The sequence below is a fragment of the Varroa destructor genome, unplaced genomic scaffold, assembly GCF_002443255.2.
Source record: "Varroa destructor unplaced genomic scaffold, Vdes_3.0 BEIS01000003.1, whole genome shotgun sequence".
Classification (NCBI taxonomy): Eukaryota; Metazoa; Arthropoda; class Arachnida; order Mesostigmata; family Varroidae; genus Varroa; species Varroa destructor.
In genome coordinates, this window is record NW_019211456.1 from 44,083,724 (window position 1) to 44,140,012 (window position 56,289).

General features: G+C 40.8%; 5 protein-coding genes and 1 long non-coding RNA gene across 16 annotated transcripts in view; 3 read left to right on the forward strand and 3 right to left on the reverse strand.

Moving 5' to 3' along the window:
* The first annotated feature begins 840 nt into the window (after positions 1-840).
* On the forward strand, positions 841-2,962 carry LOC147756999 (uncharacterized). Its single transcript, XR_015323853.1, has 2 exons — positions 841-1,536; positions 2,504-2,962. It is a non-coding gene; the product is annotated as an uncharacterized LOC147756999 (long non-coding RNA).
* A 16,468-nt stretch (positions 2,963-19,430) lies between these two features.
* On the forward strand, positions 19,431-27,651 carry LOC111247047 (uncharacterized). Of its 3 annotated transcripts, none has more exons than XM_086984369.1 (10): positions 19,431-21,620; positions 22,323-22,459; positions 22,657-22,769; positions 23,245-23,381; positions 23,619-23,744; positions 23,855-23,972; positions 24,522-24,603; positions 25,032-25,077; positions 27,052-27,150; positions 27,427-27,651. In XM_086984369.1, exons 1-10 carry the CDS (start codon positions 21,321-21,323, stop codon positions 27,538-27,540), a joined length of 1,272 nt encoding a protein of 423 aa, XP_086840495.1. In that variant the 5' UTR covers positions 19,431-21,320; the 3' UTR covers positions 27,541-27,651. The 3 variants fall into 3 exon arrangements, with proteins under 3 accessions (XP_086840495.1, XP_022653311.1, XP_086840496.1); XM_022797576.2 differs by having other exon boundaries at positions 19,431-20,911; XM_086984370.1 differs by lacking the exon at positions 23,619-23,744.
* LOC111247045 (uncharacterized) lies at positions 25,233-26,049 on the reverse strand. The gene is made up of 2 exons (XM_022797575.2): positions 25,808-26,049; positions 25,233-25,555 (listed from the first exon to the last, which is right to left on the reverse strand). Exons 1-2 carry the CDS (start codon positions 25,850-25,852, stop codon positions 25,256-25,258), a joined length of 345 nt encoding a protein of 114 aa, XP_022653310.2. The 5' UTR covers positions 25,853-26,049; the 3' UTR covers positions 25,233-25,255.
* Positions 27,652-38,708: 11,057 nt separating the features above from the next.
* On the reverse strand, positions 38,709-44,836 carry LOC111247334 (uncharacterized). Of its 2 annotated transcripts, XM_022798127.2 has the most exons (3): positions 44,648-44,834; positions 40,325-40,710; positions 38,709-40,075 (listed from the first exon to the last, which is right to left on the reverse strand). In XM_022798127.2, exons 2-3 carry the CDS (start codon positions 40,329-40,331, stop codon positions 39,453-39,455), a joined length of 630 nt encoding a protein of 209 aa, XP_022653862.1. In that variant the 5' UTR covers positions 40,332-40,710; positions 44,648-44,834; the 3' UTR covers positions 38,709-39,452. The 2 variants fall into 2 exon arrangements, with proteins under 2 accessions (XP_022653862.1, XP_086840537.1); XM_086984411.1 differs by lacking the exon at positions 40,325-40,710 and having other exon boundaries at positions 44,648-44,836.
* Positions 44,837-53,327: 8,491 nt separating this feature from the next.
* Positions 53,328-55,210, reverse strand: LOC111246864 (zinc finger matrin-type protein 2). 2 transcript variants are annotated; one of them, XM_086984762.1, is made up of 2 exons: positions 55,057-55,210; positions 53,328-54,808 (listed from the first exon to the last, which is right to left on the reverse strand). In XM_086984762.1, exon 2 carries the CDS (start codon positions 54,485-54,487, stop codon positions 53,816-53,818), a length of 672 nt encoding a protein of 223 aa, XP_086840888.1. In that variant the 5' UTR covers positions 54,488-54,808; positions 55,057-55,210; the 3' UTR covers positions 53,328-53,815. The 2 variants fall into 2 exon arrangements, with proteins under 2 accessions (XP_086840888.1, XP_022652919.1); XM_022797184.2 differs by having other exon boundaries at positions 53,328-54,518; positions 55,057-55,209.
* A 422-nt stretch (positions 55,211-55,632) lies between these two features.
* The window catches only part of Pdxk (pyridoxal kinase), an 8,221-nt gene continuing 7,564 nt past the window's right edge, over positions 55,633-56,289 (forward strand). For 3 of the 7 annotated variants that reach the window (XM_086984754.1, XM_022797179.2, XM_086984756.1), the window contains exon 1: positions 55,648-55,782. The gene's annotated coding sequence lies outside the window, so the exon portion shown is untranslated. Of the gene's footprint in view, positions 55,783-55,844; positions 55,988-56,289 lie in introns of those variants that run through there. The other 4 variants (XM_022797183.2, XM_022797182.2, XM_086984757.1 and 1 more) reach the window with 4 other exon arrangements.

The window sequence follows — 56,289 nt, forward strand, 5'->3', positions numbered from 1 at the left end:
AGAGAGAGAGAGAGAGAGAGAGAGAGAGAGAGAGAGGGGAGAGAGAGGAGACGGTGATACCGAACTACTAACATACGAAGCGTGTATGCCTTGTATTGTTTACAGGCTTCTCACCCACTTCCTGACCACTGATTGCTTCTTGCCACTGTGTCCTACTCGGCTATGAAGCTTACGAGAAAACATAGTGAAAGCCAGGAAGGTGTGCAGCACCCCGTGTCCCTGGGCCTTAACTACTAAACATTACCAGAGTGGAGGGGTTCGTTATGGAGCGGGGCAAGCAGGCAGCGAACCGCAAGAGTCTAGCAGGCGCCTTCGACCCTTGTCTTGGCACTTTTGTTAGTTTGAAAGAGAGGCTACAAACCCTTAGGGTGAGGAACACTTGATTTCAGCCGTTCAGCGGAAGCTTGTGTCGTTGAATATCAAGATAAAAAAGGGCGCAAGCACTGGATACGATCACAGCCTATTTTATTTTTGTAGGTATTCTGACGATCGGCAAGATGGGGAGTTACGGGCATACTTCTGGAAATTTGTCAACTCACCTTTAACTCTACACGGAGGTCTGCTGCTCTGTGTAAATATAATCAAATGAGCTCTCCCTAATTAGTTGTTTCGTGCATGTAAAATATCTCCTTAAAAACATATCCTGATCTAACTTTGTAGACTGGATTCTTCTATTAAATCCAATAACAAGTGCGTCCATACGTGCGTTTTAATTGGTTAAAGAATATTGGCATAGTTTTCAACAATGGTCCGTTTTCCCGTTACAGTCGTAGCCACAGGCGTGGCTAAAATACAAAAATCGGGAGAGAGGATAGAAGCTTACTATTCATTTGAAAAATCGAAGAGAACGTTGTATGCTACGCGAAAGGCCTTGGATACTTGCTTTACTCGTCATTCGTTAAGTTGATGAGCAGTCAATCCGTGTCACAATCGACACCGATGCGTGCCTCGACCGTCGCGTTCACAGATGATTCATCCGCTTGCATGCATGTTTTGGGCAGCAGAATGAAGAGTTGCGGCGACCAACGATAGAGTGCAGCAGCCGGAGGCCGAAAGAAAGTACCAAAGCGTGGGCAGTTGAATTGTAAGCTGGACTTTGGACGATGCTATAGGCTCGTGATGCTGGTGGCCATAGTGGCGTGGCTGTGTGTCCTCCCGTAATCGCTTTCCGGTTCCTGAGAAGATAATGTTTATATTGCCGAGAAAACTGGCGGTGCCAGTCTAACCAGAACGAGTTCCCAATCGTACTTGTGTCTTGTGATGTCCGTGCAGATCTCCAAATGGCCCCCTAAGCCACGAAAAGCGGTGAAGGTGATACGCTGTGCGGTAATAAACGGTGCTCATACGATGTAAGCTACATGGGGTGCTAAAGCTCCAGTTACAATGTGGATGCCGCGTAATGTTCGCCTAGAGACGCGGCTGTTGCAATTATAATCTCGGGTGTATAAACGACTATACAAATGACATCGAGATAAAAAGTCGTCGGGTCATATCGCCAACCTAGGTGCTTGCCAACCGATGCAATAACTAACTAAGGTATAATGAGAAGGTTACGAAGCTAGGTCCTTCAAAAAAGCGGGTGAATAGACTGAATGCAACGTTCCTCTCACAGCACCTACTAGATCGTGCCTTATCTCTATTATTATTAAAATCGTACCTAATCAAAATAATCTGGGTTTGTTAAATTTGCCCTCTACTGTAATTTTTGTATGTTTCGATGTTCATTAGTAAATTTCAACATATCTCTAGATAAGACAACTTCGTTATAGTGCAAATGTTCTCAGCTTCATGGATGGTGGGGCCCTGAAGCGCTGCTTCAGACGGCTGGCGATAGCATGAATTGAAATCGTTTAACCTAACGTTTTAACTAAACGATACGATACGTTTTTGAAATAAGTAAGCAAACACGCTACTGCCACGGCAGCATATAACACAAAAAAACTAATAACAGAAAGCAACTATATATATAGCACTCGCTAGCTAAATGTGATCATGATGAATTATACAGACAAGAAAGATTTACCTTGAGTATATTAGTAAAGATCCTTAGCTTATTCTTCACTAACCCCCTTGTTCGTCCCTAGTTCTATTGGGATTAATTTGTATCGTCGGTATGGAAGTACTTGTTACAGTGGTTGTTTGAGATAAACTTTCTCGTACTAAGCACATTCGGGCAATGCCTTTGTCACTATTCATTATCAAGCAGATAAAGAGACAATGTGATATCTGTTCCTGCAAAGTCCAAAGCAAACAAGTCTTATATTTCGTTACAAACTCGTATTTAGAACCCAATTAGAGTCAAACGATCACAGCAATATTGCCCAGGGCAGTTTACCTAGGCGAGACCCGGTGAGGCCTAGAATAATTCGCTTCTAGGTAAATCTATAAAAAAAATAAATGATAAATGCTTGTTGAATCAATCGTTGCCGAAATATGCAACGCTCGTATCTCATTTATCAGTTTCTCTGTATGCTTGTCGCATTTCCATTTTATTTATTTGCAGGTTTATTGTCTGATCGTATCGTTGTTGGAAATAAAACGTGCCATTAAATCACTAAAAAGCTCCGAGGCGTTCAAAGTGGTGCAATGTGAACTGCAGTTGGGCGTCCCTGGTCAAGCTGGGTTTCTCCTCCTGTTTTCGTCGCTCGCTCTTATTTTTTAGTATCCATATTAAGTTTATGTATTAAGCAATAATGGACATTTTCTAATGATGACTTACGAAGTTACCTATTGGCCCTATGATTAAACAGGCTTCCAGTTTATTTATGAACGTTGTTTAGTCTGCGTTTGGTCAATGTGCTTTGAAAGAAATAGTTGCGACAATGTGCAAAGATTATTGATAGCTTTTAAAAAAATCTCGCTGAATTTTTATTTGAGAACTAATTATGGTCTTGACCCTTTACGGATTCTCATATATTATGATGAATGTGTGTATGCTTCAAATAAACGTTTTTTACCGTTGGGACCTTTTTTTTACCATTAAAAATTAACAAGACGTTACGTTGTTTACTGCGAAAAAGGGAAGGGAGGGGAGGGGAGGGGATACAACAAAGCGGTTGTACAAAACGTATAATTCCAATTCTATGAAAAAATAGCTTTTTGATTTGGGAAAAAAGTGTGTTTATAGTAAAAATTAACGCTATCGAAGCAAGTGTATTCCTTTCCTTAACTGTAAAAGCCATTCTTTTTTTTGTTGAACCTAATTTTAGATTGTTTTCTTCGATGCGGCTCCCGACATTGTGATAGGTGGTACTCGTAATCGCCGCGTTAGTTCCCTCACTTTCAAGATGCCATGAAGTCCGTTTACTAAAGCTGCTCAAGCAGGGCTTTACGAAAACACCCAAATACGCATGCATTTATTGCTTTACCTAAAAGTACACGGAGTGCGTTATTTATCAAAAAATCTTCATAATTATAATAAGCGCGTGACCACACTGAATGTAACACTGTTAGCTAACTGTTGATTCTTTTTTTGGTTAGAAATCATATGAGCCACGCTATGATTACACGACAAGAAGAATTACGCAGGTCTTCGTGGTCACCGTTAATAGATTCAATTGATCCACTGAAGCACGAATGATTTTCTGAATTTGCTTGAAATGCGTCTGTTTGCCATGTCCTAACGACTTCTCCGGTTGACGTGCACAGGTCAATGTTTCGGACAAAATATCAAACAATACGAAAGTATCGTCCTGATGATGACAACTAGGTGCGACTCCGCATCCAAAACACCCCGTAGTTATAAAATAGGCCATACACATCGACCAGGCATGTTTTTGGAACAAAAATATTCAAAATACGTCACAAGAGAAACTGTACCTTTTATCTAAATCTAGATTTACTAGACGTGTTTCAAATAAATCTATTCTATTACATAATTTCAGTGTACATAACGTTGGAAGGATGTATAGACACTCTTAAGGAAAAGTATTTTTCCAGCTTGCCTTCTAATAATATGGTTACGAAAACGTTTAAAGCTGTATGAGCTTTTTTGATTGAGAGACTACCCAGTTATCCGTTAATTAGTTCAAATCCATTCCCATCCATCCATCCAAAAATTTCAGCAGGAAGAATTGTCCGGCCCACGCTATACGTCGTAAAGGCGGACATCTAAGGACATCTGCCGAAAATTTTATTAATTTGATACAAAGGGGAAACGAAATTTTTCATGCGAGTGATCCAACCGTACGACAACAGCAGTCCTGTGTTGCTGCTACGTAAGTCCAAAGAACACGGACCAGTGTTATGGCCGCAGAGTAATAGGTTACCTTACAAGGAAGACATGGTCTCGTGAAAAGGAGTCCTGTTAAACTTGATAAAATGAATAGCGAATTCGTCAGACACGCCTGCAATATGGGGCAATGTAAAACTATAATATATCGTAACAGAAGGTGCCGTAAGAACTTTGGTCCCGTGAACAGCAGCGTCTCCGCCTCTTACCGAAAGTAGGAGAAAGCCCTTTGATCAGTCCTATTTTGCAAAATGTAGAAGAGTATTACGCAGGCGCGCAGTTCTTGTCCAATAATGTATCGGAGTTTCGCTGTGAAATAGAACAAAGAGTTACGATGATTTATATGTACGGCTTACCAATGATTACGCATATTTCGAAGCGTCTTATTAAATGTCCATTCTCTTCTTTTCGCCTCGGAAATGATCTAAAACGGCCGTTTAATGCTATGTACATAGGTAGCGAGAGGCCATGCGCGTGTGACTGCATCGAGTACACTGGCACCATACCGGATTGACCTAATACCCTGCCTATAGGCCGGAGTGGCCATTCATTTAGAATCCCTCTCGATCTTGTTGCTTCTTCCTCATCTTAGAAATTCGTAGGACTCCCCGATTTGTGCTGATTTTCCGTTCTTTTCTATTACCCCTATAACAGTGTCCACTCTTTGCTTAGTGCTTGCTATCCAGTGTTGCGGGTGCCAGGAGTTTCGCGTTGTTTGCAATGCTTTTGCCCGGAAGCGCAGCGGATGTCGCGCCACTGGCTAAAGAGTGCGTGTAGTCCGGAATAATCGTTAACGATCAACCAGACACCCAGACCGCCAACTCTATTCATCCGCCCCAATGTTTTTCTCCCAGGGGCGCAATGCCATCGAAGCAGCGCCGCATGCCCTTGTTATGGTGCCGGTTCTCACAGGCACCCCTCAGTAGCCTCCAGTAACTTCTGACATATCTGCCACTAACACCCGGAGCGGATGTGTGCTGCTACAGGCGATGAATTATTCAGGAGGAGGTCGCAGAGGACAAGGAAAACGGGGAGCTTTGATGGGTTGTTCCTCGCGAACCTGATCTGCGCAAGCAAATACACTGCCAATCGGAGGCTGCAGGCCACGAACGAAAGAAGAATCACCGGCGATGCGATTTGATCGTCGTTGACGGGGTTGCTCACAAGTTCATGAAGTCGTAAATGACTATTGCAAGATCTCTGGCTGGGAAGCGGGAGCATCGGACAGTTTTCGCAAAGCGGCAATGAAAAAAGGTTTTTCAATGGTAGTGCAGCATTTGCTTTCTCTTTTGTCCTCTGTAGACGATGGCAAGAATGGAAGTTGTAGGAAACCGAAGAAAACATTTACAAATTTATTGAGACTTGAACCGCAACGTCACCACGTAAGTCTTGTCGCTGAAGGACAGAGAAATTTTCACATTAAAAAGACTATGTTCAGGGAAACGCCTGCTAAAATTGTAGTATTTCCCCAATAAAATAAAGACTTTACTAAACCAAACAGTGTAGTACTCGCTTTATCTAACTGATCGACGCTTCAGATTAATGCTTAAATGTACATTGTTGATGTACCCTACTTTGGTTAACTTACATTCATATTTTTCAATGATCGAATTCACAAGATTGGATGAAATTAGAAGATGCAACAATGTAACGACAGTCGACTTACTATCACTTCTGACTATGATAGGGTGCTCACGGAGGCACTCGATGTAAAACATAAGGTGCAAACGCCGACCGGAGAAACAGGGAGTACGGCAATGCCATCCCTAAGCAGCTTTCAAGTTAATGATGCATACAGCTGCTGATAATGTTGGTGAGTGGCAGTCCCTAGAAGATGAATATCAGTGATAAAACCTTATTTTTGTTACCAATATCTTGATAGAAAACACCGCGCTCCCAGCGCACTTATTTGCAGCGTGCTTATTAAGCATAAGTATACAGTTTATATGACAAGTTTCTTTTCAAAGTAACATTTTTTGGTGGTAAAAGCGTTTAATTTGCTTTACAAAAGGTAAAATGAAGGTAGAAGCAACAAATGCGAACTAACATTCGAGTATAACCTATCACGAAGATAGGACACCTCTAAGAATACCTGGTGAAAAAGAGCCTGTCGTAAAGTAGTTCAAACCGCTCTTGAAAAAAAAATTCCCTTTAGCGCAAATGGCTGCGGTGGCTGACAACTTCTTTGACAGACTCTAATGCCAGATTGACAATTAGTATTTAATCAGGCGGCTCTGGATGGGCATGTTGCAACGACACTGTTCTCTTACCGACCCAGTCACTAAATTTCGATAATTGAATTGCCCAGTTTAGAGGCCCACTTCTAACGTCCTCTTGCGCGGTAAGTACTCACTATAGCGACCCCGTTTATAGTATCTATATGTGATCCTATACCTTTCTTCGAGGCCTAAACCAGATACCCACACGATCACGCGCACACGCACGCTCACCCACAACCCGATATACGATCTCCCTGATTTTGTAGATTTCTCTGTGTTTTCTTCTAACATTTGCTATGAAGTCTGCCGATGGAGTATCGTGCTGCTTGCACGTCACGAGAGCTATTCGTGCGCTAAGGTATAAAAAAGACAAGTAGTACATGATAATTATTGTTCTTCTTCATATCGGATCGTCAGCGTAGTAATGCAACAGACGAAGTGCTATATTAATGAGGTTCCATTAATAAGTGACCACGATAGCCTGAGCTGCTTCACTTACCAGCTACAAAAGCTATCCTTCTTTCCCTATCGTTGCCGCTCCTGACTCCTAGGCATCGCATCAGTTATTCCTATAACGAGGAGCTACAGCCCTCACAGAAGCCCCTGTCCCCGAGGATAATGTCATACCAAACGTCGAGCCCTCCGAGGGTGTGCGCAGCACCAGCGTAAGAAGAGCGGTGGTCTATTAGTAGTTGCAGTAACGGTACAGCGCATGTCCCGTATGCGGCTACAGTGTTGCCGTATGTCTTCCATATCCACTATATAGGTACCCCATATATTTACTTAGCGGTGCTGATCGTTACTGTGTGGGAAATGTGAACGCGTGGTTCTGTTGATGTCACTTATCGAACGTAACGTATCATATCTATATATAATATCTAGAGATACCGAGTAACACCACAAACTTGATTGACAGAAGACACAAAACACCGTATTTAGATAGATCTGTGTAATTTACATAGATACGTCGCCATTGTTTCCTAATGCAATGCTTTGGACAGTTCATCTATTTAAGTCCAGTCTATTAAGTCATACTACAATCCTTTTGGCCAGTAACACACAAAGTCTTGAAACGTTGAGTTTCTAGAATCTATAGAGTAAATACGTTATGTCTACAAAATAAATAAAAAAAAGACGCAATTCCTCGGATCATGCTAGCTCATTCGTGTCTGACATTCCCATCTAGCTTTGTCCTTATCTAGCTAATTTTCACACACTTTTGTAGCGTCTTCTGCTTGCATTCTGCTTCTGCTGAGCATTCTGCTTCGTACACGCATTATATGTGCGCGAAATGTGCATTTGCATGCACCAGGACACATGTGCACACCTGGAGCACACGAAAATTACATGTTGTCTCCTTTCGTGCGCTCGCTGTCGTCCACGTTACGATCACCGCGATCGTTGTAACGTTGTTGACGTTACTGCACTCTTCACAGTCCTCGCTTCGCCCACACCAACAACGGCGAGTCACAACGAAGACCACAAACATGATGATTATGGCCATCATGAGTGAGCGGAGCTTGCCGACCTGTATATAGCCTTAATACAGCGCGCCGCTAGTCTGGCCTGGTCCGAGTGTAGCATAGTGGTCGTCATCGTGATTAGAGCAGATAACAGGAAGTAGAAACAGCGATGGGTGCAGCTGCTGACACCCCCACGGCCCTTGGGAGAGTCCTTTTTTGGCGGTTGATTCTTGCTAACTCTTGCGGGGGGGGGGGGGGGAGGAGGCGACTGTTAGAGGAGGCAATGGCGGGTGTTTATTATGTTGTCCCGTTGCCCCGTCGGCGGTATTAATCTGATTCTCTTCCCCTTTTTGCGGATACGCTCGTTGCCTCATGAACGAACCCCTAGGCTTCGGCTGTGCTTTGCTATTGCGATACACTCAGGCTGCCGCTCTTGGCCGTTGCGCTCACAGTCAGTAGGAGAGTGCCACAGGGAGCTAAGCACATAGAACAGACGATGAAAAGGTGGGGCCGACGTCAACGACGACGATGATACAAGAAACGAACGAACTAATGCCAATGGGGTGCCTGGGGGAATGGCACGTGCGGCCTAGCCAGTCACTGATATTAATAATGCCTTATAGCGTCAAGTGATAATGCTATGGATGAATTGTGATAGATACCTTCCATACGCGTACACAGAGAACAGAGGCGGCGAACATAGACACACACACACATACACAATAGAGAACCGATAAAGCCCGTAGAGGTGAACGTTGGTCTTGACAGACGATGCTGTCGGCGCTCTTCAGCAGCAGCAGCAGCTGCAAAAAGAGAAATAGAAGCTGATAGCGCATATATATATACCATGTACCCGCACATACACATTCGGACGTGTACCGCTGTGTTGTGTTTTACCGGTTTTGGTGGGTACTCTAAATGACAATGACGGCCTCACGACAAAAGGTGATCGTGACGACGACGATGATGATGATGATGATCGTTTAGATAGTGATGTCAATGATGATGCCGAGCGAAGCCGAGGCGACTAGTAAGATTGCCCCCGTGTGCTCTTGCCCATCGTCTATGTGAAATGTTGATGTATATTACCCATAGCCTAACTGTCGGGGTCGCCGTTGCCGCTGCGACATCTGTCTTTTTCTTTTCAGATGAAAGGGATTTTCAATGTTGTCTTATATGATACACGGCTATGGGCAGATTACAAATGTATGATGTAGATGCACTTTGATCTGCCGGGGCAAAAATCACTTTTCATTCTCGTTGGTATTGATGCAATGATGGTAAGCTAAAAGCGTATACATATTGATTCGATAGAATAGGTTCTGATTCATTGCTCTGTCAAATATTAAACGGTAGTATCATGGCTGTATTATCTAATGCATCCGTCGACCCTATTCGTTCGATAATCTCGCTCGAAAAGCGTTTTTGATCTACAACGTCTGTTTGATGTTGGCCTATCGTTGACCTAACCAACGCACGTTCTTCTTGGATCGCTATTAAGGTACGTTGGCCCGTTCTTTCTGTCGAGCCCAAGGACCGGGTCAGCTTTCCTGCAGTAAACTTGCGTCTTTAAGGTTTCAATTAAGAACCAGTGCTGAAACCGGATCGAGGTTGACTATATATAACATAATGTACAAGTCAGACTGTATAACCGATTATATGCCCAGTATAGGTTTCACTAAAAACGTCACTGAAAGACAATGTTCTTTCTTACTTTCCATAAGTTCGGAGCATGTGCCATATGGCATTTTCACTCTATTTAATATTTTCTGGGTAGTACCGTCCCTCTTCACAGTTCTATGGGAACGATAACACAATTTGGTCTAAACGAAATAGAGAATTTAGTCTCGTGACCACCTCCGCAGTGATTAGGGCTAATAGTATAACTATTACATATAGTGATGCACTGAGTGACTAGTGCCATAGACAGTTTGAGTCGCCTTCTATGACCCCGTTCCGCTGATGGTCGCCGCCACGACATTGGCTATGACACAATTTGACAAGATGACATTTATAGCCCATTCCTCCCCAGAAGCAATCGCCCCTGAGGCGTCCGCTGAGATACGACCCCCGGTTACCGACTTCATCGTTTCTAGACAACCACCGACGGGCTTCACCGGGTCTACTGGCACTGCTACCCCAGAGTTCGACTTCAGGCTAACTCTTGTGCATCTGCTGCCATGACACTTGCTAGATTCGCTGTCTAGATGATACGCCATTGTGCAAGCTTTGGACGGTACAATGGTTTTCACAAACAAAGCCTAATCGACTGCGTCTTTAAAAAGCACATTAATGCAATATAAGTATGTGGCTGTTTTAACTTAACACTTAAGTTTAACTCAATTTTGAAACTATGAATGCAGCATGTCAACGGCGAACAACTGAAATCAGTATGCGTACCGTTTTGACCAGCTCTTGACAAAGTTACTTAACTTAGGCTGTCTAGCGTCTGCTGGATCATAAGGGTATCGATCCCCACTGATTATACTATATTGGTAAAAGTCGGTGTTTTATATCTATTCACTTGAAAACTTAGGGTTGGTCGTGTGTTTCATATGAGTATCTTGTTTGCATGTTCTAAAGACCACTCGCTTGGTTTTGCGTTACTATTTTTATATGCTTTTTAGGTTACATTGCGAAGTTTCTACTTACATAACATCTTAGAGAAGTCCGATTATTATTATTAAGAAGATCTTAATAAAGACTCTTCGAAAATACATTTACGCTATATTTTTACGCTACGTAACAATTTTTCAAGTGGAATAATGAAAATAGCTAGCGAAAGACATCGAATGGAGATACGCTAGAGTGCTCGTCAGTTCATTGAAAATATTGCGGCTATAAGGCCTCTATGATAGAACACTTTCCAAAAGTATTTAGTAGAGTGCTGTCCATTGTCCACGTCTGTTATATGCCTTACATCTACCTTGGATGTATGGATTCGAAGAACACATCTTCATTTGGCCGCGGTATCTTTTTGTCAATTTTAACAGCGTCAGAACTTCATCCATCAGCCTCACTCGGTTCCTCCCTCAACTTTTTTAATTTTTATCGAATTTTTTTGGCGAAGCTCGTCAAGGCCCTCGTCCGGAACAGAACAAGATAACAGCACATAATGTCGGTCTATCTAGCCTGGCACAGAATTCCGGCGCCCTGCCCTTTGTCTATTCGTTCAGCTTTGATGACAACTAGAACAACAGCGATAGCAGCAATAATAATAACAGCCACACACAATGCACCCACATAGCCATAAGATCTAGCTGCGCGTTGTTCAGGACACCGCCACAGGAGTCAATCGAGGGTGAGCGGCGCCGCGACAAAACCGAACATGCGAAAGGCCCGTCTGTCCAGCAGTGTATTTGGGGCAGAGGGCGAGGTCGTGTCACAGCATTATGACACACACAGACACGCAACGAGCGACATCTCTGTGACTATTGCGACTGTTGCCTATTCTTGTCCTCACTCCTGTTGTTTTTCGTCGTTATCGACGGTATTCATCAACGAGGCGTTCAGCAGCCCTGCCTACAGAGCGTTAGCAGCATCTCCATTCTCATGGATGCTGTCCTGGATTCCTACACTTCTTCCTGCTTTTTACTCCGTTCTATCGTGTAATTCAGATCTGGGCGAACTCTGTGGGAATCGCGTTGCGTGACGCGTCGGGACCGCAGCGCTCACGAGTGTTCTACAGTATTGCACTGATGCCAATACCAGCATCAGTGGTAGTCGATGTCGTGGATAGCACAGCCAGCCGCAGCGATAATGAATGCGATCGGACAATATTACACATGATACTATGCCAGTGCAGACCAATAACAGGACCGATCTCAGAGCGAAGTTAGCCGAAGGAGAGGAAATACAACAACCAACTGATGTGGGCGTTGTCTATGATCTGTTGGATCTGGCTCGTTTGAAAATAGAGATCTGTTTTGTCTCTCCTTTGTAACTGTATCAATGCTTAGACTTCTATTGTTGTTCTAAATTAATCAAATCCCGCTTAGATGCTAAATCCGAGGACGACAGGCGATAATTGAGATTGGTTCTCGCCGACATGTAGCGACAAAATGGGAGACGTTAGACTGATCTTGTACTAAGTTACTTTTCCGCTCGCTCCGTCATCTCGACCGTCACGGCTGACCTACTGCGCTTATCTCAAAGTGATAATCGTTTATCGAAGAAGCGAAACAGACACTCCAGCCACCGGTGCGTTGACAGAGAGACAACGACAATGATGGCTGTCTATGAGACTATTATGGACCTCGTAGAAATCAAGTTCGCGGATTGCCACTAAGCAATGTTGTGACCTTGCCCACGTGGACACACGCCGGCCGCAATCAGACTGGTAGCAATACAACTACAGTTTGATCTCGATATGAACAAGACGATATACGAATACGATGTAAAATGCCTATTATAGGACTGCTTTGTTACGCACTGACCAGTCCTGTTAAGGCCGGAAGCTGATGCACAAAAAAATTCAACTTTTAAAACGAGATTTCCCAATATTTTTTGTGTGCAGTTCATTTAGAGATTACAGAACTCAGCCACGATAGGTGCAAGTTACGAGCATTATACAAACACCACCGCCACATAATGGTCAGTGAAAATATTTAAGATTTACAGAAATATACAACCCAGTTAGCTTCCGATTAGCACGGTCGTTTACCTTAAAACAGATTTAGAAGCTTTTTCCACTGTCACCAGTCCAACAGTAGAAGTTCACAATGTGTTTATTCTCGCCACCGGATGACCTCATATAACGTATGTTACTGCAGTCGACTATGTCTTTTTTTTTGTTATCGGAATGGCTAATTGATTCCAAAAGTATATATAAGAGATGATGTTTTTTGAGTATTTTAGTTCTATTTAGAATAGGATTTACCAAACATTTAGTGGAACATATCCCTCAAGTGTATCATTCAGAGGGTATCAGAACATAAGCTTGTATTCATAGCATTTTTTTCCGGTAACGAACGTCCGAGCAGATATGTAGCACACATACAGGGACTCCCCCGCGAACCAACTCTGGGCAGCGAAAGACCGTACGCGGGGGTTAGGTCATAAAAGCCAATAAAGTGACTCCGTCGAGACCCCCCATTTTCTCTCAATCTGCCTGTCCCTATCTCAATCCAAATGAAGAACATACATCTGGATCTACCATAGGAGCAGCGGTTCAGTGCGGCCGACTTCTTCCTCTCCTCGCAATGGCTTCTCCCGTTGCTGTTTCCACTCCTTAACACCCCAATAACCTCAACACATTGGCCACTGCCGTCACTTACACAGGCATGAGCTTCTCGGCGCAAAGAACACATGGGATAACGATGACTTGCGCAACGAACGATGGATGGGACCCGGTTGCCACTGTGGCAGTTGCTACCGCGGCCGTCACCTCTGCAGATGGATTGGGTGGAGATGGGGGGCAGTCTAGCAAAGGACGGGCGCAGGCAGTGGGATAGCGGTCGTGGTGAGTGGGACCCGGGAGCGGCCTTTGGAGCGGCGGGACCGTTTTGAGGCGGAGCAACAACTACATAAAGAGATCAAAATGCCTGGCCTGTTTGGCCCGGTGGGCAAACGCAAGCGACAATGACTGGTGAGCCAGCTAGGAAAATCGTAGCGAAACAGGGTTGGGAGGCTTGAGCTGTGTGGGTCGCGTAGCTGCTGTTGGTACTGCTCAGCGGGTGTCAATCTCCGAGCGGTGACGCCGCTTAGAGGTAAAGCTGTCTCTTTGGACTCTTTAGCTACTACGCTGTTATTTTATTAGTGTCTACGGGGAATTGAGGGAAAGGGGCATATAGAAAGAAATAAGGAGGTGTTCGTGCACAATCGCACACAAACACAGATAGAAGGTATTTAAGCGGATAGGAACATGTCCTTATATGCATATGTATACAGCCAGAAAAGGTGCAACTAGTGAAATTTTTGGAGGGGCTTTTTATTAGACTCCTGCCCGTTCTAATCTTCTCGTACGCCGCTTGACAAACAACTTGATCGCATAATCGTGACGTCTGTAATGATTTTTAGCATTTATGTGTGCGATATTATTTTCTGCCTTTGAGTTGACTATAGTTTTGCGAGGTGGTGCCCCCTCCCTTGAAAATCTAATGATGTTCTTAGCTGAGTTGACTGATCGGGCTTCGATCTAAGAGGTATGATTATTATTCACTGATCTATTCTTCCAACTGGACTGCTATTTAGTACAAGCACCACCGAGTTTAGTCGATCGTCCGACTTCTCAAAATCCTAATTGGTGTCGGTAATTATTCGCGCTAGCTGAGCACACTGCAGTACACCTGTAGGTTACAGCTGAATTTGCTTTTAGGACGGTGCAATTTCGGTGAGGGTGTGCACCACTTTGAAGAGTAACCCTGTTGGCTGAACATTTCATTATAAACACTGATAAATTCTCCCGAAATTTCTCTGTATCACGACGTAACAAGAACTCATTCTTAGTACACGTATTGTTTACGACCGTGGTGGCATATCTCTTTTCTCTTGTATGTTACGCATAGGTCATACTGTTATTGGACGTGCGCGTGGAAGAGCATGGAGAGAAGATGCGTTTTCGTGACGATACGGCCAGCAGGAGCAACCTGTGTTGGCCTGAATGGCCAAATGAGCACTTGTCGTGATCTCGGTCATCTAGGAAAGGCCCAAGTCGTGGGCGGTGAGTTCAAGGCTTACAGGTACAGCGTTACGCTTTTTTCATGCAGATTTGCTCATATTGCATATGCAAATAAAATATTCAATAGATGCTCCGGTGTCATACGTAATGAAATGCACGTTGCGTCAGGGTCTTATGTCGAAGATCACTTATTGTGCAAGGCACAAGTTAGTAACATGGCCTCATGCTATAGAAATCCACTATCGTGGAAATGTGACTACATCTCACGGAATGACGGACCGCTTGCCTCTATCCGCGTAGAGCTAATATGGGGTTAGTTTTTGGCTCAGCAAAGGTCATTTCCGGTTAAACGGGAGGTATGGGGTGGTAACCTATGACAAAAAGCGGTCAGCCATAATCTTGCTTTGTGGCTGATTTGCATGTGAGTTTGCTCTTATGTTGCACGCGGTCCAGAACACCTTCATAGAATCATGTTGCGGGAATATCATGGCTGAGCTCGACGACAACGTGGACAAACGAAACACAAATAGGACTCCAGTTTGTTTTTATCCTTTCATTTTGAAGCTAAAACGTGTAGAAAAGCATGTAGGCACTCCATATTTAGGATTCGGTTCAATAGACATGCACATTGGTTAGACTCGTTCGAAAATGCCACCAATACATTCAATATATAAACATTTTATGGGGCTTGTGGCATCAGTCCGATGTAGTAATAAAATAACATGTGTGCAATTTTATTGCAACGCTTCTTCCATTCTTTTCGAATCCAAGCTATATATTGCACCCTGTGTTTTACTACGTAATTTAAGTATATGTTCATATTGCCAGGAGTACACAAGCACAAAGAATAGGGAATACAAGCATTCACTGATCGCTCACCAATTGATCAGAGCAATTTTTCATCAGTACTTTTTTCGGGACTTATTAGTTGACATAGGGTTTCAAATATAAGCTTTCAGTGACTTTGCCTATAACAGGCACACGGTACAAGTAAACCTTTTTCGGATTCGGCCTGCCAACCGCTGGTTGAATCTACTACAAAAGAATGTAGAGGACAAAATAAGTCTACTAAATTGGGATGGTCTCTACATTGGGTGGATCTACATTGGGATAGCTACGAAGCGCCACTTATGCGTACACAATTTTGTAAATTCGGCCTGCGCGCCCAATAACACAGCTCTGCCCAAATCTGTTCTCGATATTTCTGTATTGCCATGACAAGATTTCCTTTTATGTTGCCTAGATTTCTGTGTAAATACCTGGGCACGCAACCTGTTTTGGCGTTTGCCACCGCCTAGAAAGGACACACACGCCCACTCTGAGGTTCGTAGAGCTATTTTTCTTTTCATGGTATGCCTTCTGCGGATGTATCGAGTTGTTTCATACGCAGCCCTCTCCCTTCTTCCTTTTCCTGTTATCGTTCCGTTCAAACTTCTGTTTTCCTGTCCGGCTAGGAGCTGCGTATATAAGAAGATTGTTGGTTTGGAGCTGCATAACTTCCACCCGTTGGGTGGACAATTTTGTATGTACCTTTACTGTCAGCTCGGGGCACCGCCCTGGTCAGCGATGACGGCGTTAGAGGCACTGCCAGCTCCAGTCGGTGGAACAGCGCCGCGAGTGATCCTGAGGTCCCAGAATTGAGCTAAGGAGACGCGGGCAGCGATGAGCACATCGGTCTGTCTGTTCTCCGCCCGGGAAACAAAGTCAAGGAGAACGCGTTCTCCGCTTTGATGAAATCCGATGAGATGAGTTTTGTCTCCCGCCGTGCACGGCAGGAGTTCGCTTCAATATTCATCCGGACTCCTGAGTTCCGACCGCCGTCTACTGACGGGACAGACTAGCAAGCAACGAGGCTCTGTTCTGATACCGCCAGCCATTGCTGCTGTTGAAGGTTGACTTACAGCAAATAAAGCGGACGGACAACTAAAGGACGCTTACGCACGGCAGTAAGAGGATGCTTCTGTTCTAACTCTAGGCGTTGCCTCCGAAGCAACGTTTGGATAGAAATAGATTCGACAGAGACACATGAAGGGAGAGAGACGCGCACACAAATAAGGATAACAAGTTAATGCTCAGCTGAAGCTCCTTGATCGTAATCATCTATCAAGAACCATTAGGTCAACGGCGCGCACGCGTATCCTCAGTTCGCCCCCCTAAATCAACGACGGAATGGGATTACTTCTCACTAAATTGTTGCAGGGGCATTGTTTCATCTGTATCTTACAAATCAATACTACGATTTTCGAAAGTAGAAAAGATTACACTATAGACGGAGTAACTTTCAAATGATCAAACAGCAAATTCGTCGAGCTGCTTGAATCTCAATTTTGAACCTGTGTAGATAGCTACATCCATATATGTCATACAAGCTTGGCTTACTCTATCGAGTAATGGGAAATTGTGAGAACATTGTCCAGTATCAATAAAAAGCGTTCATGGCGGCAATGTAGAGCAAAGCCTGTAGCAACGGTGAGGCAGTGTCAGCGGTAGACAGTTCCGTTTGTATCGCTATGATCGTCGCCGTCAGCCTATTGTTGCCAGAGTGCTATCGGTGACGATAGGAACTTTTCAACTAGCTTATTAGCACTAAGGTGGAGTCAAGTCCATCAGTGTGTTATGGCAGGTCCACGAGTGAAGTCACCTAGAGCGCGCTATAAGCGCTGAAAGCGATCGAGGAGTATAGGCATGTGTTGAAAGCAATCCTTGACTGCGAGAGGGGAGAAGAGGCTTTTTCATAGACGCGGGCTCCTACTTCAACGCGATGTTTACCTGTGGTGAATAGAGCAATCGACTGAAAATAGGCACAAGTGCTGGGTTGTCAGTGGGATGAATACCTATTTCAGCCACGGTTAGTTATATGCACTGTAAGATAATTCTGGGAACGAAACTCGTATGGAGGGGATCGTCCACCTTCCACTAGAATAACTGGCTTCAATTCGATCAGGCCTGATGATCAGCAAGTGCGTGCTGCTAGTAGTTAACAAAAATAAACATCGGTTTCGTTAAATAAATTATATCATAGAAAACAAGGTAGAAATAAATATAGATATTGCTATTTATGGTAAATTTTACATCCAACATTGAACGATCATTTATCGCCTCGAGAGCCATAGATACTTACCTATTATAGTAGATTGGTGAAAACGCAAAAATGAAAGCCAATTTTGTTTTCCATTCGGTCTCATTTGGGGGCAGTGCTAGCCCGTAGCTAAGATCAGTTCTATACCCAGTTATGCCCCATATTTAAAGAGGCCTACAAGGTGAATATTGTCGTTAAGTGACACATCATCCATTCACGCCATTGTACGACAGACAGTCAAATCGAAATGTTATATCCTGATCATGGCTAAAAAATTATCCGACTGGCAGCGGACAGGAAATTCTATCTTCAGACCGTCAACATCACAATGAGAGACTACGGTAATGATTCGTACTAATATTTCACGAGGGATTATACGTTTTGTTCGTTAAGGGATTATATGTTAAGCCAATAGATGGTCGTTATTCAACTTAATGAAACACTGGTTCGAAGAGCCCGGGAAGAGATAACGAGTACTATGGTTTGGAATATCGACTGGTAGAAGGTGATAAAACCATATGGGAGAAATATGGGCCCAGTTGATATTGTACGATTAGGTGTTAGTAAACATACAAATTCGACGTTATAACGGGTACGTTGGAACAACGTTTATCACTAACATTAACTCTGACTTTTGAGTGTTGCACTTATTTGTACATATGTCGTCAACAAAAATGACCTCACGGAAACATCAGTTCCATATTTAATGTTTCATTTTAGCGGCGTTCATGTAAAATTAGCTACCAGATTATATTATTTCTACTCCGGGCGACAATTCTCTATACTAGTCAGCGACTAGAATTCGTCGTTTAAACTATTTCGCGATCAGACGCTTGAAGCTTGGAATCCTTGCTGTGCACGCTCTCCCGTTGCCATTCCAACGGTGGAATAAGGACTAGCAAGAAAAGAAGGTTAGCTATTCTCCTTCTGGCTAGTCTTTTATTTTTTCTTAAGAAGAAGTACTCGCAATGGACGAATACGGTGGCGTCAAGAAAGACATAATTCTTCGTTGCTCAACAACAGATCAGTTTTAGGGGAACACTTCTTTACTCACATGGGCCTGCATACCGTGAAAATAATTGGCTTCCCATTACAAGGTTTGAAAAGTCACTACGCTTGAATAATTAAGTGTCATAGGATAGCGAACTACTAAAAGTACAACGATGTTAAGTACGCATTTGAAGTCTTCTCTGATTTCAAAACCGAGTTCTCTTTGTGCACCGTCTGGGGTACTTGTATCAACGCTGGCGCCCAAACATCTTCAAAACCTCTCAAAACACCTCCGCCAAACTCCTAGGTGCCCATGAAATATATTAATGGGGGTGCGTTCTATACACATTTACCCAAGCCTATTCCATGTCTCTGTAGATGCAGTAGTTATGCTGGGTGCTCAGCAAATGGAAAGTGCACAAATTAAGCCCTCCTCCCAGCGCTTCGAGGCTTCCGAGGGCCAAAAACAGCCGCAACCACCGACGTCGACTTTTACTCGGACCTCTCGTTGCTTTCCCTTTTTGCCCGTCGGGCCCTTCGCTACTGCTGTGGGCCTTGTTACGGCCTTATATGAAGCAGCTGTGTCCTCACTTGTGCCGCTTTTCCTTATTCCGCCCTCCTCCTTCAACTTCTTCGCCAACTTCGTTCGTGTTCTTTTGCTGCTGCTGCTGCTGTTGGCTTTTCCTCCTCGCACTTATTCGTTTTCCCTCTCCACCCACGGCAACGCTAGTTTGGTTCTTTCGCCTTTTGCTTAGCCGCTGCCAATAGTGGAAACAGCGGGTAGGCGCCGTGCGCAGTTGCTCTGGGAACTTGGAAGCAGGATGTGTGAGTAAAGGATAAATCCCGCCTTTGATTGCCCCATTTAGATTCATTAAGAAGCCTCAAGGCGACGACGATTGCAGAGCGCCCCGCAGAAAGTTCTGCTTTCTGCTGCTCGAGTCAGCCGGGTGTCGGTTTGCAACGAATAAGCAGGCGCACTATCAACGTCCATTCTTTAAATAAACGTTGCCGCTTCAGGGGCATATTGCAAGAATAGGACAGTCACCAAACAGAGCAAGAACAGGAAGGGAACAGAAGAAGCGGGACATAACAAAATGTGCCCTTGCGCTTAAGTTCCTGACGGAAGTTCCGATGGGGGTGACAGCCATAACCGGAGTTACTAATTCTGCTACTGCTTTCGCTACAAAAGGTAACATCTCGATTCGTGGAAGGGGCAAAGAGACAGCGAAAAAAAACTAACATTAAGCATTGCTTTAAAAAGAGGCTAACTGATGTAACTAAAGCAATCACTCTTCGTATACAATAATACTACACAACATATGTGATTAAATAGAGAAGGTAGGTTACTTAACCAGGCTGGTATTAGGCCACAAGCTGGTAGGGTACATACCCGCAAAGGCTAAAGCTCTATGTAAGAACAGTCGCACAATGAGTCTTCTCGCTAGAGCTCTGCTAACTTGCCAAATGAGAACAGCCCCTCATTGCAGCTCCGGCTTGTGATTCCCCACGTCCGCTGCCAGTTCCCCTTTTCCCGTCTGCCGTCGCTCGCCTTTAGCATTCCTTCTTTAGCGTCGTCACAGGAAGCCCGAGCCGTCCCTCAGCGAGAAAGAAAACGAGGATCGCGAATAAATGAGTAAGTGAGCTGAAGCTAGCGAGAACTCCTTGCTGATGTGAGGAATCGGAGGCAAGCTGCTGGCTAAGGGGGAACCGTCGAAAAAGACGGAAGGCGTGAGATAAAGGTGAGTCTGCTTGGCTCCCGCTACCAGCAGCAGTTCCCCTAACAAGAAAGTGGTACGGGAAGGGGCTGGTGGAGATAAAAAGAAAGGACAGAAGAAAGAAGCCAAAGCTCCCGTAGCTAAGAATTGGCGACTCCCGCGGCTGCATATCCTGCAGTGCCAAGGGCGGCGGGCCCCGCTGCTGCTGCCACTGCTGGCTCCACCGCAGTTAGTCCAAAAAAAAGAACTGTGAGGGAAACCGAAGCTAGGCCATATGTCGAAATCCTGCAGTAGACCCTGCGGCCACGCAGTCTCTGTGCGCAGATCAGGTTGAGGTTGTACGACACTGATGTAGGGAAAAAGGTTCGAACAAGCAGCTGTACGCTTCGAGCGAAAATAGAACTCGTTACTCAAATATGACTACATATGTGTGTGTGTATGTGTGTGTATGTCTGCAAGCGGCCCGCTAAGTAAATGATTTATGAGAGACACACGACACCCGTTGACGATTGACTTGGCCAGCCGGTTAGAGCTGCCAGAAGCATATCGCGGAGACTCCGACCCTTAGGCGACCTTCAGAGAGGACCGAGGTTAGGTAAGCTATTTTAAACAATCGATCACTGTTCAGCTGAACGGCTGAATACCGCAACGCAAACATTTGCATTATAGTTGACCAGCTATGAAGTTGATACACGCATCGACCTCTATGCGACGTCCAAGTCAATGACAACACGCGTACGTGTACTGCCCTCAAGCTACCGCGAAACAAGGGGACATACATCGTGTCAACGATATATGGCAGCATTGTATTTATAAGCTAATTATTTCGAACATACATATGTTTTTATATCGGTAAAACGTAATCGAAACCACTTCAGCTAAAGCTAAAGTCTCGATGTGAGGCACAACAACGGCAATACAATCCACTGGCACGCGCCAGTGTCGACGAGCTACGTGTGACTGTTCGTACCACAAGTCATAGAATTATATTGAAACAGACGGCGATGTTTGTAACACGAATGAACTCTTTAGGAGGACATCAACTTCACAGTCGTATCTTCAATACAGTTCGATCTCAGATACGGCGCCACGCTCGTATTTGGATACTAATCCTGATTTGTTATGTGACTTGTTTCTTGTATCAAAGTAATAAAGTGATTGAAGAGTACCTAACTTATCCTAGTTATGTTACTTTTGTTGAAGTGAAAGAAGCTGCGGTCTTCCCTGCGCTTACCGTGTGCCTTTCGCCATGGTATAACATTACACAAGTTTGTGACACACTGCCCTGCAGTAACAAAGATCTTGTAGGTGCATACTAGAGAATTATTATTTAATTCAATATTTACAGATATGAAACTTAGCTTAACAATTGCGATAAATCGTTTATTACTGTGCCCTTAGAGTGCTTCGACATACGAGATCTATTTTCGATAGGGTGATAGAGCACAATAATCTCGATAGGACCATAAGGCGCTAACCGAGATCCTTGATTGTACCATAAACAGTTACGGTATAATACTTTTCACACGATCTCAAAACATTCTGTATATATTTAATAAATATACTTATAGCACCAGGTTATACTTATGCATGTATGTCGTTATTTATAAACTTATATAGAATGGTTAAACGTTTTGTCAGTACTTTTTTGGTTGTAGTGAGAGAGAGAGAGACTTCTGTTTGTTTATATATGTTTGTGCGTTTTAAATCGCAGCATCTGATAAACTAGCTTTCAACATTAGTGCCAAAATCGATCATAGTACATTTGTATAAACACAGAAATAATTTATATTTTGTTTATTTTTATGGGTATATTAAACTAGATGGGTAGCAATTTTTCAGCTGTATGCGGTATTAATAGAAATGTCAGTTTTGCTTTATAATAGGACTGGAATTTTTGCAGTTTTCAAAACTTTGGAGAAGCATGCAACAAAATCGGTTATGATATAGAAATCAGCTGTGGCAAGCACAAATAGTAACATTGCATATTATATTGAATATCTAAGTTCGTGTTTCTGAGATACCCCACGCATGCATTCAACCGTACATACAGAGAGGCTGGATTGAAGCCTCCAAACAGACTCTTCTCATGCCGTATGTCCTCAGCGGACGAAACCTGCGAAAGCTTTGATTGTATTGACGGGTACGTACACTTAGAAAGGTGCCGCGTAAATATCAAATTATAGATTTTAAGACCTTTAAATAACATGTAAAGACAACTTTTACAGTAATTCGAGCTAAGATACCCTTTCAAACGGTGAGGTTTTTTTTTACCTCGAAGTGTATACATTAAAAGTGTTTTCCGGTAAACTGGCTATCTTCATTTTGGGCTGGTTCCAGGATCCGCCATCTAAACTACCGCGCGCCATTCATGGCATGCTATACACTGGATCTGCTGCGCTATCTCGAGCGTGGTCACGCCTACCGCAAGTGTGGCAATAAACACTCTTATGGTAAGGCTCTCGGTTTTACGTACACGAAGATGCACACAAGACAGAATACTTGCACGGATAAGCACAGTCACACATTCACAGAGCACATTTGCCAAATCGAGTTCATTGCGACGCCAGCAAGAAGGAGACCTCGCTAAGAGGGAGCAGAGGCCTTATTAAGGACCCCAAGCTTATAGCAACTCCTTTTGGAGTCGCCTTGTAGCAGGCCTGCGGTGGTTGGGTCGTGTCGTGGGTGTTATTTGGTTGGACGCGTTGCTGTTTTACGAGCGAAGCCCGAGGAGAGTTTTACGGTTCGCTTTGCAAAAGTGGTTGGCTTGCGAAGCACGCCCAAGTACATGAAGAATGACAATATGAACCGGTCAAGATCTGTCGAACCCTTTGGCAAGACAAGTTTGGATTAGCTTCATATAGTAAGTTTCGACAGTCGATTGAGCATTGGCAGCTATACTTCATTAGCGTTGATTTTCACCCTTAGAACTGTATCTCGAGGCAAGCTGGAATACATCGGAAACGATGTCATCGATGGACGCTGAATTTTATCCGATACTTCTTCACGACAGCGGAGTGTATCCCCCGGAAACGCTGTATATGGCCGCAATGTCGAAAGGACAGGTGAGGTAACAGTTTCCATTATGGCAACGTTTGTATAGATATTTTAAATTATTGTAATTAATTATATTTGATTTTCCTACTAGAAACTGAAAAGAATTGATCATTTGAAAGAACCTGTGGCCAATCAAATTTCTATATTGGTGAAACTGGTATTTATCAAATAGGTCGAAAAATCTCGAAGCCAGCTTCTAAGTCTAACCACAGCGTACTTTCATTCTGGCGAGACGTTACTCACAGATACGGGACTATTCACTGGCTCAACTAGTATGGCAACGCCTGGAAAAGCCTTATTCCACTAGATGCTGGAACTACATTGAGAAATTTGGACAAAGTTCAATTTTTCGCGGGAACATGGCTAGAAGAGTACGTGGTATTCAATGCGACTTTTATGTATTACACTACATCACCCCTCACAACCGAGGGCTCGTTCAATTGATTTTGCTAATACTGCCGTACGCTTTTGGATTGCCCAGAGCTGTGAGCAGCAGTGCCAAATGTTCGCGGAAGTCGACCTCTGTGGCTGCGTTCGAGGTATCCACGAGTTTCAGCACTTTCAGCCGCATGACGTTTGTCCAGGCGTACTAGAGCAAGGTCGAGTACAACATTTTTTTAGCCTTACTTAGGATATTCGAAGAAATGTCCTGTTTTCGCCCATTGTAGACGTCTCTCCGTGTAGCTCCGTATAGCAACGACATGTTCCCATTTAGTATGACGATAAGTTCGCATTATAATGCTACATATAGCTTTTAAATCGTAGATGAATGCACACTCAACAATGTATAAACTGCCAACATGAAATTTGCCGATAAACCATTTCCCATTAAATATACAGCCATCACTGTTTGTTCTACATTTGTTCCGCTATGCAGGAAACCTGAAAAGTACTATCCAAAGGAGGATTCAGTTCCTCCAACCTATTAATACTTATATTCTACCATCTAATCATTGCGGTTGATTTGTTTAAATGTAACGAGTGTAAAATCATTGCTATTATTCCGTCGAGACTAACTTATTTTGCTACTTTCATATGGTGCAGAATATCCTATCCAGTAATTTGCCTTGCTCGGGCTACCATGTTTTTGAGTAATTTTCAGCGCATGTTTTCTACAGTCAGTAAGTTGCGCTTCATTGATACTTCAGGCAAGTGCACCGACGTCGTACAGACACCCGAAGGGGCATTACGAATGGCTCAATGCGCCGCTAAGTGTAACCAGGAATGCAAGTAAGTTTATGCTTCACTTATCTCATAAGTGAAGTATGTAGTATATAGCAGTAGTTATATAACAGTTAAAGGGATGATAACGCCAGATAGTTTGTGTCCAAACACAGTACGCAAAGTCATTTTTTCTTCTCACTATACCAACTTCATTTCTGCGACTGATAGAACTACTCAAGGTTTAGAGTCTATGGCATGAGCTATCTTATTTGTCGTATTTTAATTTGTTAGCTTATTCATAACTAGATCATTGCTAGACAAGCCTTAAACAGTTTTCTGCCAAAAATCACACCATAGTTATTAATCTATTGACCATCTTGCCTACAGGAGGCACCTACAACCAGTACAGCTCAACCTTGTCACATTTACTGATTTTTTCATAAAACTATTGAAAATTAAAGAAAGCACTGTTGTTCTATTAACTCTATGCAAAGGACCGTGCGATACGACGTCCGTCTTGGAGGTATCCAGACGTTACCGGTAAGTTGAATTAGTAGCACAACGTATTTATATTAACGTTTACGGGTCATAATGTCTGCCTTCAGCCTACCATAATAGTTCTCCTTCTAAAACTCTTAAACTAAATCTTCAGTGTTCAATAACTGAGTTAATTTTGTTCGGAACAAAAAAAAAACTTCAAATCTAGTTTGTTTTTATTTTATGTTTGATTAAATGACTGTTCACGCTTTACCACCAAAGTGTTGCCAGTTAGTCTAGCGACTAATGCCGACCGATAGTGTAGAGGGAGCTGGTCCTTCCAAGCCTTGATCAAGACCTGTTCTGCGGTAACGGCACACTTATCCCTTGACAATTCCTCTACATTTTCCAAGCTAGTCACGGTAAAGATGAACATGCTTCCGTTGAACCAAGTTAGCTCGTCAGTGAGGGAATGAAACAGCGATACAAAGCTCGCATTCATCTTGTCTAGATCATTGACGATTGCGACAAATTTTTTTTCCTATAAAAAAAAAAAACCAACAGAACACACAGTTGTTGTGTGTTGTAAAAAAAAATACAGCATTGTTTCGTCGGATAGCAACTGTACATGGCTAATCTGTTAGCTCGTAGCAAACTTGAAGTTTATGCACAGTTCGACGTTAAATCTTGGTTGGTGGTTGACGACTGGTAGCATGCCGCAAAGCTAAAAAACTTATATAAACATATAACTTAACAACTCATACTTAAATGAAGACCTATCTTTGCTCCTTACCTTAAAGAAGGTCAACATGAGGGATTTTTTGGGGGACGCAATCATACTTATTTCACTTCCATTTATATTGATGACATTCCACACCGGCGATTGGCTATTACCCAAAGCATAGGCAACCGATAATGCAAATTGATTCAGAAGATGTTTATCGGCCGCATTTGCCAGTATTGTTAGAACACCAGGAGTTCGTCCCTTCGAAGCAGTTTGTTTAACTTTTTGTATAGCGGTCCATACGTGGGCTGGTTGCGACGGAAACGCCCTCTCAAGATTCTCAAAGGTTGCATTGCACGCCGGCAGGTAAATCCGGTATGGAGAGACCAGTGAATTGTTGTATAGACAATACCATAGCAAAGCGATGATCACCGGCAATAAGATAAAAGTGAACCATTTTTGCCAAGTAGGCATTTCATCATTTAATTCATCAGCGCCACCGCCAACCCCGCTACCAGTGCTGCCGTTAGCGTTAGTTCCCTCTTGGAAAATTGCCCCTGGAAAGAATAACGACAAAGCTCGACGTCGTCTGTCGCTAATTCGCGAATAAATGGCATGTTCATCTCGAAGACTGAGTAACGCATTTGGCCAGGTGCTAATATTCTGGGGTTCGTCGGTCATTGGGCGAAGAATTACCCCCTATTGATAATTGTTCGCAATTCGCTATCGAAAATCTCGTTGTTATCTAGTAGACAAATGGCGAACGCTATTAGAAAAAAGACGCTATCAAAAGAAGAGTATAAATTTGGATGCTGTGCAACTAAAAAATTGTTATAAAAAGGACAGATACGCTAGAAGGTTAAATCTGATCCTTCCGGGGGCCATGTCACAATTCAGAAAATGGAACTAACAGGGGTTATGTGAACACCTACCGCGATGAATCCATGACAAAACATATGGAATATATTTTAAAGTATAGATAATTATCGCTACGTTGACACATTTCCAGTAAACAACAAGTTTTCATTTCCCGTAGAACTAACCTAAATTCCCGTTTTCACCTAAATTCACTGCCGTTGATCTACTATTGATCACACGATTATAAAGAATTGCTCGCTGTTTTACATTTCATTCGTCTTTTTGTATTCCGATTATGTTTTGAAACCTTCACGATTTCGGAATGGGAACTCAATCTACAAGCAAGATACTTGAAAGAGAAACAAGCAAAGACTTATTTTAAAATGGCTAAAAAAACATAGGTTTATATTTGTACGCTTGCTTAGGCGTTCTACTTATACGATGTTTTTTTACAGACTATCAAGGCTGGTGAGAGTAAAGTGATTCGTGCTGCAGTTACCTTTTCTTTTGGAACCTCCGTCGTTGAATACTACATTTACAAACCGTTAATGTCTGTATGTATCGTGTTAAAATACGTATTGAGATCCACGGAACTAAGACTATTCTAATGCATTTTGTAACATTCCTTTGGAGCGTTGCTTGAGTGTTTCAAAAGTTGGCGAGATACCTCTTATTTATTTCATCATCTAATCGTGTAGCATATGTTATCGGTTGAGCTCGAACCTATAAGATGTTACTTTCCAAGTCAGGAGTTAGTGAAACCATTTTTGCAAGCCGACATCAGTTCTATGCCGTCTTTAATTATGAACAATATTTGTACGACCATTCAGTTGGAGGGAGTCGCAGGTATTTTAGCTGGCTTCCTCGGCGTTTGGCTAGGAACGAGTTTTGTCGAGACCTTCGAACGGGTATTTAGCATCATGTGCATTACCAACGATCAGTGAAAAGGTCCAAGGGAACGGAACGTTGAATACGAGTCTCATCGATTGGTAAAGTGATTATAAAGCGTCTCATAAAACGAAGCATTAGTAACTTTCGCTCAATAAAAAAAAAATGGCTAGTGTTAAATATTGGCGTTTTTACTTAGAGACACTTGCGTATGAAACGATTTTAAATCGATATAAATCAGCCTGTGTTTTTTACATGTGACATAGTAATAACAAAGCACCTATTTTATTACCAGATGTTGGTACAGCAAGTGGGGGAAGCAGCGTACTCGTACCTAAAAAGTCTAACACATTCGCGATAGCGAGGAATGGCTTGTGTTGGTTTTATTAGACATTCGATAAGACTGCTGGCGCCCTCTGTCGAATCAGTTTCTAACTAAGTTAACTCTGAAGCTCACAAGAAAGGCGCAGAGCGGCGGCACGTTCTTTAAATTGACCTTGTGTATAAGTATGTGCATAGAAATTATGTTTCATCGTAACGTAATTTCTATGCACGTATTTTTGTTATCGTATCGTAACCAGCTTAAAATGCTGAAGATTGAGGCTGAGAAGCTGGTGTAAATTTTTTATGCGTAAAATAGACTCTATTTTAAGGTTAGTATAGGTAACCATATGCTTACAAACCAACAAAAATGAAGAAGCTTCAACTAACACAACTCTATACAGTTATCTTAGAAAAACGTTAAAGATTATGCCTGGCTGGCCACTTACTTAATTTAAATTGGTAAAATCTACGTTCAAAAGCTCTTTAACTTGTTAGAATGTGACGACGTTTGTTATATAATAGATTCAACCGATTCATTGTGTTTTGGGAGTAATGAACACGTGCTTATCGTACAAGTAAGTGCACGCGGCATACAGACACGGATGCATAAATCTACTGTCACGCCTAATAGTATGAACCGTGTGAGATTAAAATTAAATATTCAACGGTTCACGTATATAAATGCTTCTAGTATTCAATGTTGTGGTTTATTTAAGTCGTCCTGAGAAACGTCGATGTCGACGCAGTGCGGTGATGTACAGACATTGTTTATACTATCGAGTGGAAATCCTTAAATTCAATTCTATAGAATTAAAAATCAATTTCTCGCGGTAGATATTAGATATTTTTGTAATGTACAATTTGGTTTACCAAATGAAAATGAGAAACGCACGTATCGGTCTCTAGGTCAAGCGTTACTCCCATTTCGCTATAGAATCGCAGGCTATATAACATGACACATCTATAGGTAATCCCTGTCGAGTTCATGGCGACGAGTATGTTTGTTAGGTAGCAATACATATAAGAAGCACGAAAGTGAGAAAGATAAGGCGAGACCTGGACAGAGCTACTCTTAACTCCATGGAAATTTAACTATGGCGGCTTTAGACGGAATCAAAGATATCTTATCTATTATTTATAAAAAAAAAACTCAAAATTGTAATCGCGCTGTGATAAATTCGCCACGAACTTTTAGTGAGTGTGCGGATAAAGTCCAGTTTAGCGGGTAAAATATAAAATATTCATCCACTTACGCTACACGCGTTGTTCCACTAGTTTAAATTGCTTCTAAATCTATTTTCATCTCAAGTAGAGTTAATCTCTACCTCAGTCGGTATAATAATATAAAATCATATAAGAATGTTCGCTATGTGCATGCTATAAAACAGCTCAAACCCCCCAGTTTATGATGTCGTACCGCAGAGCTCATGCAAAGCTTTCCCATATAGATTCATTGTACTCGGGGATGAGCTAATTGTATTGCTTCACCGTTTGGCCCTTGGAATCCTATAATATATATTCCAATTTGCCCATTGTATTTTATTAGGCACGTAAATGGGATTATGAAAACGATAATCTGTAAAATAGCTTTTAAGGAGGGCGTTGAATAGATTTTACGGCACGCAACATTGTTTACACAAAATAGCTCAAAGCCTTCTTTTGCGGTTTCCCACCAGAACTGACGAACTCTGCATGCAAATTCATGTTTATTGATAAAAATCAAAAATGAGATATTAAGGAACATAAACCTGTCTTCTTTAATTCTGTTCGGGTCTGAAAGTTGGTGACGGACACAGCAGGCCTTTAATCGCCGTTTTTATCACGTTAAGACTCCGAGCCGCTCTATGTCTATCTATCTTTCATTGTGTCTTGGCGTTGAATCGGCCCAAATTGAGTTAAAAGCAGTTCTTCCAATAAGCAAAGGCAAATCCTAATATCAATAGAGTTTATTCTAAAGAGCTTAGGTTCAATGCCTACAGATGGTCTATTTATCATCCGCGAAATATGTTGTCAACTTGACATTATTAATCAGAAACGCTTGATCCTTAACCGCTTTGCGATGGCAACGCATTCACTAATAATAGCTCCTTGAATGCAGGTTATCGTACAAAGTAACAATGCGTTTACGAAGTCTGGGGCAACCGGTAAGACCATAACGAAGACACGTTTATGAAAACTTCAGTAACTGAAATATAGGTGTTCTGTCTTAACTATGCTGTGATCATTAGTGAATTTTAGCAGAGAGCAATAGAACTTCAAGGGAAATGTCATTTTTCCCAGTCGGTAAAATATGACCAACATCTACCATCAAAAATAGGAAGGATTTTAAATAAATATAGCGCGTATATTACTTCGTTAGCGGTCGGCATAAACGACAGCCAGACGATTGGAATGAACCGTGACTGTGGAGGGATATCTACCAACCGGGGGTCCGGAGGAGTTGGTTAACTGAAGCAAAGTGGTAGAGACAATTGATTCGAGCGATGATTTTAGACATTATATAGGCGGAATCAAAGGTGACGAACAATATTGGAAAAGATGAAGCACGACCGTAATGATGCCACCTTAATGCCAATGAGCAAACTAAGAACATCGAACCGTACTTTTACGGAAATGGCGATTATATACGGGAATGACAGATACATTCAATATGAGACGATACATTAATTAAAGAGTGACTTGTTAACCGAGCTGCCAGCAGGCTAGATACGATAGTTGGCAGACGGAACCCATATCACCTGCCATATTGATAATGATCGTGCTAGACGACAGGAAACGTAAAGTGATGCGATAAGTACGTAAAATGTGTCCATTATAATTCTATCGCGGTTTGTTTGCCTTCAGTTGACCGTAATTAATTACGCTACAACTAAGGCCAACAACGCGCCGAAAACTAGAAGCAGTTTCATCTTTAGTGTCCTCTTTCTTTTTTAAACTTCCCTATTATACTCGCTTAAATTGCAGTTAAAATTAACTAACTTCGATCAAAGCAATCCCTTTAGTGCGGCTTTTACTTCGGCTTCAGGACGGTCGTATGAACTTTTACTTTTTGCAAAATTTGTTAAACTACGTCCCATTTGATGTTTTCGGTAACCTTCATAAAACTTCTTATCGGAAATTGTTGATTCGCTGGTACTAGAAAGTGTATAGTTAACTAGCGCTCTCCCATCATCACTGTCTTCATATGTCTAATCCACTCAGTCGAGCAGCTGTCTGTTAGGTAAAATAAAGCAAAGTTACCTTTGTCAAGCAAGCGTAGTCTCTATAACATAAAACACGTTCGCCGAAAATCATTGTATTAACAATGCGAGCTGCCTGATTGATTGGCTCTACCACTTCGCTTCAACATTGGACCCCCGTAAATACGGTTGGTAGGTCTCATTCCAATCATTTGGGTGTCGTTTATGCCGACTGCTAACGAAGTCTTATTTTATTGTTTCCGAATGGGCTTCAAGAATACATCTGGGATATATGCGCTATACTTATTTAAAATCCTTCCCATTTTTATGCCCGGATTCAAACCTGGACCACACAGCGTGTCCCTACAATTATCAAGCAAACACGTTACTCATTATTATCATCACATTATCCGTCTGCCACATTAGGGCATATTGCAGCATCTGAAAATCCCGTATCTACGCGTTTCTGTTATTGCTCGTATGTCATGGCGGTAGGATTTATTCTTATAGTTGTATAGCCAAGTGGGAAATTTGAGGCCGCACATTATGACCCACCAGACGTTCCGTCGTACCCAAGCTGTGCGTCTCTTCAGTTATTATCTATATGCCGGTTTGTTGCAATGAGAGATCATTAAAAATAACTGTCAGGAAAATTGCGTATCGCAAAAAATGTAGATTTTCATACAAAAAAATAGTGTCGAACCACACCGCCAGCCGTTAAGCTAGAAACATTAATATAAAATTTGTCGAATACACTTTGACGCCATAACACAGTGTCAACCTCTACCTGAAGATAGTATTATATTATACAGATATGTCACTTCCCATGAAATAATATGGGCTCACATATTTTTTGCTTTGCGCGGTACTGACGTATTGTAAGAGGTCTGTAATGCGTTTCCACCGACAAGCCGAAGGAAGGCCCTATGGAGAGTTAAAATAATTTCACACTCAAGAGACAAGCGTTGTTGTTCTGTTGGGAATGGTGCGTCTAAATTAAGTGACACTTTAGAGACATGCGTTCATCCGCTACATTTGGTACCTGACAAAAGTAAGTTCTTTCTCGAACAAAAACAACTAACCCGATATGGAAACAATAATACGATGTTTTCGAAGTTCAACAGTTCGGTCTTCGAAAAATCAGCTATCATCTAATCTTTCGCCATCGGACACACATCTCATATATAATTTAAAAAGAAAAAAAAAATGCCTTTTTCGCCCACACAAAATGGGCGGCTGGTCGTCCAAGTAAGCTTCAGTAATTAGTCTTTTTAGGACTTTTTCTACCTTCTGTATATTCCGTACTCCTCGATCGTTTTGAGCCTTTGCATATTTGAGTCTGCTATATACCCGAGATAAAATTTCGTTGCATTCTTTTGTACGTCGCGTATTTGAGCGATACTTTAACGAGTTCGTACTGTCAAGATCAAAACGTTATCTGTCTATTAAAGAAGGAACAATTCGGAAATGACTAGTCAGTAATCTAGGTTCCGAATTGAAGCTGTAGTCGTGGTTATATTGGATAAAAACGACCGTCAATAATAACATTTTTTGCACATTCAAAGAACTGGTTGACTCTATGTTCAGTTTTTACATAGCCTTAGAAACAGGAACACAACTTCTTAATCTTTGCTATTACGTCAAAGAGACGTAACACCAAATTGCTGTCAGGGGACACGATTATGCGTATACGTATACGTATGCTTGCAGTTGTTCAAGCTGATACGAAAAGGTCCATAAGGATTAACACGATTCTATTGTTGGCATCACGCGCTTCACTTAATCAACATTAAAACACTCCACTATTGAATTAGTATTGTTTTTCAAATTTGTTTACAAAAGTATTTAAATAGCAAAGCTCAAAATACGTTGTTCTAATAATAGCTCAACAACTAAACACGTCTATTACTTATGGTCGGTGAAAAATCATCATGTTTCTAAAATGTTTAAATATTACTTTTTTTAGGCGCTTTACTTTTTTTTTTTAATTTATTTATCCTATAAAAGCCCGATAAGTAATCAGTTAGGTGGCCAGTTAGGGGAGAGTTGTTGATACGGGTCTATGTGGCCCACTCGTAGATATGTATTGTATATCCACACACAGATACTTTTAGACAGTGACGCCTCGCGCATTTATACTGGTCTCTGTGTGTACCTGATCCTTGATGTTACACATGGCCGTGGTCGTGGATACTGAATCCTCATAGAAAGTTTGGCAGATTTCTGTCTTAGGAAGGAGCGTTTAGGCATTGGTTATATCACACATGCGTAAAATGGTCTTCATTTTGATCGTGCGAGTATTTCGAGAACATTAAGGTGCTTAACTAGTTTATATATAGGATTCAGACTCGAGCCCTATAGTGAAACCTGTGACTCCGCTAGATTTTGAATTTATGGAGTTGGTATTAACAAATAGTGCGTACAAAAGCACACTACGTGGCGAACGTTATAAACATTCACGTTGTATTAAATATAGAAAGATAATTCCAGCTAATAAAATAGATAATAATAGGATCATTTAGGTAATTCAACGAAGAAAAGTGTGTAGCTAAAATTCGATTTCTCTCACAGATACCTAAAAATTTTAATGGAAGAATAATCATTGGCTTAATATCCGTTGACAGGTGGCTATGCAGGATCATGGTACAACGTTACATCATATAATATTGATGACTTTCTTTGAATGAAATAGGCTTACCGCTATTCTGGGGAAAACGTTAGAAAAGTACGTATCGATCTCGATAATGCCGTCCAGTTCTCGTGCGGTTAATAGCCGGTACCAATTAGCTACCAGCTTACCCAAGTTTAGCTGGTGTCTAATCTCTATCATATCATAGAGGCGTTGTCCTAGTTGGTTGTCTGGCAGCCATTGGTAGTGCTAATGCGGTATTTTTTACATTTTACTGTATAATAATTTAATTTTTAATTCGTTTTTGCCTTAATTCACAGGACATCAAGGAACACCAAATTTGACGTTGTAGCACAGGTGAACTTTCAGTGATTTTGATAGATACGTTCGCGCCTACTGATTGATATCGCAAGGTTACTGTGTTCGGACTTTTCAGTTACATAGCGAACAACAGCTTCCGCTTTTGCATAATATCAAGATCGAATGGCAGCAGTAACGATGCACTTATTAACTATGCACCTCACAAATGCCCCTTTCTTTTATTTTCTATTTCCTTCTATTCCTTATTTTTATATCTTCTAATATAAATTTAAATAGTTCTATGACTCTGACTTCAAAAACCGAATCACTTCGGTTATATGTTGTTATATATATACGACACGCCGTCCTTTTATTTTTGGAACTATGTGACTAGGTGCTATTGCGTGCTGAGACGAGTAATGCCCACGGAAAAGTCAAAACCGTTCCTGCTATTTTCTAAACTCTCCAGTACATTTTCTTTATTATAAAATATGTTGCTAAAGTGACTGGACTCTGCAATTCAAAATTGAAGGCCTCCGCATGTTTGTAAGAAGGTTACACGATTTTAGATGAAAATCTTGATTTTTATTTTGGTACGGTATTTTTATATTTTTTGCGGTATTTGGTGCTCTAGCGAATTCTCTAAGTTTTCCACCGTTCCCAAAATGTTGCAATAAGCCGGTTCGCCGTAATGAGATCGGTGAGATAGGGTAGAGCTAGGATGTGCCATGACGTCATCCAAAATTAAATCTTTATTCTGTATGTGAATACAGCCTTAAAGGTTTCCAGGGAATTGTATTGAATTGCGCAATGTAAATCGTGGTCATTTTCCAATTCGAAAGAGGTAAATTAATTTTCGGTAGGAAGACCACCAACACAAACAGCTGCACCACGATGGTTAGATAACCATGTAGCACCAAGTTCTTACAACGTTTTCTTCATTTTTCGTCTATATTAATCACTTTTTACTTCTTTTTCACTTATTTAAGATAATCATAGCTTTTATTTGCGTTATTATTGACTGCCATAAGATTATTCTTTTTATATTTTTAATTTTTTTTTCTTTAAAAAAGTTTACCGTCACCAATAACTTTCTTATGAAATTTCATAGGTTCACAATTTTCGCTTGTTTCATCGTCTATTTTTGTCCGCCCTCTGTTTGCCTACACTATTTATATTCTACCTATGTTTGGCCTTATTTTGCTGCTGCTGATCTTTACTTTGATCGTTTTTATCCTTGACATTTCTACTTCCTCGGTCAAAACGAGAGCCGAATATTTAATTGAAGGTCTATGTGATTATACTCTCTTATGTTGAATCTGGACGTGCTGAGTGGAAATGCTATGTACCCAAATATCAATTTTCATATCAAAAATGCACTTTAAAGGGCAAAATTTTGGGTAAAGGTTATTAAATAAGCCAAAATACTATATACATGTCTATACCAAAAATTTGAACTTTATGGCGAACAACCGATGTCTGGCATCCCTAACCATGGTTCAAAATGCTTTTAAGTCTTTTTTCCTACAAATATATACATGCAAAATTACAGAGCTGTAGCTCATGATGAAGGCTATTATGTGTGTGATTTATTTTTTGGGATTCCTTTTCAATAAAGAATGACAAATTGAAAAAACTTATCCGTGAGCGAAGTCTTCGGTAAAATATAGTGGTTTTAGCTAAAAGATAATAGCTGAAATGTTTTCGCTTTGAAAACGACTAAAACTATTAATGTATTAATGGCTGTGGACGTGAAAATAACGATTTGTATGTCCTCCAAGTGTTCTTTTTAACAAATTTCTAGTAAAGGTCTACCGGATAGTTGGAGCGCTTACCGTAGCCGTCTTTTTTGGTTACAAATTTATTCGTCAAAAATGTTCTATAAGTATCGAAAATAACTGTTTTAATTGAAATAAAATGTTCTTGAAAAAATACGTACATACTTCTTAGGCAAAAATAGCTTATTTGACGTCAACAGAGCAAAGAACACATTGTGGGGCCTATTCTAGCAATGAAAATCGTAATATTTTTTAAGCTATTTTCACTGATTTTTTTGAGCAAATTTCTGATAGATGTCACTTCAAGCTGTAGCAGTTATCGTGACTAACATTATAATAGAACACATTTTTCCGTTTTTCCAAATATTATCCGTAACTATTTGAAAAGAACAAAATAATAAAAATGTCTTTCACACAAAATGAAACATTCTTAACAAACTTTCGTGGCACTCCTCGATAGATCTTGTAAAATAATAGTAACAATAATACATGTTCCTATACCTCGAATAAGTATTTCTCTATAAAGGAAACCAAAAACCAGATTTAACAATTTTGTTCACGGGTATTTTCTCTGAGTTGAATTCTGTTTGCAGCGAGACCTACGTCGGGGAGGTTCTTGGTATCAGTTGAAAGCTCTCAGTAAACTGAAACGTAATAGATGTTCCTGTACACAAGTTGCAGCTTCCTGGTCGGAAACACTATTTAAGGCACAAATATTCGATATGGTGTCCTGCTTAAATACGATTTTTCTCTCTGACAATGTCGATCAGCTGAACAAAAATGCAAATAATGTCTTTAAACTCAAAGATAGCATTTTGAGGCGAGAGTTGTTATTTCTCATGTGCTAAAAATACATTTCAAGTGCTTTTTGACCAAAGGCTTTGTTTAAGATACCCGAAAAATAAGATCAATAGGTTATATTGGATTTGTTATTTCGCATAATGTATAAATATAAAAATAAAAAAAATGTATAAAAAAAAATGTATAAATGCATTATGACTACTGTGTTGACCGAACGCTTTGTTTAGTACGTGTCAGAAACAGAGTCAACAGGCCAACCGATTCGATATACGACAATACGATGTAAAGGAACAACTGTGTTTTCTGCAACTGGATAAGTTTGCCCGGGGTAACGAGTTAACTTAGATAACAGGAACGATGGAAATTAGTATAAATTAGTTCAAAAGGATTAGTTGACTTCACATTGCCATGAACCGTACATTAAAAGCGTTAGAGTCTTTGTATCTGTCTATTTTATAATGATTGTAAATAACATACACAAGTAACCTAGGATTCGCATCTCACCTTACATACATAGATGACTATACATGTGTACAGATTGCACACATAGATGTTTCCAAATGCTTCTTTTACGTTAGGTTCAAATATGGGTAAGAATCAATGTACGAATCAACACTTGTAGAAGGAAACGTGTTTGGGTAAGGTAGAAATCATATTTGCGTAAATTGCTGATTATCTTGCTAGACTTGTTGGCTTAAAACCGACATTATCTTCAAACACCCTCAAAATGTTTTTGTCCTGTGTGAGCAGTGTACTTCTACTAACCAACAAAATACGTTCACGTATTAGTTGACGTAAATTTTGAGAATTATTTCCTATAAAGGAAACGTTTCGTCGTCCATCACCCAAGCCAAACAAATTAGCGGAGAATTCATACGTTCAAAAATATAAGCATCGTAAACCGCAAAAGCTACGCTAAATGTTTTGCTGCAGGGGATCAAGGATTGGCTTTGACTTGCCCCATGAAGCTGGGGAAACGATATTGCATGTAAGCGAGCAACTCAAAATAGATGCAACGTCAAGCTAGCTAGCGTTCTGTAATTGTAGAAATCGAAATTTTTCTCTAACACCGTAAAAGCGATAGGCGTTTTTACTTAGGAGTATGTTACCTGTATTGCCTTTGGTGGCTCATCGTCAGTTGCTAGGCTAAGCTATCCTAAGAGTTCCAAACTTTCGAAATTAACTAAATTGCTTAGAACTTAGCAGCCAAGTCTTCTTTTTTTCCTGATCAAAATTCGTATTTTTTAAACTGAACTTGCTAAGTACATTTTCACTGTTGACGATGGACAGGAGAATGTCGCGTACTGTGATCGATTTTTTTCGGGATAGGTTGACAGTTATGATTTTTCTTAAAATCGAATATTCAAATTTTTGTATAGCGATACCTTAAAATTAATCTGGTGACCGTCAATACTTGAAAACTCCGTGGGCAGCCTAAACAGGAATTAGGTAGTAAAGCAAAAGTCTAAAAATGAAGTGGAGATAAAAACAAAAAGATTGAAGTTTACATAGAGATTCTTCACTGAAGCACACATGGTAGTTCGGATGCTATTAATAATCGTCCGTAATTTCGAGTGTCATTGATGTAAAATTTATGAAAAAGCAAAAATAATGGTAACAATAAAAGCTAATGGAAGATAATATGTATTGCCGATGTCCACGCTGTTTCCCCACGAATAAAATACTGCCCTGTGTTCCAGGATCCCTAGTCGCAAATAGAGGAGTCCCTCCATAAACTACGTTCTGGTACACAACTTTTTACTCACAAATCCTAAAGAACAACTTCCTCTTCGATGGAACCATTTTTATACATATCTGCTGTAGGATTCTGCTGGACTCATGGAGATCGAATCTCACGAAAAATACAATACGACTTTCTTGACCTAAAATAAGATTTCATCTAACCTTAAGTAAAAGCGAACCGAATGAATTCAATTTCAAACAACTTGCTTCAGGGCAGATACGACCCTTGACAACTTTTCAAGAAAATTTCTCAGTCTCGTTATCCAAGGACTTAGATGGCTCCACAAATCTAAAAGCCTCGTACCTTGTCCACGGCAGACTATCTTTCGTAAATCAGCAAAACGGGTCCTGCATCTTCTTTAATCTAAACTTTATTGTTTTGACAGTTCTACAAGTTGAACTACCATGTACGAAACGGTACTGTTTCATGCAATGATGATACAGAGTTTATCCAAAAATAAAACGGTCACTGTGGGGTCTACATCCTCTTTTTTATTAGCAGTAGTCAATGCGCCTTTAAGCACACACCCTTAATCGACGGCGTTAGTTGTAGGTGAAACATAAAAGACACCGCGTACATACAAACTGCGCAGTTTGCCAATTTTCATAGCTAAAACTGTATGATTTTGCAATAATAATAATAATAATAATCGCTCCGCTATACAATAACGTATCCTAGGGAAGTTACCTGGCGACGTTTGCTTAGCTAGGTTATCCCTCTGTGGATGCTTTTACAAGCCGATTCTCCTACTGCCTATTAGGGCGTTACATAGTACTACTTATAAAACTCATTCTTCTCGTCGTAGAGTGTCACATTCGAACGTAGGAAAAAATAGGCGTCTATACAGCGTTTTATTAAACATAGATATGAATTTACACATCTGCATACATAAATTGATACGCGCATAATACAGCCTTAGTAATTCTTATCGTACGAACGAACATTTTTTCTCTCATTCAGACCGCTCTTCCTGGCTAATGCGCGATGGCAAATTGAGATCAATTTTGCCGAAACGGTTAGTTTTAATTTTAGATATATACTGTTAAGCTAATAGACGATATCCGTAATGTACATCTTATAAACAAATGTTACCACAAATAAATATGTATGTATATATGCAATTGGATTAGATTGACTTAGAGGGTCTTAGATGTTCGAAAACACATCGGCTTCTGTGTGTGTATGTTATGTCCTTGCAACCCTGAATTTGTTATTACTTTTGCTGTTTCAGTTGGAAATGGTCACCGCGCTCGGGCGTCTTCAGACGGTTCTGCCTTGTCCGGGTACTGATGGCAGCCATTTGGAGAGCCTGACGGTTCTTACGTTCTGGAACGACGATTCTGTGACGATGACTGCCGCCGCTTTTCTTGCGGAACAGATTTTCCAGTTCGCTGTTTGCCAATGGCCTGAGCTGACTTGCCGTGCCCCGACGAACCATAGACACATAGTGCGCTGCGTCGTCGCTACTGTCCTTAGCCTTTGAGAGGAACCTATGTCGAGTGTCGAAATCGTTGTTACTACGGCTGTGGCGAATGGCATGAACTTCCCGAGATTTGCGCTGATTTGCGAACTTGTTGCTGGATAGGTCCTGTGGCTCACTGTCAGGTCGGAGCTGAGAAACTGATACGGTCCCATCCAGAGCGTGGACATGTCCAGCTAGATGATCGAGATCGAGCACGTCGAACGTTTCGGATTTTATTGCCCGGGGCCCGTCAGAGAGAACCCCGAAACGACGCAGGACATTGTAGTCTTCTTCGGAGGAGCGCAGTAAATACGCCTTGCAGCTTGCAATAATACAACTAAACACTGACAACAATGTGATGACATATTTCATACCTGCAAGAAAACACAGAAATACGCGCGTTGGATTGGGCAAAAAACTTAGCAAATATCATCATATTTTCACATAGTAGCAACAGTAGTAGTAGCAGCGGTAGCGATTTGGCGGCACAATCTATATTATCCTCTATTTAAGAATCAGTACATTAGTTTGGACTACCCATTACAAATATGGAGAATATATTAAAACGAAGTGCGCACAAAGACTTAAATCACTCTAATTTAGATAATGTTATAGTCACCTACCGTTCATCGTATTTGATGGAGCTATTGTTGGAGCGTTACTAATCAAACACGACCAGACAAAACTGCCGCTTGTCGCTCGTACGTTGGTATTTCACCTTCGAAAGAGCTGTCCTAGCTAAATTGTAGTCGACCTACAGCTTGCTCGACAGTTTATCCGCATTCGAATCTGAGAGGAGTCCCGTTCCTAGCGAAATGTGCAGGTCAGCCAGCATGCCAGCTCCTTTTCTGCTGATCGCGTGGGCGAACATAATCCAAGCTCCGCCTACTTCTCGTCACAGAACGAGCATTATTCAATCTAATGTACCCTCGGTAGCTTTCCTCGACTGCAGAGGGCTGGTTTCAATACCGTCGGACCGCGGCAGCCCCCGCCCCACACCAAATGAAACCTGAAGCGGATGCTAGCAGCTGTCACTAGAAGTCGGATGCCCCTCTAACACGCGGCGTGGCTGATCTACCGAAAGAAGCCAAGCCGACTCTCGCACCAGAAGTGTGCCACAGAGATGATACCCTTCCGCTGGTAAAACTCCTGATCAGCCGTTGAAGGAAGGCTCGAACTCAGCGGTGTTAGCCCGTAGGCATGAATTCGACCCATGGAATCGCGCATAGAAGGTATCCCACACCACAGCACCCAGAAATTCACTATAATCAACGACTAATGTATGTGAAATAAGAAAACTCAGAAGTTGACTCCTACAAGTCAGGTCTGTATATACTCTACTAAGCCTATACATCTGCAAAAAGAGTCAAACTATTGTAATTCTTATACCTGATCAAAGTTTATTTATTCACTCAGTTTGCAGTGCAATGAGGTTCATTCGCTAAATAATGGATTACAGAGTTACGATACAGTTTTGTACGATCTACAATGTGCGAACAATTAGGGTTCTCATACTCTCGCCAATTTTGCAGCGGGTTATGTTGAAGACCCATTTTTAAAATCCAGAGCCAGGCGTCATTTTGTGGAGTATGCGTGGTGAGGAATTTTGCGTCGTCTAGGTTAGTGCAGAGGAGGGTGTGCCCTATCCCTTCGGTTTCATAAGCGTAACGTAATTAGAACGCATGAAATGGTCTATAGGTGTACTTATAATGTTTAGAGTACATTGATACCGTTCGACGCAATTCGAAAAATATTTGGGAGATGATCTGCACCTGAACAGGCTTTTGCTTGAGAGAAGTAAAAAAACATAGCTTTTTATGCGTACTCTCTTTATAATTATTATTATTAAATTTACTATTATAATATACTAAGAAAACGAAATAAACCGATAGTAATACACAAGTTCTTTGCAGCGAGGTCTTCTTTGAGGTCACGTTAATTAGTGTAACGATTATTTCCATTTTACGGTAAATTGTTTTTCTCTATTTATGTTACATGTATTATTCTGCTCATTCGATTAATACTTTTCAGTTTAATTAATATAAATCATACAAAATTCTATCAAAATAAAAAGGTTCCCTATGTGAATGTTCATATTGGTAGTTCCAAACAACTGACTTCCTGCAGACCACCATTGCTAAGCAGCCGTCTTCAATGCCCTGGAAAACAAACAATGCTTCAAAGAATAGAACTTCCCCGCTTTAAGACGTGCTTTCAGCAAATATTGAGGAATGTTCAGACTGCAAGAATTCTCCAAACGCTAGCCAGTACTGTTATCCTCTAGAAATCGTTAGGTTCCTTTCAAAGGTAAAAAAATTACCCTACCCCGCTTCAATTTGAGTTGTACTATACAATACATTTCTATTTGGATTTTTCCATTGGACACACGCAGCGGCTTTCCAAAATCAGAAATTTGTCATAGGCATATTGAGGAACATGAACCTAGTTTATCCGATTCTGTTCGATGCAAGGATCCCTCTATGAAAACTCGTCACAAGCACAGCGAACAATTAGCGTCTATCTGTGTCCCGTTAGGACTCTGAACCGGTCTCCAAGTCGAGTTTCTTGTCCCGGTAGTTCGGCCTTCGATAGACTCATTTATCAAATTCCGATTCTGAACTGACTGCTTATATATCGTATGAACACATTTTGAACAATTTATTTTTATTCGTTGTTCTGTAAGCATAACAGCAAGATAGCGATGTTAATTTTGAGACAAGGAATAAGAAAAATTTTTTAAATGTGTATTGGAAAAGATTAAATATTGACGAAAATCTTCAATGTCCGGAAAGACTGTAACTAGATTTTACAGTTTTCTGAAATAAATTTCAGTGGTTCATTTCGTTTCTTTATTTATTTTAAGTTATACACAATTTTGTAGGTAAGTTACTTACATGAACTAGAATGCGAACAAAATGTATCGAGTGTTATCTGTTGTCACTGTGATTAGTTCGTTGAATTGCTGAGCAACTTTTTAAACACTCTGTATGTATATAATCCACTTCTCTAGATATATACTCAAGGCTTTTTAGAAATGAAAGTTACTGGTTAATATATTAACTTTGGAACTTTTCTACCAGAAAAAGCTTTTGAAAAATTCAACCCAACAGCCTGGTCAACATATGTTCTTTGATTAGGCCGTGTGAATCTCCTGTCGAAGCCAAAAACAAGCGGCTTTTTCATACCAAAATACTACGTATGGACAATGCTGAGTCGTAGAAGTGGCTTTAAAACGAAGACAAAGTTCAACAGCCGAAAAGGATTTGATTGGACAGATCTGAGAGCCTTCTGGGTCCTCAGACAAAGAAAGGACAGGTTTCGCATATTTCAAAATTATCAGTCTTTGCCTGATCAGCAGTTACTTCGCCTTCAAAGGAGGCTTAAAACTAACCGCCGGTTCTTCAAATTTTGAAAGTCTTTGAACGGCTGCATCATCGGAACAGCTATGACATAGAATTCATGTACGTATGTATCAGGCGATAATTAGTCTCATCAGTGAGAACTGGGTACATAGCTTCAGTTCAAAGAAATTCAGACTTCCCTTTTTTTCTCTTGTTTTGAACCAGATAACATTGTACCCTCGCCGTTCTTGTTATTACCGTTTAGTTTAATATCCTGCTGTCACCGCGCTGAGCGAAAGCAATAATAGAATTATTCAAGTTTAAATGAGAGTGTACATGTTCTAACCTATCACAGTATGAAAATTTTGAGAACGATGCGTGAGTAATGTACACCACTTTACCATGAAATGTAGAACACATTTATCGAAATTGTAGAAATTTTCTGATTGTTTCTAAAACACGTCCCTCGGCAGGTCCTGCTGCTCGCTGTCAAATTAGAGCGGAGAAACTGACGTGGTTTCGCCTTCGACGCCAACATGCTCGGCTAGATAATCGAAATCGAGCATCAAACGGTTTTGATTCGCCTGCGCAGAGCTCGTTAAAGAAAACTCGAGACGGCGCATGACCTCTCAGTTTCCTTCAAAGAGCCCCAGTGAATTCGCCGCGTGAACTTGTCACTGTTTTACCAGATTGTTATAGTTTTTAGTTTAGCTAGATATCATCTGCATACATTTACACATCGGGATTCGTGTTGTATCACTGTTGTGCTATTGAAAAAAAATGGCGCAAAAAGTACGTGTGATATATAAAATGTCAAATCATAGGTATTTCGATAGTTGTATCTTTATCCGCTTAAGAGGCTGCACTTTTACGAGGTTATGATGTTATCATTCGTCACTGGAACATAAGTAAGTTTCTTTGAAAGCAGCTACCCTTGCTGAACTACCGGGGAGCTACAGATTACATAGAATTTTTTCCGCATTTGAACCCGACAGGTGTAATGTCACCGGCAAAGTACACACCAAGCATAACTAAAACCTCGCTTTCGCCTCTTAGCTAAGTCACCACTCCTCAGTGTAACGTACATCTTGTAACTTTGTGCTACTCTCCCTACCCTCCGAGGGCGCAATAACCACCGCCCGGGACTGCACCAAACCTAAAGCGGGCGTCGATACCCTACTGAAGAAAGGGGACCCTCTCAGGCCAGGAAGCAGTTGATATGCCGAAGAAACCCAAGGCAATTTCAGCACCACGTGCATGCGACTAAGCTAGTAGTTTTCCACTGGCAATATCAACTCGTTAGACACCAGTAGAGGGCTTTGACCCCCAGCAACGATGGGAGAGGCCCACCGATCGAACCCACAGCGTTGCGCATCGAATATCCGGAAACGGCATTTGCTAGGAATGATCAATAACCGACTAATGCAAACACGAGTAATGTTGTAAATTTTGAAAATGGGTAAAACTATGATAATTCTCATAGCTTCCACATCCTTTGCAGTACAATCAAGCTGGCTAGACCATGTAAGGACAGAGAGAGTACACCGCAACGACGAAAACTATAGTGTACACAACACAGTTGCAATTTACTTAAAGTTTCATTACCTTTACGGTCAGTTATGATGACCGCCCACTTCTACAAACCAGAACGCTCTTTTATCGACTCTAGACAAAATCCGGCAGCCTATTTTAGTGAAACACTCAACAGGGCTTATTTTGAAGCGTCCACTCGCGAGTGTGTGCTCGATTGCAGAGTTCAGCTGTATCAACAACCACCAGAACCAGCTGTGTTATCCCGTTCGCGGGGATATGCGTTTGGACGAAATGAATTCATCAGGACCTTCTTCGTAGCCATCGTATCGTTGTGAGCTTAGCTAGATAACCCGTCATTGGTTATTCAAACTGCTAGACTTAGAAACGGTGTAGATCAGTACATAGCAATCAGCGATTTAGTTTTTCGCATACCCGGTTGTGTACTATACTTTTGTGACTAAATCAGTATTCTCTATCGCTTATTATCAACCTATAGTGGAATATAGCTTTCCAAAAAATTACCTGCTTCAAGACGGATCGAAAGTAATTTTGTATATTTTCCATAGTAGTCATCATTAGTACTTCTAAAAGGTAAATGCTTCTTAAGAATTTTCATAGTACGTGTATTCCACCTGACACCATTTTGCTGACGGATTCGTAAAAGTTTCCACCTTTATACTCTCAATTCTTTCAAGAGATGATCGAGGATCATTCGAAGTCACGGAACTTCGCTGTTCTTTAAGAACGGTTTATGCGAGAGATATGTCAAAGTAAATTTATCACAATAAGACAACGATTTATTGCCAACATCTACAACTGTTATGACGAAATACAGATCGCATTTTACACGCAAAAAAGCATAAAAAAAGAAGTAATTTTTATCAGCAAATACAGTAACACCTAAAACAACCGAATGGTGATTTTAAAACTCTGAACAGCAAATGGCTAACCAATGGATAGAGTGAAGCTATGTGTCTACACAATAGAGTTCATAATATACAATAAATAATTACAATGACAAGTATTACAGATATCAAAGCAGCTGGCGATTACGTCATTCAGACTTTTCTTTTTGCTATTTGTGATTATACAAATGGCTTTAACTGGAATCTGTAGCGATAGATGAGGAAGTTCGGATCATTTTTATACAAAAACAAAGTGTTCTTGGATTGCTTAACGCACCAAGACTCGGAGGGCCCGATTTCAGCACCTTTTGATGGCCCGCGAAACGAATGAACTGATAGTTAAAGACTGCGTTTTAGTAGTGCGCGTTTGATGAGCGGAGTAATATGGCACGTTTTGATTGTGTTGATCAGTTGGTTTTATCAAACAGCAATAAAAACGTTGACTACCTAACGAGACCATTGAGTTTGGCTACGCAAGCTCAAGCAGATACACTAAACACACACATAATCGTATCATCGTCACACACGACGCCGGCAACTCACCGCGACGAGTGATCCCTTTGATCAATTTTTGTATTATTACTTTACGTAATCCAGCTGACGTTAATACTTCGATTCACTATTGTGTTCGCTTACATCTAAGATATGCCAGAGATTTCAAAAACTTATAACATTGCAATTGCGTTTGGCTGGCGGGTTGCGTGTTTTCCAAACGTTGTTTATCATGCAAGAAGATGCCAGAATAATCTGATACTTCACAGCTAAGATACGGCGTAACACAGTTCCGTTGTCTTTACTGCGTTACGTATATTAATGTCATACTTCAGAGTCGAAGTGATTATGTAGTTTACACAGATGAAAAATGAAACGTAACTTTATGAATCGCACAGATCTTTGCGAAAGGTCGTCTCTTTTGTGGTTAATATTTGGGAAACAATCAAGCCCCCCCCTCTCTCTCTATATATATATATATAGATATAATCTCTATAAAAGCGAAGGTTTCTCGACCTTATAAAAAACATTTGTATACTATATATATATATTATACAAATGTTATTTATACTTATTTTATACAAATATTTTTTATAAGGTCGAGGTTCTCGACCTTATAAATTTGCATGTATCATATACGTATTGATAGAAATACATTGTAAAAGTGAAAATGCAATTTCTGTAGGTAGACGCGCACGTCTCCCTCTATGCACCTGTCAAGCGCTCCCTAATAATCACAATGACTTCTCGTAAGAAATGGCATTCTAATGCGGAACAGTCCAGCCGGAAAATAGCAGCGCTACCGTATAAACCTCTGTGGTAATCCGTGGATTGTTTTAAATATACGAGTTTAAGCGCACGATCCTAAATATTTCAAACAAGCACTTGCACCGTGTTAGGATGCATTTTCCTAGCCTCCACTTTGCGCATCGTGTGATGCGAATCGTTTTGCTGGCACTTTTAGTTCTGTTGTTTGTGTTGCTGGTGTCGACGCTAAATTCAGCCATGTCGGTTGGCGCCGCTTTTGAGGAAGCTACCCGAATCAAAACGAAGCCAGTGTCAACCCGGGCTGGACATTTTCGCGAGCCTCCGATGAACCGCGGTCAATATTAACTTGTCAGGAACCACAGCGGTCGAGATTTTCACCACCACTGCGAGTACTCGCGAAATGCTAGCAGAACATTTCAATCTAATAAGAAAGTTAGATTTTATCGCAAGCCGAAGTTGGCGTCTACAGACGGGACTTCCTCGGAAGATAAATCCTACGAAACGTATATATATATGCATATATCTAGTTGTTAAAAGTGCGGCGCCTATACAAACGTCATAAGCCAATCTGCGCGAATGTACACCCGAGACAAATTCAATTACGCAACTACGATACAGTTCGCTATAGACAAATGTTGATAATGATGGTAATGATACAATTATAGCACTCGAAAATATACTGAATAGGGAAAATAAATCTTATAGATAAATAGACACGAGATGAAATATTACTATACACTGCGATAACTGAATAACTTCTAGCAAATCATTGCGTGTATCATTCCGCAAAAAAACTGAGTAGTTGCAAACAAGATTTTACCCTACAGACAACAAGGCATTGGGTAACCATGAAGTAATGATGAGCCGCGTAAAAGGTTTTATTATTGACCATATTTATTCGCTGCGTAAAGTTTTCTCCATTTTTTGCGAGAAAAAAATCACTAATAATGTTTCTTCCAATGTGAGAAGTATTTGCATTTACAGATATTCAGACCGTAAATGGAATATATACAGTAACGTGTGGACATATCCGTATAACTTTATGCATACCGCTCGTTCTTTGCATTTTGTACGACACCCCTAGAAAAGAAAATCAGCGTTCTAAACTGAACAATTTCTGTTCTGTCCGCCTAAGCATCCAGTTGTCATTAAGGTCACATTGTATCACGGTCACAGAAACCTTGCACTAGTTAATATCTTGAGTCATTGTTAGTTAGAAAATGAGTAAAATTGTACCGTTTAAAACGATTACCATCGACGAGATCAAAAGTTTAGATTAGTCATTCTCAAGAATAGTATTCCTTACATATTCTTTGGATAGCTGCAGAAATTATTATAAAACAGATAGGTTCGAACGAAATGTTCAAGAAAGACGCAACATATAATAGTTAATTTGCAAATGCGCACGACGATGTTATCAACAAATAGGGTACTAGAGGTAATAATATGAAAACCACTATGTCAAAAGGTTTGATACATGTTACAAAGCCCGAAAAAAAACTTGACCCGAAATCTGCTATGGCTGTTGCTCTATTTCATTAAATATAGAGTCTTACCAAAACATATATTTTCGAGAGGTTTTACTACATTACAGATCATCTGCTAACAAAGATACGTATCAAAATGTTTTGAAGATCAAGTAGAACTCTGAACGGCTTTAGCTTCAACTCATCTGATACAGAGATCTGACTCATGAGGACAACTTCAATGCATGACAGCTACACAGCAACATTTTTATTAACATTTTCGTGGGTAGACTGCCTGTATAGGTAAAACTGTATCGTTGATATTCGACAGGTGAAGTTTATAAGACACAAGCACAGAATAAAGCGGATGGAAACAGTAGTCATAGCGCTTTAAAGTAGCAGCGTGTGGTAACAGCGATATCTTATATGTGTCACAGCTTTACACTCTCAAAATGAACACTAACACTTTATCATTGTCGAAGTGCAAACTTGCACTGTTGTATTACTTGAATCTCAAACTAAAAATCAACTTCGAAATCTATATCGATTTTAGTCATATTGCGAAATAGCTCAAGGTGATCTCGTAGAGCTTCGACATCGACACAAGAGACTGTTGAGACCATCCATAGCATGGCTAGAAGATGGATCACTTTCGAAGTTCGATTTCTTTTTCCGACTCTTTCGGAAATTTTTTGTTTCATTTGTTTATCAGTTTGCTTGATACGGTTAAATAAGAGTAGATGGTGAGGTTAGTGCTGTTGTAACGCAGCCACTTATCGATCGACGCCTTTGACGCTCCACGAACATAAAGAAAAAGTCCGTGACATTGCCGAAAAATAAGTAACGACAGCTAATCCTAAAAATGATCAAGAAACGGAATAAAAACAATCACTTCCTACAGTGGCTGAAGTTTCGGGGTTGAAGATATTTCGTCACACAATTTGGCGTCATATTTGAGAGTGCAAAGAGCTAGATGATTTGCTATCGAATATTCACAGGGCTTGTGTTTCAAAACGGGTAACCTCTTTTTCTAGGGATTCGATCTCATAAACGTTGGCAACTACATGTAGCTATCGATCGTTCATAAAAACGCGCTTGTTGGTTGCACAAATCCCTTTTGTTTCTCGCCTCTTCGAGCTTTTACAGAGACATCCTTAAGTGTATCTTTCTTCTGTCGACTCACCCTAACTATACAATTGCGCTATTGCTGTGCGAAATTTACACATAGACCTTAGGTTAAACTAAGCTATTTATCCGAGTCGATCTCGTCTGAAACCCTACGAGCCTCTTGCATTTATTTAATTGGACTCTAAAATATTGGCAATGCGGGAAGTTTTTAGCTCAACGCTTTGAACACTAAAAAGCGACGCGATTTTCGCATTGGAGGAACCTAACACCGTGAATGAAAGCTATCGACGCATGTACTAGATTAAAATATTTATTTAAATATCAGGCAATGATCATCAGGCTCACACTGAGCTGTGTCAATCCAAGATATAATAAGAAGGTCATAAAGGACAATATACTTTTTACGATTTTCAATCAACTGACACTTCGTCGATTCGATGGGTTAGTAATTGCAGTCCACTAATCTAGACCTTACGTAAAAAAGGATCATACTTTTAAAAGCACCAGATAATACTCCTCATGCCCTGTTGTTATAGTTACGTGTGGAAAAGCGTATACATTGAAATTACTGTTATTATGTTAGGTTAATCTCGGTTTAGAATATTTATTTTTATTGCTGCATTAACATTAAAAATGATTGAGTACTAAACATACTCTAATCAAATTGCCTGTATAGTTGTTCGTAGCCCATAAACCGTATTAAGATACTTGTACACAACGTGGAATGTGCCGTTTACAAAACACATAAACTGTCCTGCTAATTTATTTTTTAGCATTGCAATTATCGGATGTTTCCTGCCTTTTTTTTTTGTTTACGACAGTGATATGCGTAGATCGCGGCCTTTATTTCGTTCTGTGTCAGCCACATAGCGTCCGAAAAATCCTTGACGAACAAGTCAGCAACGATAACATGGGAATGATTACGTAAGTTGGTTGTTGTATCCTTTTAATATTTTTAGTTCTCGCAGCCTATACTTTTCATGAAGGACGATTTTTCTATGCTTCAGTTACACGATAAATACATTGGTGTTCTCGACAAGAGTCAAGGACAAGATTTTGAAGATGTGCAGCATAATATGCAGAAAAACTCGTAATTCAAAAGGCTTCTCTGTTTTTTTAGTCTTTTTTTTTTATTGAAACAACGGAAGAGGCACGCATTGCAAATCGAATCCCTGTGTAAGCGGATTATTAGAATTCCATACTTTGTTGCATTTATAATGCACATATTTGATACTGTAACTTGGGATCCTCGTACAGAAATTGTCTCTTCGAAATCACTCGTAAATTTGCAAAAATAAAATAACCTTGCACTGATGCCTGTGATTCTCCTAACTTGGCGCCTCTAAATGAACTATCGTTATTCTTGAGTCAGTTCAGCATGAGTACTGTTGAATTAAAACTACACCATCAGACCGATTTGGTTGAAAGAAATTCTGCCAATTGGTAGGCCGTCCAACTTGCTTGTTTCATGTTAGCCATTAAATGTTACTGTGAGTAGGACAATGGATTCTGAAAAGAGCAAATTATGTACACGGCTGGAAGACGTTCCTACGCAATACAATACATATATGCGACACTTTCCATGACGTCACTTTTCCTGATCTCGAGCATACTGCTTATGCTCAGAGTCGTATATTTACTGCATCACTAGAATATGCTTAAATATTGTCCGTTTTAAAAATGTCAAAGTAAATTTAGGTTCATATTGCTTTAGTGTTTCAATCATTTACATGAAGTCTACAGTAGTATATAAAAACATCATTTGGGCATGGATGGTTGTAAACGAGTGGTACCGATATTGAAGTTCGTTGTTTAAAAAAGTCCCTAAAATTCATTCATTTGCCTATATTTTTCAAGTCTTTTTTCTAACTAAACCGGTAAGATCAGTGACGTATGCGTTACAGAGCAGAAATCCTTTTTTTAACCTGCCCCCAGCCAAGCCAAATGCAAAGCATGCGGTGAAAGTATGTGAATCGACAAGTGAAGTGCGTGGCGGGTAGAAAAGCTCGCAAAGATTAGTGAGCGATCATTGACGAATCCTCCGAATCCTGATTTAGACTAGATTTCTTCAACCTCCCATCCTCTCTCGTTTCTCGTAACGGTGGCTCTTCCGCCATCTGCTGTCCGAGCATTTTTGTTACCATCTGGTTGCGACTCAGGTTGCCTCCTTTTTAAACTTCTGTCAAAGTCTATCTGCCGCTGGCTAGATCTGTACTCTATTCGTTCTCTTGAAGAATCCCTGCGATCTAGTTGACCTCTATCGTCAGCTTGAAACTCTCTTCGCGAGCTGCACCCATGTCGATCCCTGTCATCGTCCCTCCATCTTCGATCCAAACGTCTGCCCCAACGTTCGTCACGTCGATCTCCACCACCGCCTCCCCGGTCAATACCATCCCGCCGACGGTTGCAACGACGATCATTGCTCCATCCAGCTCTGTCAACATACGGCAGAAATGGTTACATTAAGATAATGTTTGGATAGCTAAGCTATCTGATCTAAAATCAATCAACGTTCGCATTAAATCGCTAGTAAAATAATCATGGATACCATTGATTATGAGTCAATGGATTTTACTTTTCTGAGCATCGCGATTACTTGAAAAAAATATATGTATACATAATTAATTTTTGGTTAATCACAATATGACCACAATGCAACTGTATTAGCTTTGCACTAGTTTTGCTGAGTAATCAAATTCCAATAAATTAAAATCCTAACAAATGTACTATAACAAACGATCATTATATAATACATTTCAAAAAAGTGTTCGTTTACCTTCCTCGACTGCGACTCCACTGCTCGATGACCGGTGGACCTTTTCTGATTTTCGCTAGATGCTCCGTATAAAAGAGGTCATTTTCTGTGTAGCGATCTTTGAGGAGCTCGTCCCACCGCGAAATCTCCTCTTCTTCTGTTAATGTCATTATACTGGTTTCCCTCACTATCCAATAATCCGCGACACTCAACGGTAAACTGCCAATGAGGCTGGTAGTAGAGCTAAACATCAATCAGACAAGTAAACACATATCCAATTTATTTCTTTACATGTTCTTCCTTGTAAAATCTGCGGGTCTCAAATGGGAACTGGAAAAAATGTATTATATGCTGAAGGATAAGAAGATTTACTATTGATGCGAACGTTTTAAGGGGTTATCATTTAAATCACATCTATAATTGCGGAATAATACGCTTGGGCTATCTTAAAATGGGTCTATGATCGTGCAACAAGACCGTGCCAAGGAGACGCCTCAAATTAGTCTATCCGTTTACAAAACCCAGACGTAGTTAAGTCGTGAGGACTCATGAAAGCACAAATTCTACTGACGTAGACTGAAGCTGTGTTTATAGCACTTGGATTTAATGTTTGATCTCTTCAATAACGTCAACTACCATTAAGGATAATGTAAGTAACGAAAGATCACAATTTTTATTGGTAAACAAACGACGTTTTCCGAGTTCGTGTAACTACCCTGCAACATAATAACATAATCCCTAAATTTCTGCTTTAATAATATAGTCCCAAAAATAATGCCTAACTACTTGGCACATCTTACAGAATTTCTCAACTAATTTCTACAAATACAAACGCCTACACACACTCGAAGATAACTTTCCTAAATCGGCAGAATAAAGAACAAACCAATTTAGGGGGGGGGGGGGGTAAGAGGTAACAATATGGTCTCTTTTGACGGCCTTTTGTACTAATGAAGTAAAGATAGCCCGCAAAACCTTTCTCAAAATCTATATCTACATCGAAACGAACGAAACGAGAAGAGTTCGTTATTGAGTAGATATGATCAGGTTGATTTGTCTGCCTTAGGAAGCGGTAAACAGATACATGCGCTCTAATTTAACCGATATAAAAAAGTCTACTAGGTAATCTGAAGACTAATACCCCTCGGCTCCATGTCAATTCAATGCCTGTAACAGGAATTATCGATTTAAGTGCATGAAGGCTCCTACATGACTAATGCTAGTTAAAACAACGTATATAAATGTGTTGAATTTACAACTTTATTGTTATTTTCACACATTATATATACAAAGCATTTCATTTCACTGTTCGTAGTAAATAGTCAATCGATACGGATTACCATCCCTTAATGAGAAATGATCTTAGATCACCCTCTTACCTAGCCATTTATTCTCCTGTTTTGCCCAATAAAGTCGCTGGCTACTATAGGACCAAGGCCCGAAACAAAAACCGATCGTGAAGGCTACTTATTCGTCGCTAATCAACGCGACATCTCGCCGCTGACTTGGCCGATTTTAGGTTATTTTGCGCAAAACAAAACTTCACTTAATGTTTCTAAATACTTCTGAGGCGCAAATACGATTCTGCAGTTTGTGCAACTCATACATCCACCCGTAAATAGCATAATCTACTTAGACATCTGTGTACGGTCGATGACAAATGAAGAATCGGCCTTCTATCATCTCACTTACAGACCGCGTTCTATTGGATTTCACTGTAGTGATTTCAGTTATTCTTCTTGCTCCCGCCAAATCCTGAAAAGCCCATCATGGCCGATATGTCAGGATCAAGTCCTGTCCCCTCCTCGTCTGCATCCGCCTGTTCCTGTTTTCGTTTTTTCTTGTCCTTTTTCCTCTCTTTCTGGTACTCCTTAAGTCTTTCGCTTTCTTCCTCGAGCTCTCGGACACGCTCGGTAAGGTTGTACTCTTTTTTCTTCTCATCGGTCTTTCGGCGCATCATCTCGAGACGATTCTTGACCTGATCAAGTGATGAACGTTCGACTTTCATTGACATACCAAGGTTCCGTTGATGTTTCTTTCCATTGATGTGATCGAGAAAGTTGATCGAGTCTTTGACTACGCAATCACATACGTTGCAGTAATATCCGCCAGCCTGCGAGTGATCAGCGGTCTTCGAGATCACCGTCGTCTTGCCGAGCTTCGAGTCGAGATCGACTTTGTATTGCCGCGGCTTAAGAAGCTCCCGTTGAACTTTCTTCTCCCGTCTAGACCCAGAAGGTCTCGAAAGGTTAGGTCCACAACCATCTGAATCTTCGTCCTCATCATCTGAGTGCCTGCGTTTGCCGTCCTTTTCAGCTGCTCGGTCCTTGGCACGCTGTTCATACTCTTCCCGGTCCCACTTACGACGGTGGTCGCCGGGATTTGAGAGTGAACTCATTATGACGCACGGCACAATTCGACGTGCGAAACTAATACACGAAACACACACCCAGAAACACGAAGCACTATCGCGTTACCGAAGTTAATGTGGGCACACCTTCTTCCTTTTGCTATGCCAACAGCAGTGGCTCAAAGTAAATAACTCATGCAAATCAACAAGGACTATTTGCTTGACAATGAGGATTAAATTTCGTCGATGCATTTCATGCCAAAGGTCAGGGTGATCGATTAATGCTTGAAAGATCGGCAGGATTACATCTAGCTTCCATATACAGCGATTTCACCGGGACGACTCGTCTGCAGTTTTTTTGCTGCAAGCCTTAGGATCAGTACCAAAGACACGGATTGATCGCAAACCAGTTCTACTACCGCTTACTTTTGACACTGGCGCCGCAAGAATAAAGCAGCAGACACATACACACACCAACATGCAATTCTGCGGCGTTACGTACACTGAATATGAGCTAAGTACGCCGACCGATTAGCTTTCGCGCATCATAAAGTTTCATAGAGCTTGTAATAAAATGCAGCTCATACACACAAAATGAATGTTTCAAAAAAACTTACAATTTCGTCGCCACTCCACCAAACTCACTTTCGAAAGTGGACGGGGCGGTATAACGAAATCGCTACTAAGAGCGCTGCCGTAGGAGCACTGCGTTTATTGTGCGCTGTACGAAGGCTGCATACTAGGTGATAAACAAACAAACCAAGTGCGGTGTATATAACCCGTTGGGCAAACCTGAGCACAACTTCGAAATAATGCTTGGCGCCACTTTTGAAAACTGACATCACTCATTTAGAGATCTGAATTAATGCATACTATTCTGACGATATTTTGGTATAGGGAAAATCAGTGTGGAGCCAATCTGCGCCACTAAAACGTAATCAACAAAAAATTTGCTAAGTGGAATCGTTCAATGTTGTTTGCTGGTTAAACACAGCAAATTTAAATCCAACTCGGTTTCACAGTCGAATTGTCAGAAGCATTAAGCACATCTTGAACGTCAAAAGAATAGCTTAGCTACAATGTCGTCCGCGACCAAAAAACAGTATATTTTAGATTCAATGGAGAGAAAGCTTTCATTTGAACTGAACTGTCTGCCTTCTTTCGCAAATTCTAAATGGTAAATGGTGATCTATTGAGTTAAAATCGAATCAGCTGTTTTCGTTGCACCGTAGCTGACGGACAAGTTTTCAGGCCATTTTCATTATAGATAAGACGACCACTCGCGAAGGACAACTTTGGAATCAACTATATGCTATGATAGACTCTCACTGTTAGATCTAGAGGTAATATTATATTATTGTAATTATTTAGCGGTTACTTTTTCAAAGAAATAACAGGGCGTAACATGAACCGATGCTTCTTGCATCACAGTTTGTTTGCGTTATATAAATTGAGAAGCGAGGCGCGCTTCGCAGGCTAGTCGGAGTGTCCGTGCGCGATTGGCGCGGTGCTGTTCTGTGTAGTGAATAACGACGGTTACTTACAAGTGTGAGAGTAGAAGCTGTCTTATTAATATACATTTTAGTGATAATGATATTTGCATATTACATGTGTGGTGCAATTATTTGGTGACAGCTGAGGCAGTCACTAACGGAAAAGGACGTCCCCGACCGATTTTTTGATCAATCGGTCTGAAACCCTGATCTAGTCTTTTCGTGACTATATATATATGTATATATATAGTCACGAAAAGACTAGATATATATATCTAGATATATATATAACTAGATAGATATATATATGTATCTATCTAGTTTTAATTGGGTCATATCACCATAAGATTATATATA

Coding starts and splice junctions, on each gene's coding strand:
- LOC111247045 (XM_022797575.2), bottom strand. CDS start 25,852: ATGATTGCGTCCCCCAAAAAATCCCTCATGTTGACCTTCTTTAAG. Junction 25,556..25,807: donor TCATGTTGACCTTCTTTAAG/GTAAGGAGCAAA, acceptor TTTTTTTTATAG/GAAAAAAAATTTGTCGCAAT.
- LOC111247047 (XM_086984369.1), top strand. CDS start 21,321: ATGTTTGTAACACGAATGAACTCTTTAGGAGGACATCAACTTCACAGT. Junction 23,745..23,854: donor GCGGGAACATGGCTAGAAGA/GTACGTGGTATT, acceptor TGGATTGCCCAG/AGCTGTGAGCAGCAGTGCCA. Junction 24,604..25,031: donor AAGTGTAACCAGGAATGCAA/GTAAGTTTATGC, acceptor CTCTATGCAAAG/GACCGTGCGATACGACGTCC.
- LOC111246864 (XM_086984762.1), bottom strand. CDS start 54,487: ATGAGTTCACTCTCAAATCCCGGCGACCACCGTCGTAAGTGGGACCGG.